This window comes from Mytilus californianus, unplaced genomic scaffold, assembly GCF_021869535.1.
Source record: "Mytilus californianus isolate M0D057914Y unplaced genomic scaffold, xbMytCali1.0.p SCAF_2, whole genome shotgun sequence".
Lineage (NCBI taxonomy): Eukaryota > Metazoa > Mollusca > Bivalvia > Mytilida > Mytilidae > Mytilus > Mytilus californianus.
This window is the reverse complement of record NW_026262668.1, coordinates 47738928-47811016: the sequence shown is the minus strand read 5'-3', so window position 1 is coordinate 47811016 and position 72089 is coordinate 47738928. Positions and strand designations below refer to the sequence as shown.

General features: G+C 32.3%; 1 protein-coding gene and 6 non-coding genes across 7 annotated transcripts; all 7 read right to left on the bottom strand.

Moving 5' to 3' along the window:
• Positions 1 to 44669: 44669 nt before the first annotated feature.
• On the bottom strand, positions 44670 to 61650 carry LOC127728978 (60S ribosomal protein L7a-like). The gene is made up of 7 exons (XM_052236556.1): positions 61642 to 61650; positions 60696 to 60816; positions 57627 to 57776; positions 56602 to 56822; positions 53419 to 53549; positions 51176 to 51245; positions 44670 to 44815 (listed from the first exon to the last, which is right to left on the bottom strand). The coding sequence occupies exons 1-7, from the start codon at positions 61648 to 61650 to the stop codon at positions 44711 to 44713; spliced, it is 807 nt and encodes a 268-aa protein (XP_052092516.1). The 3' UTR covers positions 44670 to 44710.
• Positions 51525 to 51600, bottom strand: LOC127731266 (small nucleolar RNA SNORD36). Its single transcript, XR_007995590.1, has one exon. It is a non-coding gene; the product is annotated as a small nucleolar RNA SNORD36 (small nucleolar RNA).
• Positions 51988 to 52062, bottom strand: LOC127731268 (small nucleolar RNA SNORD36). Its single transcript, XR_007995592.1, has one exon. It is a non-coding gene; the product is annotated as a small nucleolar RNA SNORD36 (small nucleolar RNA).
• Positions 52676 to 52750, bottom strand: LOC127731269 (small nucleolar RNA SNORD36). Its single transcript, XR_007995593.1, has one exon. It is a non-coding gene; the product is annotated as a small nucleolar RNA SNORD36 (small nucleolar RNA).
• LOC127731270 (small nucleolar RNA SNORD24) lies at positions 53671 to 53747 on the bottom strand. The gene has a single exon (XR_007995594.1). It is a non-coding gene; the product is annotated as a small nucleolar RNA SNORD24 (small nucleolar RNA).
• Positions 55810 to 55885, bottom strand: LOC127731267 (small nucleolar RNA SNORD36). The gene has a single exon (XR_007995591.1). It is a non-coding gene; the product is annotated as a small nucleolar RNA SNORD36 (small nucleolar RNA).
• Positions 57285 to 57362, bottom strand: LOC127731271 (small nucleolar RNA SNORD24). Its single transcript, XR_007995595.1, has one exon. It is a non-coding gene; the product is annotated as a small nucleolar RNA SNORD24 (small nucleolar RNA).
• Positions 61651 to 72089: the final 10439 nt, after the last annotated feature.

Here is a 72089-nt window from a genome sequence, read left to right as displayed (position 1 = left end):
CGTAAGTAAACATAAGACCATGATCTGTTCTCTGACATCAATGATGATATGAAATCAATTCACAGATTATTACAACATCTAATTCAATTTATCAAAGACATATTAAGATACTTCTAAATCGCTCAATTCAATGTATGATCCCCGTTTTTTCCCTGTTTTTATTTTTTGTGTAAGACATATTCAACTGTCTAACATTATCATCATTTTATGTGAGAATATTATTGTTTTTCTCAAATACATTTACAATTCCTCGTCTAGTATAAACTCAAAATAGTTTGAATTTTCTTTCTGAAAGTTTCATAGTACATACTTTACATTTTTGTGTTTGAGGAAATTATACGGATGACAATAATACTAAGATTGCGTTGTAATATGATCATGGTGTTAAGGACATTTTGCTCCTTTTGTTAAATCATAGTATTTTGTCTATGAATTTTTTTTTTAAGCAAGGATTTTTATAGTCGGATATATTGAAATTATTGTGAAAATTAATAACATACACTTGTTCAATTTGGAACACAAAATTTGCTTCCAAAATAGTCGGCATAACGTTTTTTTCTTATATCTTGAATACAATACTGTGAAATCCTTCCCTTGTGCTCATTAATGAATAGTTACACGTATTCAATTGTTGACGAGTTGGCAACTCCTTTGCTACATCATTTCCGAAGGTAAAGACAGATGGAAGTACAATAGACATTATAGTATAGCAAAACAACTTTCAGTAATGTTTTTCAGTTTTACAGCTGGTGATTAGTGTTTTACCTTGAAAAAAAGCAGTTGTATATACAAAACGTGTTACATACATGATAATCAATTTTATTATTGGGTATTCGTGTTCGTCTTTGACATTAATCCTGACATCCACCTTTTTAACTTTCCCATATTATAAACTCAGTAAGAAATACCTTTTGAAAGTTTATTAAACTAGACATATTAGCGCATGTGGTCCCAATTCGTTCCAAATCCAAGTCTCTTGTGGGCCTTTCTTTACAGAGAGGTGCTAATAACAGATGTTATTACTATATTATTTATAAAAATTTCTGGTGAGCCAAATGGGTCGCAAAATACCCCGACCTCTTCCAAGAATAGGGAGAGATGTTTAAAACATATTGATACACGGAACCCCTATCCATTCCATCTGTGGCTAAAATATTACATTTTTCGCTGTTTTTTGTTGCGAAAAGCGTTATTTATTTCCATTTAAGTACGCAGAGTTCCATCCATAAATAGACATTTATACAATTAAAAGCCTTGATGATTGGACATGCTTTTAACTGTTCAGAATGTATTGAATGCATATTAAAAATAACCTGGAGGTCATATCAGTAAGCTAGACAGAAATATAAAGGTCATTGCTTCACAAGTAATTCTAAACAACTCAAACACTAACGTTTTTGGTATGCATATTTTTCTCACAATTCTGAAGTGATATGCATACATATTTCAAGAAATAGACTGCAATGTTGGTTATCGACCGATTTGAGACCATAGAAATCTTATGTGTCGATAAATACCTCCATTGCAAGCATACGCTATTACGTAACAGTCGATCTATACGGCGTTATAACTGGATATTACAGGCTTCTTATTTTAGACAGGCACAATATAAGTCGTGTAACCTAACATCTGGTCATCAATAATTGTGTATTACCATTTCTTCTAAATTCGATTTACTGTACATGTCAAAAATGAAACATCTTTTGTGCTGTTAGCGCTGAACCCAATCAAGGATTAGTATATTAAGAACTATACTATACAATTGCAATTCCTTGACCCAATTAAGGGCACTTCATAGCAATTTTTTCTTTATTTTCTTGTTGAATTATGCATCTTCTGGTGGTCTTTTGTGAATATTTCTATTTATTTTACTTTAGTAATTGTCAGGGGATCATTCAGTGTAGACTGCGTGTAGTATATTAACGTTTGTATTTGTTTTTGTATTTGTTGTAGAACATGATTGTTGTTTTCTTCAAGGAAAATACTTTTTTGCATGATCCAATAGTTAACAAATAAAAAAAATGATTTAATCAAATATGTTATTGGAATTAAGGTATTTAAGACTGTTTCAGGAAAAAGCGTATGCCACTTGTTGCGCAGAGCCATTAATAAAATCATCATAGATACCAGGATTAAAAATGTATACGCCAGACACGCGTTTCGACTACAATAGACTCACCACTGACGCTCGAATAAAAAAAGTTAAAAAGGCAAAATAAAGTAAAAAGTAAAAAGAGCATTTGGGGACCCTAAAATCCGAAAGGTTTTGCTAAATACAGCTAAAGTAATCTATTCCTGGGGTAGAAAGTCCTAGGTATTTTGAAAAAGTCTAAGTTTTGTAAACAGTAAATTTAAAGTTATGACCATATCAATTATACTTCAACGCAGAACTGCTGACTAACGGGCTGCTGATACATGAATGTCAATTATAAAATATTACTAAAATATGATTGCATATCATTACGTCTATCTACAGCAAATCTATCTTCAAAGACCCTGATGTTGCTATACACCTGTCCTATCTCAATGACAAATATGTTGTTGTTCCTGCCGAGTTTTAATTGTTTAAAAACTTATTTTATGACGAAGAAGATGGATCACAATAGTTCCTCAGATATCCATTCTAAAACAAATTATTTTGATTTCTCTATTATAGATGAACTTGTAAATAATTTAAACACAAAACAAAATTACAATTTTACATTGAGAACGGGTTGTCCAAACTTAACTTCTAGTAATGTTGAATTTTAATCGTTAATCAAGTTTAAATGTTGGTCATTTCTTTTACCACTGCATAAAAAAGAATTGAATAAGCATATAAAGTTGATAGTATAGTGTGTTAACGCGCGTTTCGTGTTATTGATACTCATAATTGGCGATCGAATCAAAACAATTGAAACACAGAATCAACACAGATTTGAAAAGTGTTAAAACCAAACTTTCAAAATAAAACATTGGTGCAAAAAACAGATAAAAAAAGTATTCAAATTTCTCATAGAAAAAATAACATTTCTGTTTCTTTCTCTGTTCTCTGATTTTATTCTAAGGATGTCCTTTATACAAATTTAGAACAATTTATATATATTATAAGAATCACAAAATGTTTGGTTGGTCCTGTCCTCAAGTAGTTGAGCGCCATATTTAAGGTTGCGTTAAGTTAATATAGATCTCCTTAAAGGTGTTGCAATCAATACTTCTTTATAGAGATTGTTTTACGAAAAGGTTGAATAAATGTGTTGACACTTTTGTCCTAATTCAGGGTGTTACACATTGAATGTTTTATAACTCTAAAACTATTAACACATCAAATATATTGTTTCTTATTACTTTTATTTTGTAAAACAGAAAATTATAAAGCGACCAAACTTAGACATCTGTTTTAAATATATGATTAATTATTAACACGTGTTAATCAATAAAATAAGGTTGAGTGTCAAATCCAAAAAGGTTCAGGTAAAGGTGTCCCTATGTTGTTTGATATCAAGCATGCTCTTAGATCAACCGTTTAAGAAATGTTACATGACCCATACTTATAAATTTATATCAGATGCGACAATTGAAACGTTCCCTTCAACCGCAAAATAATGTACAACAAAATTCTACTTTCGGTTGATTTTTTATATATATATACACTAAGTCCACTTTTCTTCAAAAATGACTTTACAACTGTTGTCGTATAAACTGTACATCTCTGCTAAGTGTTAGTTGTTAACTGTCCTTGTTATTTCTGAAAGCAACGTTGTAAGACTCCTTTAGATTTAATCGACCGTTTTGTAATATCAGTGCAACAGTTGACTACCAGTATATACGTTAGATTTATTTTAAATATTGAAATGATTTAAAAGATATTGAGTTTCACCACTAAGCCATTTTCAAAACACTAGCGTCAGCAGTTGCCCTTGTTCAGTGAATCGGTGATGCATAAAAGGAAAACGAATTTCGGGGTGAGAAACCGCAAACAACAAACCAACAAACTTTTGAAATTATGATTTCGGCAGAAATAAAATGGTGTTTTGTCAATGATAAATAGAAACAAACGATTGCAAAAGAATAATTAACGGTGGTCAAGCGTTGCGATTGGATAGGGAAAAAAAATTAAACTTTATAAATTTTGTTTGTTCGAACCGACTGAAGCAATTAAACACAATTCGACTGCTAAATCTGTGCAAAATATGAGTTGTATGATCAAACGACGGAACAAATCAGAAAAAAATAATGTTTCTGTCAAAATGATCATTACTACTACTAACAATACACAAGAAGACAACGCAAAAATGCAGTATTTTTTTACGAAGACACAAAAGGCGATACAAAACTAGTGGGAATTCTTAAAAGAAAAACTACGTTTTAACAATTAGTTTGACAGCATGCAAATATATCTGTCATAATTGAACCTACAGTGAATTGTTATTTGTGTTTTCTTTGGAAGTGTTTTTAATGTTTATTGATTTTAAAATGGTTTTAGCGTATAACTATATAACTATATAATAAAAACCTAAATATTTTTTCGTTTGGGCTTGTATTATATTTGCCTTCGGGTTTGTATAATCCGTTCATCCTATTTCGACTCTTCAAAATTCAAGAGTCAATCCTAAATTGAGGTAAATTATATGGCCTTCCAAATACCGTTTCGATTCCTAACATCACTGAAGAGACATCAATTGTCGAAATCCTGATATGGTGTACAAATGTTTGCACCTCATGTTTGCGGTATACCTTCTTTTCCGCAAATTTATTGTTTTGTGTTTGGTATTAAATTAAAAATTAAGATCAATTTTGTTACATCTGGCGAACCGTTTATTTGGCAATCGCCATGGCAGTCAGCAGGTTTTAAGATCATCCGTTGTTCGACCTGCTAGTCAAATACGTTTTGTTAAAACATACCTTTTAACTTTTTTGGTCTTTTGGAAAATGTTGTGTGTGCTGTATTTAGACCCCTCTACCAGGAAATTTGTTTTGCATGCACACGTATAAAAATTGCGGTTTTTATCCAACGCAATCATAGGTTTGAACGTTGTTTTCAATTTAGACTTGTTTATAAAAACCTAAATATATTAGAATTTAATTAAATGAAAATTAAATTCGTTTATTGAATTAACATATAAGTGGAAGGTTTAGCTCGCTATAAAACCACGTATTAATCTCTATTTTTCACGGGAATTGCCTGCACCTTCACTGCAAAGTAAGGAATATGGCAGTTGTTTTTCACTTGTTCCGTTGATTGATAGCGTTTGATTTTGTCCATGTTAATGTACTTCCCCTTTTTGAATTTGCCTTGGAGTTCAGTATTTTTGTTTTACCTTTTTACATCTGCTAAAGGAGTAGGTCCGGTAAAGGCCGATTTTGGCCTCAAAATTCAGGTTCATTTGATGAAACATTTTGGACACTTTTTAAACACTTAATTGTCTACTTCAGTCGATTCAATTAGTTTAAGTGAAAGATTTGAACTGATTCTGTCATTAAAGACGCTCAAATTCAAGCTTAAATATGAAAAATCTATCAAATATGCCATAATATGTCACTTTTCAGATGGTTTTTGTCAAAAATGAAAGTGGCCGCATCCGTGTTCATTCTCAACCTTTATATATGTTATGTATTATCATCAAATACAACTTACATTTAAATATTAAGAATGAACACAAATGCGGCCACTTCCATTTCAGACGGAAACCGTGTAAAAATTAACCAAAATGCTGAAATTTCGAAGATTTCAGTAATTTAGCATGACTTAATGATGCTAGTACCCGATACATGTGCATTGTATTGTCAAAAACAGCCCATATTTATGTAACAGAAGTATTCTTCTTTCCAATAAATAGCTAAAAATTTACATTTTAAGAATTTTGTAAAACTGCTATATTTTGGGGCCAAAAGAGGGTCTTACTGGGCCTACTCCTTTTGAAATAATTGCTCAATGTTTCTGAACATTTGTACAAGAAAATGTAAGCAGGAATATTGCACAGATTGTTTTGAAATTAGTTAATGACACGTGAATCTAGTTTTTCTTCGACTTCAACACTCTCAATCAGCGGAATAAAATAAATGTTGACAAAATAAAACACTTAAATCATACGATTGACCTATCTGAAACTACCAAAACTTTGAGTTAATTTATGTGCTCTGAATGAGTAATAAAATCCTGCCCCGATAGTAACACTCGTTGTTCAACTCATGTGAACCACAGCAGTCTCTGACAAGTTGCACTCTGTTATTTAACAATCAAGAAAAAACTGGATGAAATTGAATGTGTCAGTTTCAAAGAAATTATATTATTTTATTACGTTTGGAATGAAAAGTACTTATGTTAAGGGCAGAAAAGTTCAATGAATTTATACTTTTGCAAGGTAACAGAACAAAGTATTATAAACTGTGACATTGGTTCTTTTTTAATATGACGTAACGAGTTTGTTGTTTAAATTGTAGTGTTTAGATTTTTTTCATAAGCAACATATTATATTTACTCGATTAAATGAATAACTGATAATTGTATCAAAATATGTTTGCGTATTTCGGCCCCGACATCATGGCTGCTATTAAATTATCTTTCACATCTTAACCATCTTTACTATTTTTACGACTCTCCTACAGCTTAAATTCAACATTACAACTTCATTCTCCTTTTTTTATATTAATATACAAAATACATTTTCAAAGGTGATCTTGCATACAGATTTAAAAAAACAACATATGTATCGTCTATCGTCCGTTCGACAGTCTTCTCTGCAATATTTTCCTCTAAAAAACTACTCATTCGCACTTTTTTGTTCAATTTTGTAAAAGGCGGCTTTATTAGATTTTCAGAAGTACCGGATACCATTAAATTTGAAGGCTTAAAACCTTCAGAATGGTTGTGTCTAAGCCTGTTTCAGCTAACGGTGTTGTGTAAGAGCAAAAGAGTTTGAAAAAGTCTAGTGACACCTGACCGAAGTAGACGTATGCTATGGGTTGGAAGCAAATGTGATTCTTTTGTAGCCGGCAAGCTCACAAGAAATGAAAAACGCAAGTACCAGGTAACAAGTAAAAACATTCCACTGCTTCTTTATGCGTTCGATATTCATTTAATGTAACCGTTGCACTTTCAAATATTATCTCAATCGATAAGATTCCATTATAATATTTTATCTTTATAGGGAATAATAGGTTACGTACCAGAGTAAGGTAATTCAGGTTGTAATGGCTTACATTTACAAATAAACAAAGCAATGATAACACGTACATATCATTAAAGTGTTTAGACTGTATGATCCAGACCATTTCACATACTCATACTGTTATTGACAGTGTATTGTCCGTATTATGGTATTATAACGAGAAAATATTTTAATCGTATATCTTAGAACCGTGCACTCTGCATTGCATAAATAATAAATGAATTTTATGAATCATTGTTGTGCATGTACAGACATCGTCAAAACAAATACATGAAATATAATCAAAATGTCCTTTATTACTGAAAATATATAATATTGCAACTATGGTTTTATATCTACTTTCATTTCTTAACAATTTTAACTTGAGCATAAATATACGAATACGATTAATTGATTAATTGATTGGTGTTTAATGCCACTTTTAGCACTGTTAGTTCGTGGCGATGTTATTATTGGTGGAGTTAGCCGGAGTGCCCGGAGAGAACCACCGACCTTCGGTGGGAAAACTAACACCCCTAGTCAATTATGATTGGAGTCGAACGCACCTACCACTTGCAGGATTCGAACTCACAACCTAAAAGATGACAGATAAGTGATACAGTATTTTGCTAATTAGACACTCGGCGACCGAGGCCCTATGTATGACTACGAAATAATATTAATTAACAATTTAAAAAAAAAAATGGTTTGCATTTCAAATATTAGTACTCTTGGTTCACTATTTTACAGTTTATGTATAATTAAAAATTGAAAAAACTTCTTGTCAATTAGATATCACATTTTGCTGAAATAAAAACGTATTAAATAATTACAGATTATTGATACAGATCATTCCATATATCAAAAATCTATCCGGACCATTTTAGTGTTTATACATGGTAAACTGAATCGCTAAATTCAATGTAGAATACTCGATTTTTTTCTTTCTTTTCTTAACTGTTTTTGTCAAATAATTAACCTGCTACAGATCTTTCATTAACACTATAAAACTAGTGTTAATGGACGCGTAAAGTAAATATCAGTTACGAACATTCAGGCTTGTAAATAAAGGTCATCCAAAGGTGCACAAAAAACTGAACTTTTAAGAGAGGTGACCTTTGAATTAAGGTTGCTAAATTCAATGTAGAATACTCGATTTTTTTCTTTCTTTTCTTAACTGTTTTTGTCAAATAATTAAACTGCTACAGATCTTTCATTAACACTATAAAACTATTGTTAATTGACGCGTAAAGTAAATATCAGTTAAGAACATTCAGGCTTGTAAATAAAGGTCATCCTAAGGTGCATAAAAACTGACCTCTTAAGAGAGGTAACCTTTGAATTAAGGTTGCTAAATTCAATGTAGAATACTCGATTTTTTTCTTTCTTTTCTTAACTGTTTTTGTCAAATAATTAACCTGCTACAGATCTTCCATTTACACTATAACACTATTGTTAATTGATTCGTCAAGTAAATATCAGTTAAGAACATTCAGGCTTGTAAATAAGATCATTCTAAGGCGCACAAAAAAACTGACCTTTTAAGAGAGGTGACCTTTGAATTAAGGTTGCTAAATTCAATGTAGAATACTCGATTTTTTTCTTTCTTTTCTTAACTGTTTTACTCAAATAATTAAACTGCTACAGATCGTTCATCAACACTATAACACTATTGTTAATTGACGCGTAAGTAAATATCAGTTAAGAACATTCCGGCTTGTAAATAAAGGTCATTCTAAGGTGCATAAAAACTGACCTCTTAAGAGAGGTAATCTTTGAATTAAGGTTGCTAAATTTAAAGTAGAATACTCGATTTTTTTCTTTCTTTTCTTAACTGTTTTTGTCAAATAATTGACCTGCTACAGATCTTTCATTAACACTATAACACTATTGTTAATTGACGCGTAATTAAATATCAGTTAAGAACATTCAAACTTGTAAATAAAGGTCATCTAAGGTGAACAAAAAAACTGATCTTTTAAGAGAGGTGACCTTTGAATTAAGGTTGCTAAATTCAATGTAGAATACTCGATTTTTTTCTTTCTTTTCTTAACTGTTTTTGTCAAATAATTAAACTGCTACAGATCTTTCATTTACACTATAAAACTATTGTTAATTGACGCGTAAAGTAAATATCAGTTAAGAACATTCAGGCTTGTAAATAAAGGTCATCCTAAGGTGCATAAAAACTGACCTCTTAAGAGAGGTGACCTTTGAATGAAGGTTGAAATGCAGAAGTTTTACCACAGCCGGCAAAAAAAAAGGTGACCCCTGTTATACAGATTTTCGATTAATAAAGGAATCGTATATAATAGTAGCAGGTTTGACTATTAAGCACAACACGTTTATCGAATCGAAAGACAACGATTATTTTATTAAATGATAAGGACAATCAACTGAGTCGTTCTTGTTATGTTTTTTTTTAAATAGTGTGTTCTTCTGTAGTATGTTTTTGATTTTGTTGTTGTAAATTTTAATAATAAATGGCTCCAAGTTTTGATGTTTTGTGATAAAATGTAAGAACGAAGAAATGTCAATGCCAATATGCAAGACAAAATTCAAAAATATAAATTCTGTTACCCAACAAGCTAATTCATGGGCCAAAATAGTGGCCTCATCATGCTTTTTACTTTGACAAGTAAAAATAATTTCCAGTTAACATAACATGTGATAATCATGAACTAATCAAAGGTATTAGGCTTATAAAATTATAAAAGAAATCACAAATTTTCGTTTACTAGGACCGTTGTGACCTTCAAAAAACATCACTGACCTAACGAATAATCGATGGAAATGTCGCAATTTCGTTACACAATGCAGGACAGACCAACCAATATAACGAATTTATCGTACCATTAATTCATATCGCACTCCGTTCAGTGTAAACACGCGAAATCCATGAATAGCAGGAAATAATTAATCAGTCATCAGTCGACACACTCGGGTTCATATGATTCTTTGATTGTTTGTTATTTTCCATGGTTTCTATTTTCTGCACATTTATAAGATTTGAACATTGTTGACCTTAATTGGTTTGTATGTTTTGAACATTAATGTGTTTTGAACATTGGTAAACTACTGGTGCCTTTAATCTCTTATTTTCTATTTTCAAGGACTATTTCAATTTAAGCATTGACATAAGAGAACAATTAATAGCAAATTGCATTTTCAAATCAAAAGTTTCGTAGTTTAAATATTCGATCAGATGGTTTACTATTTTATCATTTATACATGACTTGAAATGACAAAAAAAAAAACATTGTAAATCAGATAATAAATGTTCCCTTAATAAAAAAGTACTTTTTCAAGGATTGCATTCCAAATAAACTCATCATACCAGGATTAAAATTTGAAGTTTGAGAAACTTGAATATTTTACATAAACTTTAATCACAGAGATATGTCTCGCCTATTCGTTATTTTGATAATGCAAATGTTGAAATTAAAATAGCAATACTTTAACATGTAATTTATGCAAATATTGAAAGTCAATGAACCATGACTGAAGGTACAGGGCTAAACAATTTCCATGGAAATGAGATAAGATGTGCCAATGCTAATACAACTGCATACCAAATACCATTGACTTTTAATAAGCCTTTCCATTTAAACAAACCTAAACACAAACATTAACTTGTAAATTATGAAAAAGTTTCAAAGTCAATGAACCATAATGAGGGACTGGGGTTATATAATCTCCATGGAAATGAAACTTGCAAATGCCAATACATTTGCACACAAAATATCATTGACTTAACATTAATGGTTCATCTTAAACGGACCTAATCACAAACTAATACATATGTAAACTAAGCAAAAGTTTCAAAGTCAATAGACCATGACTGAGGGGGCGGGGCCAAATATTCTCAATGAAAATAAGATGTGCTAATGCTTATACAACTGCATACAAATTAACATTGGCCTACCACGAACGGTCCCCCTTAAACTGACCTAATCACAAACTAATACATGAAAACTAAGCAAAAGTTTCAAAGTCAATAAACCATGACTGAGAGCGCGGGGCCAAATAATCTCCATGGAAATGAGATATGCCAATGCTTATACAACTGCATATCAAATATCATTGACCTACCACTAGTGGTCCCAATAAACTGACCTTATCACAAACTAATACATGTAAACTAAGCAAAGTTTAGAAGGCAATAGACCATGACTGAGGGGGTAAGGCCAAATAATCTGCATGATAATGAGATGTGCCAATGCTAATACAACTGCATACAAAATATCATTGACCTACCAGTAGTGGTTCACTATAAACTAGACCTAATCACAAACCAATACATTGTTGACGCCGCCACCGCAGACGCCGGAAACAGCATACCTATGTCTCGCTTTTTGACTCCGTCAAGGCGAGACAAAAAATGTGAAAAAACTGACAACTGTGCATATGGTCTCAAAATTGTTACAGCAAGAGCAAAAAGCAAATTGATAATATTTTGTTTTTTTATTTTAATAATAATATTTAAAGTGATGTGCACCATGGGATGGGAAATATATTGCGTAGAAATTTACTTCTCACCATAAGCAGACATGACAAGTCAGATTGTTTTCGTTTAACGAATTGGTAAGGGCGTGGACAATCCTTGAAGAAACGTGACAACACACGGGTATAAATGTCAAATGAATTATGCCGAGGCGGTTAAAAAAATTTCAAAGAGGCAATCAAACATAAAAGTTCACTGAAGAGAAGATCAGACTAAGGCATTTTCTCGAACATCTATTATGAAATTAAATCAATTTACAGATTATTAATCAGGGTCTTTGACTTGGTCTTTGACTTGGTCTTTAACTTTTTTATATTTGAGCGTCACTGATGAGTCTATTTCAGGTATTTCAAATCGCTTAACTCAATGTAGGACCCCAGCTTCTTTTTTCTTTTCTTTTTCTTTAATGTTCATGTCGATTGATTCATCTGCTGAAGTCATAACACTTTCATTTATATCTACTTATCAAGTTAATGTTAGCATTTTTTGTCGTAAATTTCGATTGCTGTTTTCTCAAATGTTCGAAGGCATGTGCTATTTTTGCATATTCATATAAAATACAAATCAAAAAAAAATATTCATGTATGTAGGGGGAAATCGTATACTTTATATTGCGTATGGAGTTATGATCAGAGAATGATAAGGAGATATCAATTTATTTACTAGAATACGCTAGCAATTCATAACATATAATTTTGGAGTCAGATAAAACTTCATAGATATAGGAAGATGTGGTATGAGTGCCAATGAGACAACTCTCCATCCAAGTTACAATTTATAAAAGTAAACCATTATAGGTCAAGGTACGGCCTTCAACACGGAGCATTGACTCACACCGAACAGCAAGCTATAAAGGGCCCCAAAAAAATTACTAGTGTAAAACCATTCAAGTCTCTTTTTGATTTGTATTGCTCATGTATTATCATGTGTATTCCGATCTTTTTTGAAAATTTCCGTTTAGGTTTTTTCTCAATGTAATTTAAAAGTATAGCTTGTAATTTATTTTACGCAACTTTGGAGTTATTTTTGTCCATTAATTGATATATAAAAAAAGAACATGGCTTTATACCACTTTTTAACAGTTTAATAATGCAGCATAATTAATGTACGATCATGTTTTACCTCTTGTATGATTCTAAATAAATTGTAGTTCCTGTAAGATTTTGTAACATTGCACACACTGGTACCAAATTTAAAAGCAGTCTTATAAGCCATATATGTTTTGCATCTTTCATGCAGATTGTCCATAACGTGGAAAGTTTGTATAAATGAAAAATTTTCATAAAAGTGCTTAAAATTTTTCACACAAACCTGAGAAACAGTTTGATTATTCAAAGCCTATCGACCTTTTCCACTAATGTTGATATTTTGTGCCGGATATATAGAGTGTTATAGATATAAAATGTTATTTGTTTACCTTGCAAATTGAAAAGCTGACATTTGAATAATTTGAAATTTATCAACTCATTTAAAAATAACTTTTAGAACAGACAAATAACCGCATGTGGTCCAAATCATACCAAGGTTAACACTTTGCGACTTTTATTTAACGAAATTGTCAATTGTATAAGCTATATCAAGAGGAGAAAATTTAAAGAAATGTATTCAAAATGGTTGCATAGACATAAGTGACTAAATGTGATGATACCCTCTACGATGTAATAGAAAATACGGATAAGGGAACAAGGGTAATGAAGTTCTACAACTAAGACTTTAACGTCTTGGAGAGAGAGAGAGAGAGAGAGAGAGAGAGAGAGAGAGAGAGAGAGAGATTTAGCACATGAAAAAGGCAATCAGTAAACCTAATTCGAAGGACTTTTGCTATTGAGAATTCATTAATTTTTATTGAATACTAGTTTTACGTAAATTTCGAGGGTTGAGGTTGACTGCAAAGTCTAGTTGCTCATAAATAACATGTTTCCCATAAGTTTGTATGCATCATTTGTTAAAACGAAAATAAAATAACATGAATTTGTTTTTTTAAATATACATGTATTTATAGTATTACAAATACATTTGGGAAATACTTTTGTCACCATTTTCAAAGATTTCCAGAAAATAAATTGTTATCTATCAGCCCATATTCAGCTTCAGTATGACCTGTGGCATACTCTGATAGATGGTGGCCATAAAAACTTAATTGTCCAATAGTATTTGACCTGTAGCGTTTTTGACAATTGTGCATTTAGTTACAGTGATAATTACAAGAAAATAAATAAAACCAAAGAAATTAAATCAAATAATATTAAATAACATTAATATGTATACAAATAGTTGAAAATATAGCCTGGTAAGAAGTCAATTTTAGAAAAGTTAGTCTATTAACCTCAGATCATAGGATTCCTTATGTTTGGAACTGGTGTGGTTTTTTTTAAATTTCACATGAGATTTCCGCTGACAATTGAATGAATATGCAATTTAGGTTTAACAGTTATAGTGGTTCAATAACTGATCATAGTTATATACACTTCATTATGTTTGCATTTTTCATATCTATTAATTTTAATAACAAAATGTTATTCTAACTATTTGAACATCTATACTGTATTGATAAAAAAAAAATCATATCAGTCTGTATCTATGCTTTTAGTCATATAACAATAGCAAATACATTTATGAATAATAAATTTCTCTTAACATGCTAAAAATTCAATTTACTTTCAAAAGCATACATGTCAAACCTTCTGCCAATGTGAGGAGTTTTCAATATCACAGGTAAAATGCAGGTTTGTCCTAAGGTTTGGTAATAATAGCGCTAGTCAACTAGATTTCATCCATCCAGATGACTTTAGCAAAACTTGAAATCATAACTGTCTTCGATATATTTAATTTGAATGAGTTCTATATACCTTGGTTAATTCGTGAGGCAGTGATTAATTGATTTATATTTGTTTAACAGCACTTTCAGTACTGTTGTGCTATTTCTTTGCGGTCAGTTCATATTGGTGGATAGAGCAGGAGTGCCGTGAGAGAACAACCGACCTTCGGTAGGAAAATTGACAATCCTAGTCAATTAAGATTGGAGTCGAATGCACCTAACACGTGCGCGACTCTAACTCACAATTTCAGTGTTGACAGGCTAGTGATACAGTAGCTCGACTTCTTAGACCACTCGGTCACCGACGTCCCTAACACGACAGTGAAAAGACTTGTGTATGAGTAAACAAGATCAGCATTTTAATACTAAATGAGCATGAATAGAATGATATGTCGGATATGATTTAATCAGAATCCATATAATATATTTTTTTTTAAATTTTAAATGTTTGCGTTCGTTTACGTCTAGTTTTGTTTGTCCTTACATCTAACCCGGTTTGTTTTAATATTTTCATCTGTGTATTGTCCTCTAGATTTTGATGTATGTTTCTCTTTTCAACAGCATTTGTTAAGTATTTTACACCTGTTAGTTCATTTTATTTATATACGACAGGGGCGTAATATAAATGATCCCACCATCCTGTCAAAGAATCGTGCTTCAATTACACTTTTTTGAACGATTCAAAGGTTCGTTTCACACGAAATTATGCATTTTCCATCTTAAATTCGTACAAATATTTAAGAATTAGATAAGAAGAGGAAAATTATTAAAAGGCTTTATTTATATTTTTTCCTAAAGAGCTAAAATTGACATTAATGTTCATTGTTGACTCATATGACAAAAATTATATTTCACTGCTTTTTTCGCACTAAAGCGACACTTACCTGTTAGTATCGAGATATTTAAATATTTAAAAAAAAAATATGATATTCTTAGACATTCCTTATCTCGAACTACTTCTAATACGTTATTTCATGGCACACCGACCAGAGAAGTAAAATGAAGTATGGTAATTGTTTCATGATATATTTTGGCCATCATTTGTGACTTTCAGTAAGTGTGGCATTCCCTGTTGATCACTTAAAACACTGCACAATTTTCAATTAACAAATATATTTATACATGAGCTTTAGAATGATCTATAATGGAAGAAAACAAAAATTAATTGCAAAATGTTAACATTTTGTTTTTTATAAGGCTTAATTTTATTTAAGTCTGATTTATATTTAAAAGTTTGGATTTACCTAAGACTTAGAATAATTCTATTCAGAGTATAATTGAATGAATACTTGTCATCGAAAAGCAACGTAAATTTTCAATTTCAGAATGTCAAAAACTACAGAGTTTTCAAGAACCAAAACTGCATTTATAATTTTAGCTATTGACTTTAAGAGGCTCATCGTTTTGTGTATATATTGAAAAAAGTTGGAAATACATATTAAGCAGGCCTCAACGTGTGTCTTTCAGATGAAGAACAGCAATAAAAGCACTGTTTTTTTGGCATTTGGTATTGTCAATTGCATGTATCGATTTTGTGGTGTGGGTTAATTATTTATACACCATGTTCCTTCTTTTCCAGTCGATAATTATTCAGCCATTTTTTTTAAATTTTTTTTTTTAAGACTTGAAATACATTTATTGAAAAACACCTGTATATAATTTACCTTGTATAACCAAGGGAAGTATACACAAGGGGCCATGTGTTTACACTGTTCCATCGTCCAGGGATAAACGGTGGACTCTATTAAAAAAATCTATTTTCTATGAATTTAGCCAGTTAAACATTCATATTTTCTTTCGATTCCAAGAAAAATGGACATGGGGTCTGTATTTTGATTATGTTGTTTTACTGCTATATTAAGTAATTAGTTCCAATCGAAATTGTCTTCAGAAAGAAAAAAACTAAGGTTTCGCTTGCTCGTTCTTCTTTCTGTCGTCCATAGAACAAAATTTTTAAAATTAATAAAATTTCAAGATTTGAACAATTTCATAACTCCAGCCATAACATATTTTTTTAACTTTCAAGTCAAAAGAAAAAAGAAAATTAAAGATTTCCAAGAAACTGAAAAAAAACACTATGACTGTGTTTTTTTCCAGCGTAAGCCAGTTTGTAATGGCTGTCATTTTTTATTTTCAACAATAGAGAATTTAAGATCGAAACATTCATTTTTTTTTTACATTTATCATGATTTTTTAGGAAACTTTGATTATAATATCTTAAATAAAAATAGCGTAATTCATTAAATGGTCTTTTTTTTTTTAAATTTGTATTGATGGTCTACTGCTTCATTTACTTATGTCCTACATATCTTGATCATGTACAGAGACAGATTCGGAAGGAAGCTAAATTATGCAATTAAGTGGAATTGACCTTAATGTTTATGCAACATCAGATCGAATATAATTGCATCCTAGTTCGCATTATGTAATGGACTCATTTTATCATTTTTTACTGTCCCCCTTTTTTATCGATGGGCATTCAACTTTTTGATAATACTAAATCGAAAATAAAGTACATGCACGAAGAAGTTTGTGTCACGTGAAAATACGTTGCCCAATATCTCACGGCTTCATTTACACACACAGTGCACTGATTCTTTATAATATTTTTACGAAATCATTTCAAATTTTGTTTTTCGAAGAAAGACCTATATTACAACATATTCCAATCAGCATATTTAGAGTATGTCGACATACCGCTGCATTTTTATTCATTATTTTATAAAGGCATGTCAAACTATCACTAGAATGAAAAGTCCTAGTAATGGACTTCTGCTAGTATAACTGTTCTATCGCACATAGATTGACATACGGTGATGCTTGAAACAAAATGTAATTTATAAAATGACATTGTCATAGTTTTAGGACACTGTTGTTATCTGGATATGTATCTGTATCAACATCAAAGAATAATGTACCTTATTGTCGCAGTTGTGGACTATTGATTCAAATTAATGTTGATTTCGACAACGAGCTTTGTAACCGCTGAGAAAAAGTTGAGTGTAACCCCACATATAGTTGCTGTACAAATGTAACATATAACATATATGCATAAAACAATAATTCAAAATGTTACCATGTTTACCACCTGATAGTATCGAGATATTTAAATATTTAAAAAAAAAATGATATTCTTGGCGTCAACGTACACAATCGGGCATTGGTGTGTTAAACAATCTGAATTACGACACATTACAATAATAATGATAAAACTTAATAATTATAAAGTGAAAACCCAAAATAAAAGATATACACATGACCACAACTTCAATTAAGAAACAAATTTCTTTCTATATTATCTGTTTTTATTTTCATAATAACTATACATTGTATGTATTCATTCACAAGAATACAGTTGAAGACATGGAAAATTCAAGATTACAATACAATGAGTCATTATTATGTTGTGTTTTATAGTACTCGGCGTACACTATATGAGACAGGCATCCATCATTTCCTCTTAAAACTGTCTTGTAAATGCTTTTTACGCTGCTATTTTGTATCCACTGCTGTTTTTCTTTTCATCTCTTGCGTACATCAAATTACTTCAAATTTACCAGAGAATCTTTGATTTTCAGTGGAAGTTATCGGTCTTGTTTGGTTCTTTTCCAGTAGTGAAGCTCAATTTGTCATAGCCAATTAAACCGCTGTATTCTCCTCCTCGCATCGAATATTTTAGTTTTGATCCTGGACATCCGTCATATTCAATTTGTTGATCCAGTGGCCATCCCTTTGCTAAATCATTTCCGAAGGTAAAGACAGATGGAAGTACAATAGACATTATAGCCGAGCTTAAAAAATTTCTGTAATGTGCAGAAAGTCTAACGGATGATGATTATTGTTCTAACTTGAATTAAAAACATGTTTATTTACTAAATTTGTTAAATAAGTGATAATTTTTATCTATTTTTTTTGGTTATTAGTTTCCGTCTCTGACATCAGTACTGACATTTGAATAATTTGAAATTTATCACCTCATTTATAAATAACTTTTAGAATAGAAAAATAACCGCATGTGGTCCAATTTCATACCAAGGTTAAGACTTTCCGACTTTTATTTAACGAAATTGTCAAATGTATAAGCTATATCAAGAGGAGAAAGTTCAAAGAAATTTATTTAAAATGATTGCAAAGACATATGTGACAAAATGTAATGATACCCTCTACGATGTAATAGTAAATACGGATAAGGGAACAAGGGTCATGAATTTTTACAACTAAGACTTTAACGTCTTGGAGAGAGAGAGAGAGATAGAGAGAGAGAGAGAGAGAGAGAGAGAGAGAGAGAGAGAGAGAGAGATTCCACATGAAAGGGCAATCAGTAATTCTAATTTGAAGGACTAATACGACTGTGAATTTATTAATTTTCGTTGAATAGTAGTTTAACGTAAATTTTGCGGGTTGATGATGACTGCAAAGTCTAATTGATTACAAATTACACGTTTCCCATAAGTTTGTGTGCATTATTTGTTAAAACGAAGAAATCGATTTGCCTTGAAATTCATTCACGAAAAATAAAATGATATCAATTTGTTTTTTAAATATATTCATATTATTAACAAATACATTTGGGAAATGGATATTTTTATATTAAACTTTGCGTAAATGATTTGTCGCCATTTTCAAAGATCTCCAGAAAAGTAAATCTAATGAATAAAATGTTCATTATGTGTTAATTTACGTTTTTTGATTGAGTTAAGCCTTCCAATTGATATTTTATAGTGTGTTTTTCTATGTTGTGATGTTATACTATTGTTTCAGAAAAGGGAGAAGGTTTGGTACCATTAAAACGTTTAATCCCGCTGCAAATGTTTGCACCTGTCCTAAGTCAGGAATCTGATTACAGTAGTTGTCGTCTGTTTGTGTAGTTCATACGTGTTTCTCGTTTCTCGTTTTTATATAGATTAGACCGTTTGTTTTTCCGTTTGAATGGTTTTACACTAGTAATTTTTAGGGCCCTTTATAGCTTGCTGTTCGGTGTGAGCAAATGCTCCGTGTTGAAGGCCGTACCTTGACCTATAATGGTTTACTTTTATAAATTGTAACTTATATGGAGAGTTGTCTCATTGGCACTCATACCACATCTTCATATATTTATTATATGTCAGACAATATTCAGCTACAATATGACCCAAGGCATACTCTGATAGATGGTGGTCATAAAAACTAAATGTCCATTATTATATCACCTGTAGCTGTAAAAGTTATAGTGTCTCAGATACATAACAAGCTTTGACAATCGTGCATTTAATTACTGTGATAATTACAAGAAAATAAAAAAAAAGAAATTGAATAATATAAAATAAATCACATTAATATGTATACAACTATTTGAAAATATAGCTTGGAAATAAGTCAATCTTAGAAATTTTAGTCTATTAACCTCAGTTCCAAAGACTCCTTTAAGATGAAACTGTTGTGTTTTTTTAATTTGACATGAGTTCCGCTGACAATTGAACGAATATGCAATTTATGTTTTTACAGCTATATTGGTTCAATAACTGTTCATATGTATATACACTTTATTGTGATTGCATTTTTTATATCAATTTCAATAAAAAAAAATGTTATTCTAACTATTTGAACATCTATACCGTATTGATAAAAAAAAAAGTTCATATCAATCTGTATCTACGCTTTCAGTTATATGATAATAGAAAATACATTTATGAATAATAAATTTCTCTTAACATGCTATAAATTCAATTTACTTTCAAAAACATACATGTCAAAACTTCTGCCAAAGTAAATAGTTTTCAATATTACCGGTAAAATGCAGGTCTGGCCTAAGGTTTGGTAATGATAGCGCTAGTCAACTTGGCTTGATCCATCTAGATGACTTTAGCAAAACTTGAAATCCTATCTGTCTGGTTTGACTTCGATCGATTTAATTTTAATTACTTCTATATATCTCTTGTTAATTCATGAGGCAGTGATTGATTGATTGATTGATTGATTTTTGTTTTACGGCACTTTCAGCACTGTTGTGCTATTTCTTGGCGGTCTGTTATTATTGGTGGAGGGAGCCGAAGTGCCCTGAGAGAACCACCGAACTTCGGTAGGAAAATTGACAATCCTAGTCAAAATAAGATTAGAGTCGAATGCACCTACCAACTGCGTAAAAATTATTAAAAGGCTTTGTTTATATTATTATCTAAAGAGCTTAAATAGACATCAATTTTCATCTGATGACTTATATGATAAAAATTATATTTCATTGCTTTTTTCACACTAAAGTGACATTTACCATGATAAGGGAAAATCTAATCTACTAAATTACAAGGATTATTATAAAAAATGAATTTTGTTTATACAAGTAACTGCTTTGGCGGAAATTTAGTGAAAAGATCTCATAAAAAGAGTTCGCATTTGTAATCCATCGTCTTATGCACACATATGGTTGTTCAACAGGTTTTACAACGCGCTAAACCTTCAATTTGTATTATATTCTTGGCGTCAACCTACTGAATCGGGCATTGGTGTGTTAAACAATCTGAATTACGACACATTACAATAATAATGATAAAACTTAATAATTATAAAGTGAAAACCCAAAATAAAAGTAATACACATGACCACAACCTCAATTAAGAAACAAATTTCTTTCTATACTATCTGTTTTTATTTTCATAATAACTATAAATTGTATGTATTCATTCACAAGAATACAGTTGAAGACATGGAAAATTCAAGAATACAATACAACGAGTCATTATTGTTTTGTGCTTTATAGTACTCGGCGTACACTATATGAGACAGGCATCCATGATTTCCTCTTACAACTGTCTTGTAAATGCTTTTTACGCCGTTATTTTGTATCCACTGCTCCTTTTCTTTTCATCCCTTGCGCACATCAAATTACTTCAAATTTACCAGAGAATCTTTGATTATCTTAGTGGAAGTTATCGGTCCTGTTTGGTTCTTTTCCAGTGGAGAAGCTCAATTTGTCATAACCAATTAAACCGCTGTATTCTCCTCCTCGCATCAAATATTTTAGTTTTGATCCTGGACATCCGTCATATACAATTTGTTGACCCAGTGGCCATTCCTTTGCTAAATCATTTCCGAAGGTAAAGACAGATGGAAGTACAATCGACATTATAGCTGAGCTTAACAACTTTCAGTAATGTGCAGACAGTCTAACGGATGATGATTATTGTTCTAACTTGAATTAATAACATGTTTATATACTAAATGTGATAAATTATTGATGATTTTTATTTTATTTTTTTTGGTTATCAGTTTTCGTCTCTGACATCAGTACTGACATTTGAATAATTTGAAATTTATCAACTCATTTAAAAATAACCTTTAGAATAGAAAAATAACCGCATGTGGTCCAAATCATCCCAAAGTAAAAGCTTTGCGACTTTTATTCAACGAAATTGTGAAATGTTCTGGTAATAATATTAACGGTACCAGTTTTCTGCATCGGATGCGCATTTTTAAAGTAAATGTTATTTGTGCGAGGCAAAAATAGTTGATTGAAACTCCAAAACGTATTACAAACTTTGTAGAGCCGAACAAATCAAAAGGGCCTTAAGCATAGACAAATCCTGAGAAGGAATCCGAGCTTTGCATGAGGGAGAGATGTATTTCTTAATTTGAAATGATTTCCAGTACACTAGTGCATGATATCAAGCTGAACATTTGTTAACATAAACATAAAACAAAAGATGCGGAAGACTGCCTACGAGAAAAGTATATGCCAGAGTCTAAAGGCGGTGGATGTTAGCAATTCTGTAAAGTTGCCAATACTAGCAGTTCTTTCATCGGCTCCTATACAAAACAACGTTTATAATAATCAAACGTAAATAACAACTGTGAAACGCAGAAAGCATACAAGGCTTATAATTCAGGACGTCAGACGCACATTTCGTTTACTTGACACCCACAAGTTGCGCTCGAATCAAAATAGTTGGAACACCAAATCAATTACGAAGTTGAAAACCATTAAATCATTATTTCTATAAGAGAAATTAATATTTCAATTTCTTTTTCGTTTCCCTGATGATATTCTAAGAGGTTTTTTTATATACTAATTCGACAAAGTCTTTTATATTAAAAGAAGCTTAAACTATTTAATTTTTCCTCTCTTCCAGTGGTTGAGCGCCATCTTTATGGCACTTTTCATATATATTTCATTAAAGATTTTTTCAGTTATTTTTTCTATCATAAGACTGTTTTTAGCGAAATGGTATAATATGTGTTGTTTTTGCCATTTATTTTGGGTAATAACAGGTTTCATTGAACATTTAACAACTCCAAAACTATTAACACATCGAATATATCGTTTTTAATTAGTTTTATATTGGGAAAAAAGTGATAGCTCTTTTGCGAACAAGTTTAAATATCTATTTCAAATATATGATTTATTTTTAACATCTGTTAATCAATCAAATAAGGTTAAGAGTAAACTCGTAGAAGTTTAAGGTAGAGGTGTCCAACATTTTTTCCTATTTTAGCATGTTGAAAGATCAACTATGCCAAAATATCAAATAAGTCATAAATAAGTGCCTTTTTGTACTGACCTAGATTCGCATTTCGACAATTTATGTCTTTTCAGTGATGCTCGATGCCAAAATATTTGAAAATCCATAATAAAACAAACGTTGAAGAGGACCAAAAGTATGACAAAACCCGGACAAGCAATCAGAGCTTTGTATAAAGGAGATACATTTCTTATTTTAGAATAATTTCTCAAATTTCATAGCAGAATATTTCAATAAAATTATATCCATATTTTTATGCCAGTACCACAGTGCTGGCAACTTGGTTGGTGATACCCTCGGCTACAAACAGTCCACAGGCAGAGATGTTGGCCAGGGATTGAAATATTATTTATATTGATAATACAAAAAACGTGTCCTATTCGCAAATTGAAAAGTATGTAAAATTAAATTCAACTATTGGAAGTCTCAGATTTTTGATAAATACACGAGCCCCTTTTTTCTAAATTTGAACATTAGTAAAATTCTGTTACCGCATATACTTGCATCGCTGTTTAAGTCTTACTGGTTAATGTTCTAATGCCATTATTATTCGTGGAAACTTTTTAGAATCAATATTTTTTTTACCGGTAATGTGTTGGAAAAAAAATAAACAAATTTTTCAAAATTGCAGATTATGAGAAATATATGCTAAATGACCTAATACTTGAATAAGTATAAACTAAAGAATTGCTGTCTCATAATATAAACTATATCCGCTGATACTTTTATTGATATAATAGTTATTAATATATTAAGACAATTATCATACTTTTTGATACCTTCAATTACACAATGTTTTTAATGTGATTAGTTGATCAAAGTAGTAATAGCAGTTACTAAGTATTTGTAAGACTGGTTTTGTTGGTGAGGACACTTGAAAACAGACTTAAATAATAAAACGAAACTTGCAACAAACACTCCTAATTATAATGTTGTTCGCAGAACGCTCGTTTCGGCTTCAAAAAACTCATTAGTGATGCTCGAATAAAAGGTTAAAAAGCCAGTAAAGTAGCAAGTTGAAGAGCATTGAGGACCCAAAAAATCCGAAATGTTTTGCAAAATACAGCTGTGGTAATATATCCTTTGAGTACAAGTTTAAATTAACATGATTTTTAAATTTAAAGTTTAAATTAACTTGGATGGAGAGTTGTCTCATTGGCACTCATACCACATCTTCTTATATCAACATCAAAAGGTAAACTCCTGTATTTGTAGTATTAATCTGTAAATTGATGTGATATTTCAAAGCAGACATATCCTTGATGGAATTAATTGATAAAAGGAGATTATAAGTAACTCTTAGACCATCCTTTCGTCATTTTCAAGGAAAGGAAACCTTCATGTTGGCTTAAGTTATGTCTATACACGGAAATACCCAAGTTTCATTGGGTTCGTTTTGCTAAATATTTGAATTCTTTGTAATGCTGTTTTATTTTTGTTCGTCTTTTAGTATTTTTTTTAATTTTTGTCCGTGTTTTTGGATTTTTTTTATTGACAATGATTTTCGATTGGCCCTTTGTTAACTTCTCCGTCTCTTTTCAGTCATTATGGAATTCTTTTTTAAATGACTATGGATATGATCCATATGTCAACGTAGCCAAATTTCGCAATTTCATTTTTCTAAGTATTGGTTTTGATATTGGACAACAGTTATGAAAGACCCACTCATATATAACCAGAGCGCAAATTTACATACTTTTTTTACAAGTATTTTCTGGTATTATTTATGAAGAATCTTTAAAGCATCATCTAGACGTTTTTAATTTAGTCTGTTAAACAGGTTGCAAGAAGAACACCATTGTCAAATTCCAAAACGGCTGTCATTTAATCGTCAGTGCATAATATATAGTCTACACCCAATCTGTGATACAGTTTCAAAAAATTGCCTTACATACATTGATTCATTTGATTAATTTTACATACAGAGCAGTGACAGCCATGCATAATTTGATATCTGTTCCGTTTTTGTGTTTTTATTCTTTAGTTTTCTATGCAGTGTTTTGTGATCTGTTTTTTTCTTTTCGTTTTTTTCCACGGCATTGTCTGTTTTTTTATTCGTCTTATGTTTTGTATTGCCCCTTTGCTGTCTCCTATCTCTCTTTTCCTCCAAAGTTTCCTATCTCTCTTTTCCTCCAAAGTCTCCTGTCTCTCTTGTCCTCCAAAATCAACAATTTATGAAACGACCGCACTATTCTGTAAGAGAATTAAATAAAGTTGACTGACAGACGGATCGTGACAGAAGTCAGCTGTTGTAATACAATCAATCACATGTGCAATACTGGCAGTTGATCTATGAAATGCGTTCCACGATACTGCATCGTATGACTATCTGTTCTACGTCAAATTTACTGAAACATCAAAGGTTTGACTTTGATGAGAAAAATGCAAGTAAGACATTATGGACGTATTGTTTCCCTAACACTTTCAAATTTATACTACAAAAAGGGTGGGAAGGTACCAAGGGAGCAATAAAAAACCATGAGTCGAAGAAAAACTGACACACAGACCAAAAGAACAAAATTATGAACTGACAAAAACAGTCTACTAAACACTACACAAAAAACCTGATTAATAACTCGGACCACACAATTAACCTGTTTGAACTTGGGTTTTGTTGAATTGTAAACACTGGTAGCACTCGTTATTTAGCTCAAGTAAATATCTGGTGAGAAGTCTATTTGGTGATGTCACAAATAAGGAAGAGAACGGGATTGTTACTACAAGTGAATCATCTTCATGGTCATCAGTGCCTAAGATGTTCCATAACGGTCAACCAAATCATGCGGGCGTGCATTACACTAAGATAATCACACGTTAACAATAAATAATGTTTGGTTCAATAGCATCATTGCTAGCAGCAAACCTCAATCCAGTAAACAAAGATAGGAAATGCAAGAATGGAATATAGTATAAAAATTCCATGTGTATGCACCTCTGGAATGTTGCTAAATAGAAATGGACATTTCACAATGGGGAAAATTAAAATCATCTCATTTGTTGAAAAGTTTAGTTCTAAACCAACCCTCAGTGTCAGTTTTTAGTAGTGTTTCCTACAGGAGGTTTTGGGAGAGCGTGGTGCCTTGTCGCGTTTTCTTGACACATTGCCCTTTTTGTAAATATTTTTGACCCAATGTCCCTTTTTGTCGTACAATGTCTTAATTTATGATCGGTCCTGCGATTCATCTTTTAAATTTATTTTCCTTTATCAAAATTTTGACGGCCGACAGTTTTATATTGAAAGCGACCGCGTAAAAATACTCGATGATTGAATCGATTTTTATTTTAAGGTTCATCATTGCATAATTATATACACATCGAAAATAACTGAGTAGAGACAAACATGCAGTAGTTGGAAAAGTTTAAAGGTTTAGCATCCACTAGATACATGAAAGTACGTAAAATGAATTTTGTGTTTCTAAAAGATAATTAAAATCTTTTTGGGGGGATTTTGATGGGCATTTGTTTCATCACTGCATATGATGGTAAAAAAAAAGAAAAACAACCTGAAATGCATTTGATTCTCTCTCCTCAGTTACACCCTTTAATCAAATCATCTATTGTTGTAAAGATATATATTGTCCTTCTTTTTTCCATGTCAATCAATACAATACAATACAATAATATGTCAAAATATGAAGCCGACATTAAACTGTAGCTGTCGTATCTTCGTGTGTGTGCTCAATGGGATGCATGAATATGCAATCAACATAGTCTAGCTGTGAATTACTTAGTGAAAGGTCATTATCTATAAAGTTGATCATGAAGTTTACGGATAATGCTAGCTTCTTTTTCTTTCTTCTGTAAAAGCCCTTGTACAAATAAGGGAAAAATCTGCGCGGGGAGAATCACAGTTTGTTTCCATAACAATCCCCACTGTGTGTTGAAAAACACGTTTACCAAAGTTAACAAATTTGTTGTCAATCTCTAAGATCTAGTCTCTTTTGATTAGAATCACAGTTTTTTTCAATAACAATGCGCACGATCTGTCATAAAACACGTTCAACAAACACAAACAAGAAGTTGTCAATATAAAAAATCTAATCTCTTTTGATGATGTCTGTTTCAGGGATAATTTTGACTCGGTGTTTTTTTACTCACAAAGTATGATTTTCCCCTTCCTCAAAACAATATATTTGTATGTGCTTTGTTCAACACTTTTTTATGAAACAAAGTAATAAAATTCTTTTAATCTGTCGTTTGAGTTTAGAAAATGAAAAACTTGTGTAAAGAATAAATGTTGAGACTGGTTATGATTAATCGCATCGCTTTTGAAACTACAAAACTGCAAAGTATTTAAAGGGGTATGTCATTTGTTTGCAGAATATGTCATTCCAGTAATCTAGGAAGTAACAACAAACTAGAGACATTACGAGCAAAGCTCACCAAATGATACAACTGCCGCTTAAAGAATCGACCTTGCAGACAGACAATCCAACCTCATTCCAACACATCCTCTAGTGGTGGGCAACATAATTTCAAAAGCACCATTAATATCATTCAAGGCATTCAAACGTACAGAGTTGGACATGATGGGCGTGATCTTGCAGACGGACATTCCAACCTTATATGCTTTACACCCTCTGATGGTAGACAACACTAATACCAAGTATCATTTATATCCTTCAAGGCATCATAACTTCTTTACCGGACACGATTGCAAAGACAGACAGGTGATTCCTATACACCCCTCGACTTCTATAATGTAGATACATTGGATAAGCGTTGGTTCGTTAAAAAGATACCACGAACTCGGAGGGTTTTCCATTATTTAAACTAGTGTTGAGACGTCTTTTCAAAATTACAGTTCATTTAATTAGACCCTATTTTTGGTGAGTTCAAATAACCACCTAGTTATCTTGAATGATTGACAAGAAACAATCAATAATTAGAAGTATACACTCAGGTAGTAGATCAAAATCATGAAATAATATTTAAAAACAAAATCGTATGCACTTTCAGTATTCCGTACAGAAATTCACATTGAATTATTATGAATTCGAATACTTTCTGTAATTTACAAAATAAGGCATATTCGAACTAATTTCTAAGTATATTTGAATACCGAATTTCTAGCAAGAAATCAAGTTCTAGACACATCACAATTTATTCTCATAGTGATTAGCCAATATGAAAATATAAAGATATGTATTAAAACAGATGAAATCACCCTATATTAATAAAAATAAAATGGACGAATTGAATTTGATCATTTTCTTTAGAAATACGTGAAAAAAGCCAATAGTGAACCAAAAATAATGGGAAAATCCGTTCTTATTGCAAAAATACTAACAATAACACGCCAAATGAGAAAAACGGAAAGACTAAAAAAAAAGGACAAGAAATAGAAAACAGGTTTTCGACCCTAAACCGGAAAATTTATACTTCTTACTTTGAATCATTCATCTAAACCTCGCGACTACCAACTTATCCTATAGATTGTGTATTTTATACATATGCTCCTACTTTATTTGGCTTTTTTTTAAAACTTTTTGGACTCAAGCGTCTCTAAAGAGTCTTTTTATAGACGAAACGCGCACTTGGCGTACCAAATTTTAATCCTGTTATCTATGATGAGTTTATTGACAACAATTCGGTCGATGCTATTAATGGTGGAGGTTTCTTCCCCGGTGGTATCACCAGCCCAGTAGTTGGCACTTCTTTGTTGACATGAGCTGTCATTGATATGGTCATAAATCAACTGTTAACAAAACTTAGAATTTTTAGAAATACTGAGGATTTTCTATCCCAAGTAGGATTATCTTAGCTGTATTTGGCAAAACCTTTTGAAATTTTGTGTCCTAAATGCTCTTTAACTTCCTACTTTATTTTGCCTTTTTAACTTTTTTAGTTCCAGTGTCAGTGATGAGTCTTTTATTGCCGAAACGCGCATCTATTGTACCAAATTCTAATCCTTGTATCTATGATGAGTTTATTTACAACCACTCGGTCGATGCCCCTGTTGCTGAAGGTTTCCTCCCGGGGGGAATCACCAGCCCAGTAGTCAGCACTTCTATGTTCACATGAATTGTCATTAATATGGTCATACTTATAAATGCCATCTAAGGATCGTAATGATGCTGTGTGGATACATTTATCGTTTTCCAGAGTAAATTTGACAGCGCGTTATCCCAACAATGGCTTTGAAAAAATAGGTTGCGTTATGAGGAGAAAATTTTCAAGAAGTCGAATTCTGTCTGTTCTAGCACGAAATATTGTTAATTACTGCTATAATGTTACAATGATTGTAATGGTGGTAAAAATTGTCACCTTATCATAAAGGCAAACAATTCTTTAAACAGGTGCCATTCTTTGTTATAATGGACAGAGCTAAATGAGTATTCGGGTAAAACAACGTGGGTATACGGAGTTTTATAAGTACACCTTTACAAGGAAAAGATGTTTTATTTTAAAAAAAAATGTAAAAATAAATCAATTATACTATCATCCGTTATAAATGCTTAATCAAAATCAGAATTTACAAAATGTTGATCCTTTTATCTGCTAAAGATGTAATTAGTAAACGCCATGAAGAAAAATGTTCAATAGGTTAGAAGCATTACATTGATATTATTCAAATCATACCTTCAGTTATTGTAAAAGGTGTTGACACGAATTTGTAAAACGTGATCACGCTTAGATCATGCAAGGTTTTGTTGATTTACACCCCAGTTGTATTGTTGTACTCCACAGTTTCTATTTCTGAAACAAGTGTAAATTGAATAGATCTATTGTTACGAATAACAATGGATTTTGAACACAGGGTGTGACGAGCGTCGCTTCTACATCCCGAAAACACAGTCCATTGTTATTCATAACAATATGAATTGTTATTTTTTAATAGCATGAACATAAGAGATTCCGAATAGTGTTCACTACAAATTGTTTCAAGACATAAAAAAAAATATATTTCAGGAAATTCCAATACAAAAAGAATCTTTAGCATCTATTTTGAATAAAAAAAATCATTTAAATACTCCTTAGCTTGAAGCAATTTTAATCACATATGGCAATGTCCTAAAAAAATATACATAAAAAGAACTTTTATGTAAATTATACATTAAAACATATAGTTTATATTTGGACTAAGTCTTAATCATAAAAAAATATTTATTACTGTTTGGATTGTTGAAGATAATGATGGCACCCAGGGGCAGATCCAGCCATTTTTAAAAGGGAGTGCCAACCCAGGATAAAAGGGAGGGATATAGCCATATGTCCTCATTCAAAAGAATTGATCATAAAAAATGGGGATTCCAACTCTCGGAATAAAACCGTAAGTTACATGTAGAATACATTTATGATTACCTTTATGGGTTATAAATATTGCATTATCTTTAGACTCTTCTGCCAAATCCAACGCCTGACTCAAAATGTCGTCCATCTCATACCCGTCCATATTGACTACTGCATACAAGGAGCATGATGTATTTGTTTTGTATTAAGAATGCACGATATGGCCAACCTTGACCTGCTGATCCATATTAGCATGTAACGGGAATATGCAAAACGGCAACTTTGACAATTGTAAAACCTACTCACTTGTCAAAGTTCGAATGAAGATCGTCAAAGTAAGGTTACTAGTGGGGTTTCATTTTAAAAAAAAATCTTATAAATCATGATTTGAAATTGTCAAAAAAATGCTATCCTTTCTTTTTCATTTGATATTCAATGTAAACAAATATAGGGTTTAGCATCGGGTGTAAGTTAGTTATACACTTCGGGATACGGCATGTCTGGATAAGAAAACCCTCCGGCCTCCGGCCGTCGGGTTTCTTATCCAGACACACCTATCCCTCAGTGTATAACTATTACTTATAATCCACGATGGGTACGATTATCCTGCGAGAGAATGTTCTGTACTGGTGATCATTGAAAATATGTAAACAAAGACCAAAATGATGATTGTTTACGTTTTCTCGATTAAAAAAAGGAACGAAATAGTTGAGATGTTTTAATTTTATTTCTTAACGGTTCATAGGCAAGCATTTAAAAAATGGCCCTCTAAACTGTTTCAGTAAGCGTTACACAAAAGTCCGCTTTCTAAACATAAATACGCACGAAAAAAATATTTTGAAAAGAAAGTTGCAATTTATCAAAATGTTGCATTTTCTCGGTTAAGACATGTCCTGATTCTGTTCTTGTGGGTCCTGATACGGGGCTGGTGATTTTGGTAAGACGTTGGTCCCATTTGAAACAAACGTTACAGAATCAATCAAATTGGGCAAATGATTATATTCAATCGGATTTGTGATTCCTATTTAGACTTTTTGGTATCAATTTGTCTGTTTGATAAGCATTTTCAAATAATCTAAACTTATTACATTAATAAAAGGGGGACATGTTCACTTCAATATCAGGTTAAAATAGATTGAATGCGAATAGTTTTATTTAAAATATTAACTGCCCATAAAATAATGATTTTCAATATAATATGCTAACGAAAGCAGTTTTTATAAGTGCATAAGTTTAAACGACATTTTAACAACTATAACGCTCAACTGGTCTATTTCAGTTAAATGTACGAGGCTGGATAATCTAACTATTGTTGCCTCTTATTTCCTCCTTTATATATACATTCCCTCCAATACATTTCGACTGGATACAAAAACACGAACTAGATTTGCTTTCATTCATGACTAGAATGAAACAAGATGTGAACATTTACAAGACATCGTATGACATTCAACAACGAGTAAAAGCCATAACGTACACTAGCTATAAAAATGAAACCGATTTAAATAAAATGCTCCGCAGGGCGCAGCTTGATACGACCGCAGAGGTCAAACCCTGAACAGTTGGGGCAAGTATGGACACAACATTCAAGCTTGATACAGCTTTGCATTTGGATTGTGATTAAATATTTGACACAGCATAGGTTTCTGACACAGAATGAATGTTGCCTAAGAACTTAAAATTTTTAAATTGGACATTCACCTATTATGGTCCAATATCCAAAATCTAAATACATGGTTAGATTCAGCATATCAAAGAACCCCAAGAATTCAATTTTTGATGAAATCAAACAAAGTTTAATTTTGGACCCTTTTGACCTCAATGTGGACAAAGTTGATAATGGGGCCCAAAAATCAAAAATCTAAATATATGGTTAGATTCACCATATCAAAGAACCCCATATATTCAATTTTTGTTGAAATCAAACAAAGTTTAATTTTGGACCCCGATTTGGACCAACTTGAAAACTGGGCCCATAATCAAAAATCTAAATACATGTTTAGATTCAGCATATCAAAGAACCCTAAGAATTCAATTTTTGTTAAAATCAAACTAAGTTTAATTTTGGACCCTTTGGACCTTAATGTAGACCAATTTGAAAACGGAACCAAAAATTAAGAATCTAAATACATGGTTAGATTCGGCATATCAAAGAACCCCAATAATTCAATTTTTGATGAAATCAAACAAAGTTTAATTTTGGACCCTTTGGACCTCAATGTGGACCAATTTCAAAACGGGGCCCAAAATCCAAAAACTAAATACACGGTTAGATTCAGCATATTAAAGAAACCCAAGAAATCAAGAATAAAACCCCATTGAAATTGGTCAAGAAATAAGCAATTTATACGAAGTACATGTATCTTCTTTTGCACAATACTGTGCAATTAAATATTTCTTGCTATTGCGCAATACTGTACAATTGACAATTTCTTGCTATTGCGCAATATTGTGCTATTGGATATTTCTTGCTATTGCGTAATAGAAGATTTCTTGCTATTGCGCAATACTGTGCAATTGAAGATTTCTTGCTATTGTGCAATACTGCGCAATTGAAAATTTCTTGCTATTGCACAATACTTATTATATAATAATTTACACATCCTGTTTGGTGTGTATCTCCTACCATATCATTATTATTTGCTTTTAAATATAAATCAGAAATAACCAACTTAAAATGGAAAATTTTAAAAGAAAAAAAAAAATCAACCTCCCCCCCCCCAAATTTTTTGAACCCCCTTATGATTCATCACCCCCAAACTCAATCCCAGCCTTCCCTTTGTGGAATGGTACCTTGCAGTACAATTTCAGAGAGATCCATACACTTGAACACAAGTTATTGTCTGAAAACTAGAAAAATGTGTTTTTTTGGCCCCTTTATGGCCCCAAATTCCTTAACATTTAGGGCAATTACCCCCAAATTCAAACCCAGCTTTCCCTTTGTGATATGGAACCTTGTAGTACAATTTCAGAAAGATCCATACACTTACACACAAGTTATTGTCCTGAAACTAGAAAAATGCTTGTTTTTTGCCCCTTTTTGGCCCCTAATTCCTAAAATATTGAGGTAATTACCCCCATCATCAATCCCAGCCTTCCCTTTGTGGTATGGTACCTTGCAGTACAATTTCAGAGAGATCCATACACTTGAACACAAGTTATTGTCTGAAAACTAGAAAAATGTGTTTTTTTGGCCCCTTTATGGCCCCAAATTCCTTAACATTTAGGGCAATTACCCCCAAATTCAAACCCAGCTTTCCCTTTGTGATATGGAACCTTGTAGTACAATTTCAGAAAGATCCATACACTTACACACAAGTTATTGTCCTGAAACTAGAAAAATGCTTGTTTTTTGCCCCTTTTTGGCCCCTAATTCCTAAAATATTGAGGCAATTACCCCCATCATCAATCCCAGCCTTCCCTTTGTGGTATGGTACCTTGCAGTACAATTTCAGAGAGATCCATACACTTGAACACAAGTTATTGTCTGGAAACTAGAAAAATGCTTATTTTTGGCCCCTTTTTGGCCACCAATTCCTAAACGTTTCGGCAATTACCCCCAAACTCAATTCCAGCTTTCCCTTTGTGATATGGAACCTTATAGTACAATTTCAGAAAGATCCATACACTTACACACAAGTTATTGTCATGAAACTAGAAAAATGCTTGTTTTTTGCCCCTTTTTTGGCCCCTAATTCCTAAAATTTTGAGCCAATTACCCCCAAAATCAATCCCAGCATTCCTTTTGTGATATGGAACCTTGTGGTACAATGTCAGAGAGATCCATACACTAACACACAAGTTATGTCTGGAAGTTACAAAAATGCTTATTTTTTGCCCCTTTTTGGCCCCTAATTCCTTTACTGTTGGTACCATAACCCCCAAAATCAATCCCAACCTTCCTTTTGTGGTATTGAACCTTGTGGTAAAATTTCATAGAGATCCATTCACTTAAACTAAAGTTAAAGTGCGAAAACCAATGTGTCTTCGGACGACGCCGGACGACGACGACGACGACGACGACGCCGGACGACGACGACGACGACGACGACGACGACGCCAACGTCATACCAATATACGACCACAAAAAATTTTTTGCGGTCGTATAAAAATGTGAACACCTTCGGCCCAAAGTTTTAAATACAAAATGAACGAAAAACAAATATCACAAAAGACAACCATCGACAACCACTGGTTTTAGAGTTCTTGTGTCAGGGCTTAACTTGTTTGTTTGCGCTCATCACCTCCACCACTTAACTGTAAAAACTGTAAAAATCATGCAGTTGGAAAGGGCCTTCCCAACATATCGGTACTTAGCACACAAAAACATCACAAAAAGACATCGATTATTGAACTATGTGTACTCGGAGCTACTGAAAGGTAGTTCAAAGTCGCATTTTCACCTGATAGATAAACCATGTTATCTAAGATTAAAATGCCAATCGGTACACATCCAACAAATTTTGCACAACTTTGAAACTTTAGTTCAAATTGTTTTTAGCAGAACTTTTTAAAATGTGCAGTGAATCTTGTGCTCACAACATTCGTTGTCGTACGTATGTATACATAAGACATTATAAAGTTATGTGGAAGATACTAAGTAGTATTTTACAGTTCAATCTATTTATCATAAAGGGATGGAGATTGCATGGAGGTATACATAAGTTAAGAAGAAATTTATCATTTTTTTATCAGACTTTAAACCTTTTTTGCACTCAAATGTCTAAAACTTTTCCTGTGTGGTAAGCGGTAAGTTTCTCAACAAAATCTCATTGGAATAAAAATGAAGGTTTAAATTCAATTTTTCATGGACTTTGATTTATGTGAGCTGTTGGTATCCTTCTGCACCTTACGTCCGTGATCTTTTGCATTTCCATCTTCTTCTCTTAACCCATTTGCCTAATTCATGCTTGACAGAATTATTGTCAAAGTAAAGGTTGTTACCAATGCGTCGAACATTTTAAGTTACAAAATTGCATAATGAAAGATATATTCCTTTTTGTGTCAATTTGTTTATACAGAACAAAACTGCAAAAACTTAGAATACAAGAAAGTATATTTTTTCTTAATATATCATCTTGATGCTCCAATTATCTGTTTATTTCTGGTAAGTGTTTATTTGAGATGTTATGGAATTCACACCCTGCTGCCCTTCATATATTCATATACATATATAAATAAACAAACTAAAGGTTGCAACTGGCATTTTGGCATTTAAAATGATTCGTTGAAACAAGAATATTCGTGTTGCATGGAAACTGTGTGGGTCAAAATCTTGTATTGCTGATAAATGTTGCTGGGCCAATTTTCGGTATATCCATTATATTTTGAAAGGAAAAAAGCCAACAAATGAGTTAACATTATGAATTAGGGGCAAATAAACAATTTCATTCAGATTAACTTATTTTATAAATACATATATTATCGCTACGAATATTTATGGAATATCTGTTTCACAGATGACAACAGATATGTTCAAATTGTCGTAACGACAATTCCGTCGTCTTTTCCTCGAATGAGACCTACAGAATTAAGACTTAATAATCACCGGATTTGTATACTTACAAGAGCAGCACGACGGAACCACGTGTGGATCAGGATCTACTTATCTTTCCAAATCACCTTAGATTACCCCCAGTTCTTTGGTGGGGCTTGTGTTGCTCAGTGTTTAACTGTCTATGTTGTGATTTGTATACTGGTGTTTGTCTTTTGGTCGGTTTTCGTTTTTTGTCATGGCATTGTCAATACAAAAATAGAGAGATGTGGTATGATTGCCAATAAGACAACTATCCACCAAAGTTCAAATGAAGTGGATGTAAGCAATTATAGGCAACCGTACGGCATTCAACAATAAGAAAAAACTAATTTATTTGTTTGTTTTCGACTTGTGAATTTGAATATTCCTTTGGTATATTTCGCCTCTCTTTTATAAATCTTGTGTTGGTAAATCAGTTTTGCAATTCAATTTTTAGTCTATATCATTCTATTGATAACAGCTTTTAATATAAAAAGTAAAAACGCCAAAATTGGTCAAAATTGTCATTTAAGGATAATGGCGTTATAATGAGTTGACTGAAGATTGCAGTCACTTTCACTTATTTGAAGATCAAACTTAGTTGACCATTTTGTTATTTACGACTCTGGCCTTACTATCTACTATAGTTTCTGTTTAAAAATCAAGAACAGTGACCCCTCTGAATAGTAGACTGATAATTTTGGCAATTTTGACTTATTTGTGTATCTTGTCTTGCAGACAATTTTTGCTGCAAGCTCAACGTATCTCTCTATCTATCATATTTGATTGAGATTATAGTCAAAACACCAAAAAAGTAAAATTAGTTGTTTGATAGTTGTCTCACTGGCAATCATACCTCATATCCTTTTTTCCCTTTTTTTTTTAAAGGGCAATAACTCCTATAAGGAGTCAACTGACGATTCTGCCAATTACTTGTGGATCATAATTTGCTGACCATTCTGCTTTTTACAATTTCTCTCTTTCTGCCACTGTAGTAAAAAAAAGGGTAAACAAATTGGCATCCAAAGGTAGCTACTCCAATGTGGAGTCTATTGTCAATTTCGGTCATGTTAATTTATTGGTAGAGCTTATTTTGCTGGTTAGTTTTCATTTTTAAAGTTTCTCTCTATCTATAAAAGTTTTCCAAATTATAACTCAGTAAGTGTTGATTTAACTGCTTGAACTTTTGCGAAATAAACCAAAAAATGCATTTCTTCAATGCAAATCTATTTCAACAAACAGTGGTCATGGTTGTTGATGGATCAAGTCCTCGAATATTGATTTCCTAGATTCCCGAAGGAAAGAAAAATTCATTTGGTAACATTGGTTCCATTAGTTTCAGAGAAGATTTTTATTTTGAAGTACGGACGCAATGCTAATGGCTTGCATAGCCTTTGACCCAGTTGAGATTTGAGCGATACAGGCTTATATCTAGTTTAAATTCAACAAATGTAATGGAACTCTTTATTCGAGAAGGCAAACATAACCATGTTTATATAATTGGATTGTTCACATCAGTTTCTATGGCCTTAAAAAGTTGAATGTAGGTGCATACTTTAAGATTTTTTGCATGTTAAATTCTTGTTCACGCTCAAATTATAGTATGAAGCTACAAGATATTTGTAAACTTTTAAATTAAAGAAAATTTTCACAAAACAGTTGATTTGATTTCGGTAGGTGCAAATACTTCTGGATCTTTAAGATGCATACACAAATTCTACTGAAAAAATCCATGAAAATAAAAATATTGATTCCGGTAACAGTATTTATGACAAACATTCAAAAATGGGCAATTGTCTTATCGCAGAAGAAAGTCGAGTACATCTTTTAACGCTCAGGCGGGTTGGAGTATATATTTGATGTATCTCGCTTAAGATTCGATTAATGTTTTATATATTAAGGCGTCATGTTGATATGATAACATTGAGATTTCATAGTAGCAAAAAAATGAAATATATGGGTAAAGTGAAATAAATACCTTAACTACAGAAAAGGTTTGTTTGAATCACATAAAAAAATAATAACTGTACCAAGCTTAGCAACTTTCACTGCAACCATATTTTTATATTTTGAATTTTCGAGTTATTGTTGAAGGCCGTATGGTGACCCTTAGTGTTTTCACCTACGGCATTTGGTTTCTGGTGGATAGTTGTCCCATTGGCAATCATACCACCTTTTCTTTTTTATATAGGTATTTGATATTTTGCACTGTATTTTGATGGTCATGGAAAAGGGTTATAATCCCTCAAATTATATCATGTGTATGTTTTTATCTAAAAAAAATAAACTGAACAACATAGGCTTTATTTTGCTTATCTAAAATAATTCATCCACCAAATATGTGCTAGGTATATTTTATATAAATAACACACATTTTGTGCATCAATGATTTCGAATATGTGCCACTTTTTACTTAAAAAAATATAAAGACACAGACCCAGGACATAGGTGCACAGAACCATGACATTTAAGTGCACAGAACCAGAACCGTTTTTCTAATTACCAGCACATCATCAGGACAATTGCGTTTGGCGAATTTGCAAGACTTTTGCAATAAAAAAAATCGTTGTAATATACCTCACAAGGTACGTATGATGTATTAGTGAAAATATGAGCAACAAAACGGTTGTTTTATTGCTGGTCTGATACAATGTAAACAAACCCACCAGCACAGGATCGGGACCAACCAGCACCGGTCAGTACAAAATCACCAGCACAGAACGTTCTCTCACCGGACAACTTTCCCCACCGTGAATTCAATAGCCCAAGCGTCAAAATATAACATCGAACTTATAAGAAATGAATCCAATGGAAAATGAATATTTACAAAATATATGAAAATTCTCCCTATCTGTGGTTTTCCAGGGCTTACTATTTATTCTTGTTTTCATATTTAAACAAGGGTATCGCGAAGTGCAGTGCATACCACACACTCACATATACAACAGCCTGTGTTCTAAAACACTTGAAGGTGACCTTGATCGCGTTGTAATAATTAATAATTTAGGTTCAACTTCTAAAACTCATCAAAGATTATAATTTGGTATGCAAAACAAATTACACCAGACGCACGAGAAAACAAGACTCATCAGTAGCGCTCGAATCAAGACGGTTGGGAGGCCAAATTAAATATGAAGTATAGCATTTATAGAGCTAATAGTCTTAGTAGCAAGTTTTAAGTAAGTATGCGAGAGTAATATGCTCTATAATGATAATACGATGGGTATGAGGAGAGAGAAACCCAACAACAGAAAATCTAAATGGCACATAAATTACTGTGTATCATCGCCACCGGAAATTAAGGACCAACAAAGCGGAGAGAAAAAATAAACAAGGTAAAAATCCTTTAATTTAAACCATTTCTACCGTTTTGATGAGATTCCCGACTGTGAAACTTGTTTATTTTTTAGCTTCTTTCTCTCCGCTTCGTTGGTACTCAATTTCCGGTGGCTATGATACAGTGTAAATGGCATCTAGTCATCAAAGTCTTCGACAAGATAATTGTCCTTAACATAATGTTTCAGGTTGTGAATAAATCTAACAGAGACACTTAAACTCGTATTATTTTTGCATTTTTTTTACCTGTATAAATGTATACAATTCATAGTGGGATACTTTACCGAAACCAACTTAGATAAAAAAAGAGATAATTTGACTTTGACCTTTGACCCGAAAATCAATAGGTGTTCCCTTCCATATATTTTCTATCTGTATAAGTTTCATTCCAATGAAGCAAGGGAAACCCAAGCTACCACCCGAAACTATTTTCCATTTTTTTTAAATTCTAATATCAGGTTGCTTGACCCCAAAATCAAGAAACTTTATTCCCTTCCCTATATCATCCATCTGTACAAGTTTCATTCAATTAAACAAGAGAAACTTAAGTAATCATCCAAATACCCTAACAATCATACCATACACCAAGTATAGTTAACCTATTGCTTATGGTATCCTCTTGCCGACTTGTTCCTTTATTCACACGAGGCTGACTTCATACAGGAGCTTCTTGGGAAGAATGAAAAGAAACGTAGTATTATCTCATAACTTCACTTTCGGCTATATAGATGATGTCCTCTCACTAAATAATTCAAAGTCTGGCGACTTTGTTGAACGCATCTATCACATCAAAATTGAAATTAAGGATACAACAGATACAGCAAAGTCGGCATCATATCTTGACAATGAGGGTCGATAGAGAACAAAACTTACGACAAAAGAGATGATTTTGGCTTCCCAATTACTAGTATGAACTTTCCGTTTCTATGTAGCAACATTTCCAGGGCTTGCATTTCCTACCTTGACAGAGAGCTGCTATTCACAATGAAGCTATTAAATCAGGAGTTCCAAGTGGTGAAGTTAAATTGTTTCTTTGAAAATTTTACGGACGCCACCATGAGATGGTTGACCGTTATAGCAATCAATATCCGTTTCACAGATGACGAAGGGCATGTTCCAATTGTCGGAAACACTATCCCGTCCTCTTTTCCCCGAATGTGACCTTCCGACCTTCCGAATTAAAGACTTATGACTGGGCTTGTACTTATATGCGCAACATGTGGAAAACACGAGATCACTCTTAGGTCTTGTTTCAAAAGGTTTCTTGTTGCTTTTGCTTTAGTTTTTTGTATTGTTCTTTGTGCTGATGTTTATACCTGGGAACAGTATATCTAACATATATATATGTTCCTGTTTATACCGACAACAGTTTTATCTATCCTTTGTCATGAAATTTATAAGTTTCACATTTGGTCGTTTCAGGGGGAGAAAATTTACATGACTGATGGTTTATGGTATTCGAAAAACGAACTTAATACGAAAATCTAATAATGAACCATGGAAATGAGGTCAGTCAGATGTATCATTCAAACATTCCATACTATACGCGATAGGTCAACTATATTTGGTATATAAAACCAAATATAGTTGACCTATTGCTTATAGTATCTGATAAACAAACCTAGCCATGAAAACTAAACATTGACATGAAAAGAAAGTCAGGGTCAGACAGAATGTACACCTTACAATCATTCCATACACAAACAAGAGGCTTTCACAGTGACAGCAAACCGAATTTTCCTGCAGAGGTCGAACCCAGTTGAGCAAGTATGGACACAACATATAAGCTTAAAACAGCTCTGAATTTGGATTGGGATTGAATATTTGACACAGCATAGGTTTGTGACACAAAATGAATGTAGTTAAAGAACTGAAAATTTGAAATTGGACATTTACCTATTATGGTCCGATATCCAAAATCTAAGTACATTGTTAGAATCGGCATATCAAAGAACCCCAAGAATTCAATTTTTGATGAAATACTTATTCATTAAATAATTTCTGTTCAAAGGACAATAACTCAAACTCAGCAAAAGACCAAATGACATAACGCTAAAATTGTGAAAATTAAACTTGACCTTCATTTAGTCACAAGAAACAACATATCTAAATTTGAAAAGATTTCGTCAATGCTTTTTCATGTAAATGAATAGACACTGTTTGGCAGCCGCCCGCCGTTCATCCCCAAATCAATAACCAATTTTTCTTTCAAATATCCGGTTAAAAATATGACCTATTGCTAATAGTATTTGAAAAACAGATGACAATGAAAACTTAATCTAATCCAATGAATCATGAAAATGAGATCAAGGACAATGCACATATGACAGTCGGAAACTTTTAAACTTAAGGCATCTGCATACAAAGTATGATGCATCCAAGTCTTCTACTGTATGATATATATAGCTTTCATAAAATTATTTAGGCCATGGCCAAAATTTAATTACCTATGTCTCGCATTCTCCAACAAAAATTAGATTCCAGACACCCTAAGACTATTCACACAAACATTGGTTGAAATAGGTTCAGTAGTTTCAGAGATGTTTGAAAAATTAATAGGACGGAGGAAGTCAAATATCATTTAAGGTCAATAACTTTATCCATGGTTTCAGTCATATTGGCCTTTTAGTAGAAACTGTATTGCTGAAATTTTTGCTGTTTACAATTTCTCCCTACAAATATATCTATAATACATATTTCCAAATAAAAGGCAAATAGCACTTAAAATTTCTTGAAGTGAAAAAATGTCATTCAAGCCAAATAACTCTCCATATATTTATTTAGTTTTTATATTTAGACGTATGTTGACTTACCAGAAGGAAAACTATATACTAGATATTATTTCCCCCAAATTGGTTTAGTGCATGTGTCACACATTAGAAAATTTAACAAGTAGATTCAATTCAAATAAATGTGGATAGTGCATGTGTCACACATTAGAAAATTTAACAAGTAGATTCAATTCAAATAAATGTGGATAGTGTCCACATGTGGACACAGATGATGCCCCAGCTTGCATATCATATAGTTATAAAGGGACATCACTGAAGAACGATAAAAGTGACGCTAGCCAAATTTGAACTTGATCTCGAGTTTTGTGGTAATAAGCATTGTGTGTAAGTCTCATAACATTTGGTTGAGGCTAACTTAAGTAGAGAACAGAAACTAAAAATTCAGCAATTTTTCTATTTGAAAACACGCATAACTTGTAGAACGGTTGTGTACAAGTTTTATAACATTTGGTTGAGACAAACTAAAGTTAGAGAACGGAAACGATAAATTCTGCAATTTTTGTTTATAAAGGGACATAACTCAAGAATGGTAAAAGTGTCGCCACCAAATTTCGTACTTAATCTGTATTATGTAGTAATAAGCAGTGTACAAGTTTCATAAAATTTGGTTGAGGCAAACAAATGTTAGAAAACTTTGTACTTGATCTTAAGTTTCGAGGTAATGAATATTGTGTATAGGTTTCATGATGTTTGGTTGGGGCAAACTTAAGTTACAGAATGGAAACTAAAAATTTTGCAATCTTTCGATTTATAGAGGGGCATAACTCTTGTTGTACTGTTAAACCACTGTCACAGGTTAGAGGGAGGGTTGGGATCCCTCTAACATGTTTAACTCTGCCACATATGTATGTGCCTGTCCCAAGTCAGCAGCCTGTAATTCAGTGGTTGTCGTTTGTTTATGTGTTACATATTTGTTTTTCGTTCATTTTTTGTACATAAATTAGGCCGTTAGTTTTCTCGTTTGAATTGTTTTACATTGTCATTTTGGGGCTTTGCTCATTGTTGAAGGCCATACTGTAACCTATAGTTGTTAATTTCTGTGTCATTTTGTCTCTTGTGGAGAGTTATCTCATTGGCAATCATACCACATCTTCTTTTTTATAATAACTCAATAATGGTTAAAGTGACACTATCCAAATTCAACTTGATCTGTGTTTTATCAGTGGAAGTCAAAATTAAACATTGCATTGTTTAAAGCATTGATTGTAGTTGATTCAACTATAATCATGGACAAAGGAAGATAACTCCAATTTAAAAAAAATCTTGATACTGTAAATTCTGAAATTATTGCGATGTTTTTATTATTGCGAAAAATGTGACAGGGTTATAATCGCAATAATTTAAACTCGCATTTTGAAATTTTTTATATGAATTAAACAGGATTTTTCTCAATATCGCAAAAATTTAAATCGCATTTTAGTCTAAAATGACAAAATCGCAATAATAAATGCACGCAATAATTTCTGAATTTACAGTATTCAAAAGAAAATAAAAATTTTGTAATTTTTCCATTTAACAGGGGATAACTCTAGAACGGTTAAAGTGACACCACCAAAATTCAAACTTCATCTGTTTTGTGGTAATAAGCATTGTGTATAAGTGTCATAACATTTAGTTGAGGGAAACTTGTTAGAGAACGGAAACTAAAAATTTTGCAATTTTTCCATTTATAAAGGGGCATAACTCTAGAACAGTTATAGTGATGCCACCAAAATTCAAACCTGATCTGTGTTTTGTGGTAATAAGCATTGTGTATAAACATTTGGTTGAGGCAAACTTAAGTTAGAGAACAGAAACCAATTTTGGGATGTACATACGTACAGACGGACAAGGGTAAAACTTAATGCCCCCACCGCTACGTCGGGGCAAAAAATGAATTCTTAGAAGGGATCTATTCCACAAGGATAAGGGCAACCTTCCCACATCTCCACTTCGCTCTTTGGTTAAATTGACATGGAATCTCTTAAGATAGGGGTGAACCTCTGCCCTATTTAGTTTTTCAGGTACATGGTCTAATCTGCATTGCCAGAGGACTATAGTTTTGCATTCAGTATTTCAATCTATCCATCAGTCCTTTCTGGTTTATTTTTTAATTTTGATCAAGTGTTCAGAGGTTTGGGGAAATAGCGTAAGATACATAGAACCCCGTCAATTTTTTTCAAAAGGTTCATGATTTTTGCCCTAACCTGAAAACACAAGAGTTTATCATCCCATCAGTCATTCCTACTTCTCTTTGTTTTCTTTTTTAATTCAGACTGGAGATCAGAGGTGAAAAAGGGGTTGGAATTTTTTGGGGGAACCACTGCGCTTTTGTTTTAAGTTAGATGGATTTGCTTCTTAAGTTCCCCAACCTGCAATGCCAATGGAGACTTTAGGTTGCACTGTCAGTTCATCACACTTTAGTTTCACTAATCAAACTAATTTCAACCAGATCTCTACTAGCATTTTGAGCTAAACCTAATGCTGGAGGAGATGAAGACACCTGGAAAACTTAAGAATTTGCGTTACCTTTATTATCAAAAGGGAATACAATAGCACATGTTATGCCAATGAGACAACATTCCACCAGAAACCAAATTGCATAGATGTCAGGATGCCTGTGGTAAGCTTATTAACATGTTGCAAGAAATATTCTAAAATCATAAGATGCCAAAATATATCTTTTCTTTGAAGATGTAACAGAGAGTCAGGTCATTTTTACTGACCTTTCCCCAAAGCCAATGATCATGCAATTTGGCAAGTAATGGTATAAAACACCTATAATTTATAATACTTTCACTGGTGCAAGGCCTTAAACTATCAAACATATATATATATATATATATATATATATTAAGCAAAGGACAACATTCTCTTCAGCCATAATTTATTAATAATGTCTATGGATCTCTCAACCCATTTTCTGTGCCAGTTCTTTAGCTCTAATCTTCTCCTGCTTGGTGATACGAGCCTGTGACTTGTTACCCATGACACCACCACCCCAGTGTTTTCGTATCTGAAAATACAAAATATACATATTTCATATTTACCCACATATAAAGGCTAAAAATTCAAATATTTGTAATCCTTAATATTTTTCTGCTTCACATGAGTGATGACAAGTTTATGAAAAAAGTGTCAATTACATCCCACGTAATGAATTTTTCATCTTGAAAGTAGGTTGTTTTTTTAAAGGTTTTATTGTACTTTCTTTTCCCAATCCAAGATGGAGGTAAAAACAGACTTCTATTCAGTATCAATATGACATGTACAGATAGAAAGGAAATTAATTACATGTATAAAATTCATTGATTACACAGATACTTCATATATTTTCAATATGGACTACTACTCAGACACATCCAAGGAATAGTAAAATCATGGTTACATCATTTCCTGTTAAAAGTATCCATCATTGTAGTCTGTCATGAAGTCCAGGCTTTTTTGAGGTTTTTTTTTTTTTAAAGAAAACACCTTCAAAATCAAAATCAAAATTAAGAAAAATCTTTTGATATTATTCAGAGCCCTTCAACTAGACCAGACGTATCTGATAAACAGATTGAAGACGAATCAAGCTAATTTTTTGGATACAAATAGCATAATTGGCACTTCCAAATTCTCAAAAAAGTGGCAGCAAAATGATTGATTTTTGGTTGCTTAACGTCCAGTGGCAAATATTTCATGCATGCCCAGGACGATGGGGCAGCAAGAATCTGTAAATGTAAATAAAAATAATAATTCCAATTTAGAGTTCATTTATCAAAACGTTGATTATGAAATATAGTTAAGGACTTAATATTACATGTTATATTAGACCCTAAATGTACATGAGACTATGACATTGCAAAATAAAATTAAATGTTTCTGTAAAAAGAAAAATAAGTTGGCGAAAAAAAAAACCCATTATTTTGGCAAATAAAGAAAATTGACCCAGCAGAAACTCTGTGGCTGATAAATATCTTACAAAATTAATTACATGTAGTTCAAATCATTGATTAGACAGATTTCAAGAAACTATATTATTATAGACATCTACTCAGACACATCCAAGGAATAGTAAAATCATGGTTACATCATTCCTGTTATAAGTATCCATCATTGTAGTCGAGTCACTCTTCCTGAAGTTTCAAGTCTTCGATTCTTAATTCAAATAATTTTACAGTTATTACTTTATGAAAGATTGATTATAAAAAGGGGTCAAAGCCTCAAATGTCTGTGTTGCAATATTTGTGACTAAACTTAGCTGAAAAATTACCAAGGTCCAAAGACTGGCAAATGAAAAAAGTTTCAGGGATTTGGGTTGAAAACTGTAGGAGTTAATTACACAAATTAGATACCTACTTTTCCCCAAGCACCCACCCATCGGCTGTCTCTAATTGTTTATTTGACTGTTTGCATACAAATTTTGATCAGTAATCACATTTGATTTAAGTTTGAAATCTCAACCATCACAAGTGGATGCATACCGTATTGAACGGGGTGTTGTGCTATATTTCAATCATTGATGTTGCATTTTATACAAAAATAAAATACGCTTTTTGGAAGGCTTATCCAATCAAAATTACAGAAACGCATGACACTTTTGAATTTTTTTATCTATCATCAATTTACACTTTTCAGACACAGCCAAGGAAGTATGAATCATGATTTATCATATTCCATTAAAACTTTATACATCACAAAAGTGTAAACATCGTTCAATTATATCTATCCAAACTGAATTTCTTTTACAGGAACTTGGAATGGTTATAACAAATTCTTTAGACAATATACGATAAAGTCTAACAACCATAATAACTGTTCAGGCCATAGATTAACGTCCTATATATGATATGCTATAATTTTCAGGTAAAATTTAACTGCAATCTATCAAACTATCACAAATATTTACACATTGTCACTAAAAAAGGGCAAAGCTAAAACCTGACCAATCTATCAAACTATCACAAATATTTACACATTGTCACTAAAAAAGCGCAAAGCTAAAACCTGACAGACAACTTTCCATGACATGTTCTAATGGTTTACCATCTGATAGGAAGATGATAATGTCTCATGTGGATGCCAAACCTAGGTTAAAATAAAGAGTTCTGACCATTCTGGACCTAGACATTTTTTTCTGGTAAATCCCTAAAGAAATTTACTTCTTTGATTTTGTTCCTATGCACTCGTTTGTTAAAGACTGAATATACCATTCTTGTAGAAAACCTCCTTTTCTTCATTCAAGAATTCAAAAATATCCCTTTTATATGGTCACCTTTTTTTGGTTTAGGGTACAGTATCCTATCACATTAACCCTATATTATCATGTTAACACTAATCAGACACAGCCAAGGAAGTATGAATCATGTTTGATCATTTTCCATTTATCATTATGCATCATATAAGTGTAAACAATCAATAAAATCTATACATATGTAAACTTGACATTTAATAAACATTTATGATCAGAAATTAGGTAGTTTTTTTAACCATGGACTTAATTGGTATATACTATACTACCTTTGAAAAAGTGAGAAGATATCAAAGGGCAATCAAATATCATCAGTCAAATAAGTCAACAAAGCACTACACAGAAAAGTAAAGATTGATAAAAACAAGTCAATAAAATTAATCAACAAATGACATGTTATCAAGGCTTTCCATTTTGGTTTAGAATTTTCATTGTTTCATTATTTCTCTGGATTGGTCAAAGTAAAAAATCAAAGTTGACATGAGTCTGCAATCAATTTCACATAAAATCTAAAGAGAAAAAAATACTCATTAGTCAATTTAAATTACATTTCAGTATAACTTCAGATCAATTTTTGTTGGAATATTTTTTGTGAATGGCGTCCCATGCCTGTAATCCATAATAAATAAAATGCTCCGCAGGGCGCAGCTTGATACGACCGCAGAGGTCGAACCCTGAACAGTTGGGGGAAGTATGGACACAACATTCAAGCTTGATACAGCTTTGGATTTGGATTGTGATTAAATATTTGACACAGCATAGGTTTCTAACACAGATTGAATGTGGTCTAAGAACTTAAAAATTTTAAATTGGACATTCACCTATTATGGTCCAATATCCAAAATCTAAATACATGGTTAGATTCAGCATATCAAAGAACCCCAAGAATTCAATTTTTGATGAAATCAAACAAAGTTTAATTTTGGACCCTTTTGACCTCAATGTGGACAAAGTTGATAACGGGGCCCAAAAATCAAAAATCTAAATACATGGTTAGACTCAGCATATCAAAGAACCCCATATATTCAATTTTTGTTGAAATCAAACAAAGTTTAATTTTGGACCCCGATTTGGACCAACTTGAAAACTGGGCCCATAATCAAAAATCTAAATACATGTTTGGATTCAGCATATCAAAGAACCCTAAGAATTCAATTTTTGTTAAAATCAAACTAAGTTTAATTTTGGACCCTTTGGACCTTAATGTAGACCAATTTGAAAACGGAACCAAAATTTAAGAATCTAAATACACGGTTAGATTCGGCATATCAAAGAACCCCAATAATTCAATTTTTGATGAAATCAAACAAAGTTTAATTTTGGACCCTTTTGACCTCAATGTGGACAAAGTTGATAACGGGGCCCAAAAATCAAAAATCTAAATACATGGTTAGATTCAGCATATCAAAGAACCCCATATATTCAATTTTTGTTGAAATCAAACAAAGTTTAATTTTGGATCCCGATTTGGACCAACTTGAAAACTGGGCCCATAATCAAAAATCTAAATACATGTTTAGATTCAGCATATCAAAGAACCCTAAGAATTCAATTTTTGTTAAAATCAAACTAAGTTTAATTTTGGACCCTTTGGACCTTAATGTAGACCAATTTGAAAACGGAACCAAAAATTAAGAATCTAAATACACGGTTAGATTCGGCATATCAAAGAACCCCAATAATTCAATTTTTGATGAAATCAAACAAAGTTTAATTTTGGACCCTTTTGACCTCAATGTGGACAAAGTTGATAACGGGGCCCAAAAATCAAAAATCTAAATACATGGTTAGATTCAGCATATCAAAGAACCCCATATATTCAATTTTTGTTGAAATCAAACAAAGTTTAATTTTGGACCCCGATTTGGACCAACTTGAAAACTGGGCCCATAATCAAAAATCTAAATACATGTTTAGATTCAGCATATCAAAGAACCCTAAGAATTCAATTTTTGTTAAAATCAAACTAAGTTTAATTTTGGACCCTTTGGACCTTAATGTAGACCAATTTGAAAACGGAACCAAAATTTAAGAATCTAAATACACAGTTAGATTCGGCATATCAAAGAACCCCAATAATTAAATTTTTGATGAAATCAAACAAAGTTTAATTTTGGACCCTTTGGACCTCAATGTGGACCAATTTAAAAACGGGGCCCAAAATCCAAAAACTAAATACACGGTTAGATTCAGCATATTAAAGAACCCCATGAAATCAAGAATAAAACCCCATTGAAATTGGTCAAGAAATAAGCAATTTATAGGAAGTATCTTCTTTTGCACAATCCTGTGCTATTAAATATTTCTTGCTATTGCGCAATACTGTACAATTGACAATTTCTTGCTATTGCGCAATATTGTGCTATTGGATATTTCTTGCTATTGCGCAATACTGTGCAATTGAAGATTTCTTGCTATTGCGCAATACTGTGCAATTGAAGATTTCTTGCTATTGTGCAATACTGTGCAATTGAAAATTTCTTGCTATTGCACAATACTTATTATATAATAATTTACACATCCTGTTTGGTGTGTATCTCCTACCATATCATTATTATTTGATTTTAAATATAAATCAGAAATAACCAACTTAAAATGGAAAATTTTAAAAGAAACAAAAAAGGAAAAAAAGAAAAAAAGGAAAAAAAAAATAAATCCCCCCCCAAAATTTTTTGAACCCCCATTATGATTCATCACCCCCAAACTCAATACCAGCCTTCCCTTTGTGGTATGGTACCTTGCAGTACAATTTCAGAGAGATCCATACACTTGAACACAAGTAATTGTCTGGAAACTAGAAAAAAATGTGTTTTTTGGCCCCTTTTTGGCCCCAAATTCCTAAACGTTTAGGGCAATTACCCCCAATCTCAAACCCAGCTTTCCCTTTGTGATATGGAACCTTGTAGTACAATTTCAGAAAGATCCATACACTTACACACAAGTTATTGTCATGAAACTAGAAAAATGCTTGTTTTTTGCCCCTTTTTTGGCCCCTAATTCCTAAAATTTGGAGGCAATTACCCCCAAAATCAATCCCAGCATTCCTTTAGTGATATGGAACCTTGTGGTACAATGTCAGAGAGATCCATACACTAACACACAAGTTATGTCTGGAAGTTACAAAAATGCTTATTTTTGGCTCCTAATTCCTTTACTGTTATTACCATAACCCCCAAAATCAATCCCAACCTTCCTTTTGTGGTATTGAACCTTGTGGTAAAATTTCATAAAGATCCATTCACTTAAACTAAAGTTAGAGTGCGAAAACCAAGTGTCTTCGGACGACGACGACGACGACGACGCCAACATCATACCAATATACGACCACAAAAATTTTTTTGCGGTCGTATAAAAATGAGAGTTAAAATCAGGGTTTACAAAAGCCTGGGTTTTAAGAGTATGGCCCATCCTGGTTATATTTTTAAAACCCTGATTGAAATAAGTCTTGTCCATCATCAGTTTACACTTCTCAGACACAGCCAAGGAAGTATGAATCATATTTTATCATATTCCATTAAAACTTTATACATCACAAAAGTGTAAACATCGTTCAAATCAATTACATCTATCCAAACTTATTTTTTATAAGACCTTAGAATGGTTATAACAAACTCTTTAGACAATATATGATAAAAGTCCAACAAAAAATTATTTTTTTCAAATACCTAAAACCCTTTTTTTATTCAATATTTTATGTTGCTCTGAAGCATATGTAGCTTATGTAAAGACTAAACACATCTGTTGTTTACGTTTGACACCAGGAGTTCATGTATGGCGTCCGGATCTTCAGATCCCAGAAGACTTTTTTAAATTTCTAACAATTTTTAGCCAAAATAATAATAAAAGTGGAACATATTGTTTAAGTTGCATTAGAAGGGAGATAACTTTAATGCATTTAAAGATTGACCTACTGCCGCAAATAATCATTCACCCTAGCTCCACACACCGTCACTAGGTTACCTCAATTGTGACAGGAAAATCCAAGTTTTATGTAGGCCAAGCTTAAAATACATAAGTCTTGATCAAAATAATGTCCAAGGTCTTCTAGGCTATACACAACTAATGGTTTATCAAAATGAATATGCATATTTCAGGAAAAATCAAAATCAAGACGTTTGACCATTCAAAAAACTTTTTTCTTACCTCTTCAGCTCTGTCATTGAAATTTGTCTTTACAGCTTCTACACACTTATTCAATTGTGATTTGTCCTCTCTGTAAAACATTTTACAATTGTTTTGAAAATAATTATAGAATCTCTCATATTGTTCAATAGTTAAATGCATTTTTAAAGTCATCAGTGGCGGATCCAGAATTTTTCATAAGTGGGGCCCACTGACTGCCTAAGAGGGAGGCCACTCCAGTCATGCTTCAGTGATTCCCTATATAATGAACCAATTTTTTCCCCAAAAAAGGGGGGGCCCAGGCCCCCTGAAAAACCCTCTAAATCCGCCTCTGGTCATCAATCTTTTAACAAATAATATGTAATTAATGCTAGCTCAGTTTTAAAAAGCTCGGATTTTAATCTTCATGACTTCTGTCAGGTGAAGAAATTCTTACATCATTGCTAACAGTAAAAATTCACAATTTATTCAGCATGTTAAAAACAGACCTATATTTTTCAGAAAGGTAAAGATAGAGCAAAACAGAACATCAACAAAAACAATCAACAATTGGTGGGTTAGACTTTTTAATTTTGGTTTTAAAGAGTCTCTGTTTTCTTACTACTCTGATTAAGTCAATTAAAGTAAAACTCTGAAGGTTGGTCAGTCTGGCCCTTATTCCAAAATCATATGGAAACATTCCCCAGACTTTTAAAAAGTCTTTCATTTAAATAATGTCAAAACATGAAAAACATTTTTACAATTGTTTTGAAAATAAATTTAAGAATCTTATGTTGGAAAATTATAATTGTAACTGCAATTATGAAATGGTCAGTTTTTTAATGTTATTATTGCTAGCTCAGTTTTAAAAAGCTCGGATTTAATCTTCATGACTTCTATCAGGTGAAGAAATTCTTACATCATTGCTAACAATAAAATAAATCATTTATGCAGCAGGATAAAGACAGATCAAATTATAAGGTTTTTTTTTCCATTCTCTCTGACCAACTATTTCAAAACCATACCATTAGAGGAAAGGTCATGGAACTGCAAAGAATTCTTAAATCCTTGCAAGTTTCCTTGGAATAAAATGTGGCATAATTCAAAGATTAACAATTATTGTACATCAATTGATACATGCGAAAACTTGGGGAAAATTTGATTTGTTTTTTGGTTTTTAACATCACTGTCAGGGACCGTGACTACCCAGAGAGAAAAACCAACCTTTGGCAGGAAATTGGACATGCCAGCTGCAGAGCTATATATCCGTTTAAGGCACCATCAGAAGTCGGCATCCTTTCTGTTAGTATTTTGGGGTAATTGTCAGTAGTGTCACTGGTGGGGGAATTGGGCATGTCCTCACCACCCCCCGGAAAAAATTTTGAAGACGATAAACAGTAAATGCACAATGTATATGATTCCTTGTACTTCTGCATGTTTAGGTCTTTCTTTATAGCTTGTGTATCATCTTTTCCGACGTGTTTCAAGGCAATAAATTCATTTCTATAGTCCTTATCTGCTTATCTGAGAAGATATATGATGCTGGCTCAGTTTTAAAAAGCTCGGTTTTGTTTCTTCATGAAAGTGTCAGGTGAAGAAATTCTCACATCATTGCCAGCAAGTGTTTTCCTAATTATTTCTGTTATCAAAACCTTAAAACTCATTACAATTTATTTGCAAATAAAAACACGGGTAAAGAAGAAAATATTGGCTGCCGTGTCAAGAGTTCTTGGAAAGTGGTGATCCAAAGGTTTTGTTTGACCACCAAATTTTTGCAAAGGGCTGATCCAATTTTGGTATTTTGCAATAGAAATAAAAGTGAAGATTTTTCTTCAAGGACCACAAGAGAAAAAAAGATTTTGAGAACTTGAATATAGAAGTACAGAGCTTGCTAGTTGCTAATAGATGCTTCAAAGACTTTCAAGCCATATTTTAATTTAGTAGGTATATGGTACATAGGCACTGAATTTAAGATTATACTTTTTAGTTTTTATGATGTAAAAGTTCAGATTATTTAACAGTATGCTACACATTGAATGTCACAACTGACAACCATAAAAATCTTGTTGTTTTGTGTTTGACATACTTGTTGAAGGTATCTTTCATATGAAATGCAAATAAAGGTTGTTAATTTTAACACACAAGCCACCTCTGTGATATATACTAATAGGTGAGGTTGTAACTGCTAACACAGATCTATGTTATACTTACAGGTTAACACTTGTAATAGCTACTAAATAATACTTACGGATTAACACTTGTAATAGCTACTATATAATACTTACGGGTTAACACTTGTAATAGCTAAAGATGTGCATGTTTTTCTGTGTACAACACGTCCAAGTCTTTGTTTGCCTTTAACAATACAGTATGGAACACCCATCTTTCTGCAGAGAGCTGGTAAAAAGATCACAATCTGAAAAGAGGAAAAACTGAACATGTCAACCTTCCAATGCAAGGAAATGTTTCTAAAATAATTATATTAATGAATATTGGATTCTTCAAAATTTGAGTGTCATTATCATTACAAAAATTCTGAATTCAGAGATCTAGGTGGTAGAATTTTTATCCATCAATTTACATCAGATAGCAAATATTTTTCTCATCATTATTCAGAATCATTAATGAAAATTTCTTAAGTTTTTTTCTTGAGCATAATTTCTTTTTCTTTATTCTACTACTGGTGAAAAGTTAGTTGCTTCCAAATGCCACATTTCTGATGTTCAAACTTTTCATTAATTATGGTTATTAGTTTTCAGATCCGTGTATGATTGGCAAGGGAGCCTAGTTGACTTGCAATATTTGTTGTGAAAATTACCAATTATAATTATGATTGACAGTACCAATTAATATGAATATTTCCTCAATTATCTTGTCAAGACCACAAAACTTGTGTATTAGATATTAACAGACTTAACTAGAGGCTCTAAAGAGCCTGTATCGCTCACCTTGGTCTATGTGCATATTCAACAAAGGACACTCTCCTACAGTGTTAATGAGAAAAGAATTCATGACAAAAATCTGTTTTGTTGATCTTATAATGCTGATCAATAATTCTGTCAAGTTTCTCTCTATCTTTTTTAATTTTTGTTCAAAACACAAAAGAGGATAAAAAAAATCTGCATTGAAGGGCAATCACTCTTATAAAGAGTGACAGTCTACTAACTATATCGGCAAAATTTGACTTGTTAGACCTTGCCTTGCTGATCATTTTTGTGATTAAGAGTTGTCTATTTATCAATTATAATTTTAATCATATAAGGCAAAACGAATGGTAAAAATGGTCAATAAAGGGCAATAAGGCGATAAGGAGTTGTCAGACGATTTCTTCCAGATACCTTAATAGTAGATCTTGTCTTGCTGATCATTTTTGCTTATTGAAGTTTCTATCTATCTATTATAATTTTTAAGATACAAGGCAAAAACACAAAAAATTGATAAAAATTGTCATCAAAGTACAACAACTCTAATAAGGAGTCGACTGATAATTTCGACAAGTAGACTTATTTGTAGAACTTGTCTTGCTGATCATTTTAGCAATTTAAAGTTTCTCTCTATCTATTATAGTTTTCAAGATAATAGGCAAAAATGAAAAAAAAGGTAAAATTTGTCATTTAATTATAAGGGCAACAACTCCTATAAGAAGTCATCTGACAGTTTTGACATATATGGACAATTGCTAGAGCTCAACATTCTGAACATTTCTGCTCCATCAGATTTTCTCTATTTATAACTGTTTTCAAAATAATAGACAAAACTTGCTTTTTACTCCCTATGTTCTATTTTTAGCCATGTCGGCCATCTTGGTTGGCAGTCAGTCATCGGACACATTTTTTAACTAGATACCCCAATGATGATTGTAGCCAAGTTTGGTTAAATTTGGCCCCGTAGTTTTAGAGGAGAAGATTTTTGTACAAGTTAACAGATGACAATGACTTGCGCCAAGTGATGAGAAAAGCTCACTTGGTCCGAAGAGCCAGGTGAGCTAAAAATATAAGGTTTTTTTTTATTAACAAACCCAGCTTTTAATCAAAATTCTGAATTCAGAGATCTAGGTGGTAGATTTGTTATGCATCAATTTGCATCAGATAGCAAATATGGTCCTCATCATTATCACAAAATTTTGATTGAAAATCTCCAAGCTAAGGCAGATGGAGAGATCTACCAACTATTTTAGTTGCAAATAATTGGTATAGATTTTTACTGAAATTTAATGCAGAAATTTATTTGTGAGATTTTTCATTTGAATGATTTTTTTATTTTACCTTCTGTTATTCAAATGAGGGTTTGCAAGACGAGAATTATATTAAATTGAACTCTAACTGACATCATGCCCCAAAATTTTTTAAGTGCGAGAGGATTCTACCGATATTAAAATCTTATTCCCCAATTTCACAAAAACATGTAGCACTGCATCAGTTATTTTAACACAATTGCAATTACTTTTCACATGTGGCAGGAATTGCATTTCAATTATTCATTATTTAATATCCACCACAAAAACAACAGTTCTGCATAAAACTAAAAATGTATGACAATGGAAATATGCTTTGAAATCACTATGGATTCTTCCTTTGTTAAGAAGTAAATATTTTATTTTCATAACAAATTTGTATAGCAAGGGGTTAACAAATTGTGCTTTTTTAAATAAGTTTTATATTTTAATCATCTGTTAGATAGCTCAGATTTAAAAAGCTCGATATGTTGATCCACATAGTGTATTCAGGTGAAGAAATTCAAACATCACTGCTATCGAACAGACTTTAATATTTCTAGTTGGTTTCTTTATTATTAATTTTTCTGCACAGTATCTCAAGATTCTGATTTAAGGCATACAAACCTCATGATGTTGCATTTGTGAATACAGTCATTCTAGCCACAAGGTAGAAAGATATCATATACCTTTGATTACACTTTCATATTTCAATTAGAGATGTTTTCTAAGTCATCTCAAAAGATTGGCCAGCAGTACATTTTTTTCTCTCTCTCCCTTATATTCAATGTTACCAATTGACTGATTTTTATAGTTTGTTCTTATGTTGCTATTACACCACTGTCCCAGGTTAGGGGAGGGTTGAACACTCACAAACATGTTTAACCCCGCCACATTCTTTATGTGCCTGTCCCAAGTCAGGAGTCTGTAGTTCAGTAGTTGTCGTTGGTTCATGTCTGTCATATCTGTTTTTCGTACACTGTTTTGTTATAAATTAGGCCTTAGTTTTCTCAATTGAATTGTTTCATATTTTTATGTCGGGCCTTTTATAGCCGACCATACGGTATGGGTTTTTCTCATTGTTGAAGGCCGTACGATTGCCTATAACTGCTAACATCCACTTCATTTGAACTTTGATGGATAGTTGTCTCATTGGCAATCATACCACATCTCCTTATTTTTATCTTATTAAACTTAATTTTTACATGTTTCTTGAATTTTTAACCAAGAAAAATATTTTTGTTTATCTATTTACTTCAAGTGGTTCAACATCATGAGCGATGATAACAAGCTGTGCTTTCTTCTGTTCTACCAGATTGGTCACGGTGTTGATACCAGATCTTACAACTGGTGGTCTTTTTGTTGGTTTGTCGTCTTTCCCATCAGCACGTTCTTCAGCACGAGCTTTCAGACGCTGTCTTTTCTGCTGTTTTGTTTCAGGCTTGTATTTTTCTAACAGCCTGAATACTTGGGTGGCTAAAATATTATAAACATGCATATATACATATACTCCATATATCCTTTTATTCTTGTTTGATTTTTGTTCAAATTTCACTGTGTTGTATTCAGTTAAAGCAACATACATGATATTTCAGTTTTCAAGTAAAGCACATAAAAATAAATGGGGAATGTGTCCATGGGACACAGATGATGCCCCTGCTTGTATATAACTTTATAAAGGGACATAACTCAATAACAGTAAAAGTGACACTTCCCAAATTTGTACTTGATCTTAGTTTTGTGGTAATAAGCATTGTGTATAAGTTTCATAACATTTGGATGAGGTGAACTAAAGTTGGAGAACGGAAACCAATTTCGGGATGTTCTGCTGTACAGGGGTAAAACTTAATGCCCCCGCCGTAAATGCCCCCTCTGCTCAACGGGGGCATAAATATTAATATATATTCATAATTCAAAATGGTAGTGAAGACATTTCCAGAACTCAGAGATCTAGGTGGTAGATTTTTTTGTATCATTTTGCTCTCAAATAGCAAATATTGTTTATCATCATGGTTCAAATGCTTCTTGTAAATGCCATTCTAACTTGTACATACGCTCAAACAACTTTTTTATGCTTTTATGACCGTTTGTAATTTCCAGTGCAATTTTGAGCAAAGTTACCATGAAAAATGATTCATGTGCAAACACACACCGACGGAAAACATAATGCCACATTCGCAAGGTGGGCACAAAAATTTAGTTATGTTTGATTTGGACAGGTCGAAAAAAACAAGTTACTGCCTATTTTATATTCAGACAATTTCTAATATAATGAGTTACCTGTCTGTCTATCAAGTGCTTGTCTAAACTGGTTGATTGGTGGTGGAACCTTCAATCTCCTCAGTAACACAGCCTTCTGTCGCTGGAGTCGTATATACTTAGGCCATCTGACAAAACGGCTGAGATCCCTCTTAGGCTGAATATCTTGGCCTGTAATTAAAATAGACATCCCCTTAGAAAATCAGAAGTTTTCAGTCCTTGCATCTTTATAGAGCATAGAAACAGCAAGTCAAAGTTATTTGAAGTATTTTAACACAAAAGTGTGCATACAACACTCACTTGTTCTTCTCATATATGTTATGATGGTATGATACTAAACCCCTAACGGGAAGGATTGTGCCTGATATTCATATGATGAAGACATAATCTTTCAATCAGTTTAATTGAAGTCTGGAGCTGGCATGACAGTTAACTGCTAGTAGTCTGTTATTATTTATGTATTATTGTCATTTTGTTAATTTTCTTTGGTTACATCTTCTGACATCAGACTCGGACTTCTCTTGAACTGAATTTTAATGTGCGTATTGTTATGCGTTTACTTTTCTACATTGGCTAGAGGTATAGGGGGAGGGTTGAGATCTCATAAACATGTTTAACCCAGCCGCATTTTTGCGCCTGTCCCAAGTCAGGAGCCTCTAGCCTTTGTTAGTCTTGTATTATTTTTAATTTTAGTTTCTTGTGTACAATTTTGAGTTTAGTATGGCGTTCATTATCACTGAACTAGTATATATATTTGTTTAGGGGCCAGCTGAAGGACGCCTCCGGGTGCAGGAATTTCTCACTGCATTGAAGACTTGTTGGTGACCTTCTGCTGTTGTCTGTTCTATGGTCGGGTTGTTGTCTCTTTGACACATTCCCCATTTCCATTCTCAATTTTATACAACACTACAGCAAATTAATGCCCTACAAATAGTTTTATGTTGAGAAATGTAATTCAGAATAAATTGGGAGTGTGTCCAGGAGACACAGATGATGCCCCTGCTTGCATACAACTTTATAAAGAGACTTAACTCAAGAACAGTAAAAGTGAGCAACCAAAATTCGTATTTGATCTGACCTTTGTGGTAATAAGCATTGTGAATAAGTTTCATTACATTTGGTTGAGGAGAACTAGTTAGAGAATGGAAGTGACAAAATTCAGCAATGTCACCATTTGTAAAGGGGCATAACTCTAGAAAGGTAAAAGTGACGTCACCCAAATTCAAACTTGATCAAACTTTTGTGGTAATAAGCATTGTGTTTAAGTTTCATAACATTTGGTTGAGGCAAACTAAAGTTGCAGAATGGAAACCAATTTTAGGACGTACAACAGAGTAAAACTTAATGCCACCTCCGCTACGACAGGGGCATAAAAATACTAATAATGTGACAATAAAAACTTCCATACTTTTGCCATTACTTTTTTTAGATAGCTTGTAGCTAGTACTGTGGTTCATTAAAATCAATTTGGTTTCAGTTTTGTTAATAGAAAATTAAATTTAATTCAATTTTTTTAGTACTAATACATGTATAGATATTCTTAAGCAACACATGAAATGCACCAGCTGTTTGCAGACATAATCTTTCTTCATTTTCAGGTTTTTACTGATATTTATATAAAAGTTAAAGAAGAAAAAATCAGTTTCTACATGAAATTAATTTAAAGCTCATCTTCCTCTTAAGCACCACTACCACCATTTTTCTGCTAAAATGATGAAAATTCTGTCATAGATTTTTAAAATTTTCAGAATATCTTGGGTAAAAATGTAAGTAAATAAATTGCTTCCCCGAGAGCAGCAGGATACGACCGCAGAGGTCCAACCCTGAACAGTTGGGGCAAAAATGAACACAATATTCACACTTGATACAGGTGTGAATTTGGATTGTAATTAAATATTTGACACATAATAGGTTTCTGACACAGAATAACTGTAGTCAAAGAACTTAGAATTGGTTATATGATTTGAATTTATATTCAATTTTTTACTTTTGTGCAATACACTATGCTGTGGCGAATTAACCCCCCCCCCCCCCAAAATTTTTTTTTTACAAAAAAAAAAAATTGAATTAATTCTTTTTAATTTCTGAAATCTGAAATGAGAAAAAATTGCCCCCCCCCCCCCCTCTCCCCCATTTTTTTTTCACCTCTCCCCTCCCCCTCTTTTTCCAAAAAAAATAATCCTTTCCCTATAAGATATGGTCATAATCTCAATTCAAATTTCCAATGGAGTTTGCAACCATAATTACCCATTTAAATACATCATAAAAGTCTTTAAATAGAAAATGACATACATAATCATGGCTTAAATTAATATTCCTTAATAGTAACTTCTAAAAATAAATTGACAGCTAATCATCTCAAGGCAACACAACATTTCTTTATACATATTTTAAAAGCTTGTAAGGGAGCTAATCAAAACGTTGTGTTTGGATTACCTCCCTTACACTGCTTTTAAATTGTCTTAAGTAATTGTCCATTAACCAGGAAACCCTGGTTTTCCCCCCTTTTTTGCCCCTTATTCCTAAACGGTTTGAGCCATAACCCCCCAAAGCAAATCTTAACCATCCCTTTGTGGTATGGAAACTTGTGGTATAATTTCAGAGAGATCCATACACCGTTCCACAAGTAATTGTCTGGAAACTAGAAAAATGCTTATTTGGGCCCCTTATTGGCCCCTAATTCCTAAACTGTTAGGACTATAACCCCCAAAAATCAATCCCAACCTTCCTTTTGTGGTTATAAACCTTGTGTTTTAATTTCATTAATTTACATTTACTAAAGTTATTGTCCGGAAACCAAATGTCTTCAGATGACGCTGACGATGTGATACCAATATACGACCACAAAATTTTTTGCGGTCGTATAAAAACAGAACACACAACTATCCTTTTATTATTTTTAATTTAAATATTCTCAAATTTTCTCACAACTTAAAAACATTTTCTATTGTTTTTAAAGGATTTTTTTTTTTTTCAAATAATGAGAATTCTTACCAATCCCATAATAAGTTTAAATAGGCAGTCAATTTTTTAACAAATAAATTTACATGGAGGTTTGTAACTTTTGTTGTTCAGTATATGTAAACTTACCAATGCCAAAGTTTCTTGGTCTTTTTTCTATCAGGGGGTTGACAGTCTTTTTGGTTTCTATGGCCTTCTTGATTACAGAAGGGGCAGATGCCACCTTCTTCTTTTTCCCCTTTTTTATGGGCTACAAAAGAAATTATGGTAAATTTGACATCTTCTTTTGTAAAGTATCCCATGTCCAGATATATATAAAGGGTAAACTTGAGAACTAAATAACTCTGTTTACAACAATGAAATATCTATCTTTAAAACTGAATTTGAATCTGGTGTCCTTCAACTACTGTCAGTCAGGGGTACTACTTGTACAAGTAATTTTTATTTACTTAAAGAAGTAAATATTAATATACTTATATAAGTAAATTTGTAGGATACTCAAACAAGTGTATTTTATTTACTTGTATAGGTAAAAAAAAAATGGGCTTAGTTATGTCCCTAAACATTCAGATTTTTTTACTTATACAAGTAAAAAAGTCATCCTATCTTCTTTTCTTGAATTCTTAGGACTTCTTTGCTCTAATAGAATTTTTGATTCTGTCCTGTGCAGATGTCTTTACTAATCATTTAAGTGTAATTTCATGGACAATGAAAATCTCATTTGTCTGTTATCTTCAGAACACTGCTCATTTACAAGCCCCCAAGGGATAATTTTTGAAGGCCTTGCGCAAATACATCTTTGCGCAATCAGTTTCTTTGTTGAATAAATGAGATGAAACATTGAACTCTAATAAAAAATTATGAGCTAACCTGAGAAAAATTGTTAAAGGCATGTTTTTACATCTCAAAACTTGAGAATTTTTGTGGGATTGTAAAAAAAAATTACTTATACAAGTAATTTCTGAGAAAATTAAGGGGAGATTATTCAAACATTATAATTAACTTATATAAGTATATTTTATTTACTTCTTCAAGTAAATAAAGATTACTTGTACAAGTAGTACCCCTGACCGACTGAATTCATTATTTTTCGTTGGATTACTTTTCATGGATTTCCTTGGTAGAGGTTAATTTTCGTGGATTTCTTTGGTAGAGGTTTATTTTCGTGGATTTCCTTAGTAGATTACTTTTCGTGGATTTCCTTGGTAGAGGTTAATTTTCGTGGATTTCTTTGGGCGAGGTTAATTTTTGTGGATTTCCTTGGTATAGGTTAATTTCGTGGATTTCCTTGGTAGAGGTTAACCACAAATTTAAATGTTTAACAAAATACAAATTATCTATAGGCTTGCTTACAGATCAAACCATGAATAAAGTATCATGAAAATAGAATTATTCCTTGATCCAAGATAATTTGGTATTTATAAATGAATCAAGGGTAATTTCCTTGCAAGACTGTTCAATTTTATCAAAAAGTAATTTTACAAATAAAACCAGTTGTTGATATTAAACGTGTTCTCCTGTGGATGTACGTCAATTTTTATTTGAGATGTTGACTATAATTGTCACCTCTGAAAATAAGGACGATAACTTTTATGAATGTTTTTTGAAAGTGCGAAGCTATAATCAGAGCCAAACTATCTTCAACAACACAATCCATAACCAGATGATAAAGTTCAAGGTCACCCTTCATACAAGAAAACCTTGCATTTAGGACTCACCATCACCTTATTACACAGAGCTGGTGTTGTCATTGTTACTTCATATGTTGTCAGAGAATGGATTAATGGAAAATTTCATCATGTTAAAAGCTTGACACTTTAACTGTAAATTCTTTTTGGAATAAAATAGTAAATGCATTTATAGGAAGAGCATAGTACATGTACAGGCCAGTCTGTCATTTTAGATCCTACAAAAATTCATGAACACCTGTCTGCATCATGCATGTACACTGTATCATGTGGACCTTTTAGTCAGTCAAGATGGTCACAGTGACTTTTGAAGTATTAATGCAAGTTAACTTCTAAACTCCTTAGAAATAAATAGAATTTCAAGCATGATCATTAAATTGTTAAGATACTTAAGATGCACAAGACTTTTTTTTTAAACTGGGAGACACTGCCTACATGCTTAGCTAGACAGTAAGCAAACATCAATCATGTTATTACATATTTCATTGTGACATATATGTATTAATGAATGGCTATAATCAGAGCCAAGCTCTCTTCATCAACACAATCCATAACTAGACGATAAAGTTCAAGGTCACCCTTCACACAAGAAAACCTTGCATTTAGGACTCACCATCACCTTATTACACAGAGCTGGTGTTGTCATTGTTACTTCATATGTTGTAAGAGAATGGATTAATGGAAAATTTCATCATCTTATAGCACAACATTGAACTTGAATATACTAGTAAAACCAATTTTCAGGTTATTTGATTCTCGCGTTCAAAACTTATTGAAAAGGAACCTCAGCTATTTGTTTTTGCTTGAGGTTATTTGTTAACCAACTTCGGTTGGTTTCCTAGTGCAGTGTTCTCCCCAGGGCCTTAAAGGACCGCGGGCCTGTGATGTATTATATTTCTCCATGGTGCTAAAATTTTTAGTTAAAAAAATCGAAAATCGGTAAAGTTTTAATCGACTTGTTAAATCTTTTCCGTGCGGTATAAAATTCCAGGTGAAATTTGACCAGTTCAATCCAGTTCAGATTGTTTACACCACGTGATCGATTTACCTTTATTAGGTTAACCTTTGTTGATTGGATTTAATCGATGTAATTAACACTTGTAAAATGATTCTTTGGTGTTTTAATTAAGAGATCATAACTTTATGATCGTAGATAACTATTTTATGGCTTGACTTCGGCAAATACTTTGTACACAAACCGTGTTGACCCGATAGTTGTACACACGATGGTACACATTTTGTACTTTATAAAGTTGGCTCATTACGTATAATTGACCATTATACACTTCTCAATACTTATGTAATAGTATTATATGTCTCTGATTAAACCATGGCCAAATTATCTATAATTTTGACATAGTTTATATTGCATGATATTCCGGTTTCAAACTTTCATAGTATCTGTCAACAAGTAATTCAAAGGCCTGAAAGGGGACGGATCACATGACCCAGTTAGTTCACATAGAATACCCAAGATTATTTACAATTAACTGCAAATCTATTCTATTTTATAAATAAAATGCATGACTGTACCTTCAAACTGGATATCTATATCCATATGATAATTAATGAATAACAGAAGTGATTTGCAAATTTTATCCATAAGCACATGTTAAATCTATTTATATCTACTTCCTGTCGTTTAGGCGGGAAAATAGGGAGACTTAGTTGTTGACATTGAATAGGGTTACTTATAGATCTATAGAACTAGGATAAATTTATAGATTTAGGAATTCTTTTTAAATGGATCATGACAAAAAAAGATTTAGATTTCAGTGCAGTATTAAGTCTGTATCTATGTTTGATTATCACTAAAAAAAGTTAATATTTACATGATTAAATCTAAGGCAAAATGTTTTGAAATTTATGAAAAATTTCTTTTTATTAAAATTTAAGATAGAAACTGGTTCAAATAATAATACAATATTTATTCTTGTCAATTTTATATCTCCTTATGACAGGAATCCTTTCACAATACAACATCTTTCATTCTAGAAATAAGAAAGTTTTTAAATTGAACATTTTTGTTCTCTTTTGAATGATATTTTATTCTTATTGATCATTGATTTTATAAAAGATTTGATAACTTTAAAATTTAGATGAATATTTTGTAATGTATCATTTTTTATTTATTTTAAAAAAATATTAAAGTATACATGTCAAACTGTTTATTGATTTACTTCTTTTTTACCAATAATTTTCAATGTCTACATAACACAGTACCACAGCATTAAAACAAAACAGGAGACATAAAAACTACAGTTACTAAAAATATAGCTAAGCGATGCGACACAACTAATAGTATGAATCATTTCACCAAGCAGTCCACACGCGTTACCCTGGTGCTATCCAAAAATCCTGGGGGAGAACACTGCGTGTATATGAAAGTCACATCTAAGTGTACGAAATTAAATGCATTTAATTTCAATTGTTTTTAGACTGTCCTTGTTCAGAGCAAGTGTATAAAAAATTATTAGCTGTTGTTGAACATACAATGACAGTTCATTCCACTTAAGTTTCATCCAAATGAGTCATTCAAGATAATGGAGAAGACTTTCGAAATGACGGTAACATGGACAATAAAAGTTGAATTCAAATGGTTTCTCGTACATACATGTGTATTTTTTTTTCCAACACTAGACGGTGAGACAAAAAAAATTGAGTTAGAGAATGGAAACTAAAAATTTAGCAATTTTTCCATTGATAAAGGGGCATAACTCTAGATTTAGAGTGACGCTACCAAAATTCAAACTTGATCTGTATTTTGTGGTAATAAGCATTGTGTAAAAGTTTCATAATATTTGGTTGAGACAAACTTAAGTTTAAGAACGGAAACTAAAAATTTTGCAATTTTTCCATTGATAAAGGGGCATAACTCTAGATTTAGATTGACGCTACCAAAATTCAAGCTTCGCCCAAAAACATTGGAACAACTGTTCAAATAATTTCATCACGAAATTGCTAAAAAAAATAAAATATTAAAAAAATAAATCCTAAACTCAAACCCCATTTTATAGGGGCATGCAACAGGAAACACATAATTTTGTTGTTGACCTTAGCAAACATCAATCTATTATGCACTTACATCTTTCATTGTGTGTTACATGTATAATGGATGGCTATAATCAGAGCCAAGCTCTCTTCATCAACACATTCAATAACTAGACGATAAAAGTTCAAGGTCACCCTTCACACAAGAAAACCTTGCATTTAGGACTCACCATCACCTTATTACACAGAGCTGGTGTTGTCATGGTTATTTCACATGTTGTAAGAGAATGGATTAATGGAAAATTTCATCATCTTATAGCACAACATTGAACTTTAAAAAACTAGTCTGAATAAACAGTTTTCAGGTTTATTGAATTCTCATGTTTAGAAGTTACTGAAAATGAACCTCAGCTTTTTTTTTAAAGTTTTGCTTGAGGTTATTTGTTAACCAACTTCAGATATTAAAATTAAGACAGTTTAGAAGCTGGCCTAAGATAATTTCATTGAATTGGGTTTATTCACTTCAAGTCTTGAGAGCACCTGGCTGTTTTCCATAAATGTGTTATCCATACAGAAGTTGGTTTCATAGTTTATATGAAAGGCAACACGTACATATACACAATTAAAAGGATGCATTAAACATTTAAACATTTTCCTTGTTAACAGTAAGTGTAATTTTTTATTTTACCTCTTATTATTGAACATACGACACTTCTAATACAAAGTAAATTTCATCTATATGAGTCGTTCAAGATGACAGAGGATGACTCTCGAAATGAAGGTAACATGCAAACATGGTCAATAAAGTTTACTTCTTAAATTCCAAAAGATTTCTGGTACATAGATGTATTTTTTGGTATTAAGATCACAACTTTGTGCAAATTAATATTGAACATCTATTCTTTTTCCGATGTAAAATTACACATGCTAAAACAAGACAGTAAGGTAAAAAAAATACTGACATACCAACGCTATTTTTCAGGGGAATGCAACAGGACACATATTTTTTTGTTGGCCTTGGCAAACATCTATCATTCAATTATGCACTTACAGCATTCATTGTGACATATGTTTGTTAATGAATGGCTATAATCAGAGCCAAGCTCTCTTCATCAACACAATCCATAATTAGACGATAAAGTTCAAGGTCACCCTTCATACAAGAAAACCTTGCATTTAGGACTCACCATCACGTTATTACACAGAGCTGGTGTTGTCATGGTTATTTTATATGTTGTAAGAGAATGGATTAATGGAAAATTTCATCATCTTATAGCAGAATTTAAGTTAAAATCTACATTGTAGACTACAAGGGTCACATTAAATTAAAATCTTATTAATCTAAATCAGATCCCTTATTCTTTCAATTTTTTTTTATTTTTTGTAAAATAAAAATTGTAAGGGAGCTTCCTTTCATCAATCCCTACAATTACTTAAAAGTTTGGAGTAAATCAATCAAAGTAATACTGGAGTTAGTGTATGATTTGTGAAAAATTGCAATAAATCTAAGGGTCAAAGTTCCACAACTCTGGAAGACAAATCAGGATATAAAATCATTAGGGAGCTTCCTTTCATCAAATCCCACAATTATAATTTTAAAGGAATCTGTTGAGGAATACTGGTCATTTGTTTAAATTGAATTTGAGTTATTGTACCAAGTGTGGATGAATGGACAGACATTTGTTTACCACAAAAAGGCCAGTCTTTGACGGGCGTATAAAAAGTTAGCAGATACAAATATTAAAGGTTTAATTCAAATTATGGTGGCAAGATGAATTATACTTAAATACTTTATCATTTATAGATTTTAATTGCTATACATGGAATCACATATATTTTTGTTTACTCAAAAAAAATAGGGTAGGTAGGTAAGGATTTTTTTTCCTATCCATCTCAAACAATTATATTGTATTTGAATTATTGTTGGAGTGTTACGAGTGTGAACGTGTCATTATCGTTTGTACATTAGGTTTATGGTTGCATTTCTCCAACCGAACTGCGAAAACACTAGTTATATACCCAGCCACTTGCTTATTATTCAGCCATAAAAAACACTTTTATAAATAGGGCTAATTAGACCCAGACAAAATTTTTGGGACATGCTAAAGGAAGTTTTTTTTCCAATCACACTGAAAAGAAGATGGGGTAGGTCGGGCAACACTTTTTTTTTGTCTTACTGGTGTTACCGTTATTTGCTCACCACACACTTTTTCCAGAATAGAGTTGAGGACCGTCAAAAGGAATTAACAATTACAATTGTACACTGAGTGGCTACCAGTATTCGTCACTTGCAATTTTTCACTATATATTTCATATAAATCCTCACGTTTTTTTTCAAACAAATATTGTGGGTTTCTTTATGGTACATTAAGGTATTAATAGTAATAAAACATCTATGTACTGATAAAAGCAGAATTGACAGAGTTATTTGATTACAGTGTAATTGGGAGAGGAATTTGTAAAAGTGAAAATTCACTTGTTTTCCAATCCCAATATAAAATTGTCATTTTGTAATGTTTACGTTATTATTTTTCTAAAATAAAATATTGTTTACACTAAGACAAAACTATGACCAAATACACAATATAATTGCGACATTCGGAGGCTATCAAAACCTGGTTTGTTAAAATCCAACCATTTATATACCTTCGAATCATTTTTAAGAAAAATGTGTTTTGTATGAAATACAACGTATATATTGGGGAAAATGTAGGTGACGAATACTTCTGGCCATGAACTGTATCAGAAAAACAATCTTGCTAAATACTCACGAAACACTTGTCAGTTATAAAATTAGAATATCAAAATGGTCAGGTCAAATGAGCTTGATATACCATATAATACTAGCATGTATAATCGTGTTTCAAATCAAGTTATGCTGCAGTCGTTTGCAAGCTGACAAATATGCACTGGCATCCAGTGATAACAAGAGGTAAATCATATATGCACAGTACAACTTACTTAATTGATATACAGTGAACTTATAATCAAGTATTTAGTTGGATATAATAAAGGATTACAATGATAAGCGCAGATTGAAAATTTAATATTTTGTAATAGTGCACCCACCATGTTGACTTAACCGGAAGAGACATCGCATCAAAATTCACTTCCGATTGTGAAACTTCGTTATTTCGCCCCAAAATTTATCATCGTCCTAGATTGTAAAAATCAACTGACAAATAAGAATCATTGGTGAATTGTATGTTTAAATATTGATCAGTTACTAGTATTTAGAATATAGCAAAGTAAATTTGTGATTAAAACTGACTAAAAGTTGAATTTTGAAACAAACAAAAAACAAAATAAGATGAAGTTTACTGGTGCAGTAACATTGGTACCTTTACGTGACGTTATTATGAGAATATTAATAACTTCAAATTACTAAAAAAAAAATAAACAATATCAAAGCAATGCAATGCAATGCAAAAAAAAAAAGAAGTTTAAAATTAAATAAAACCTAAATCTTTAGCGTCTACTCTTTCACAAGCTCAGATTACTGGATCCGCAGTTGGTGAGAATAGTATTTTCCAATATTCTGATAAAATTCTAAAAAAAGGAATTTAGTTTAACTTTTGAATATATTTTTAACTATTTTAAAGGCATTGTATTTGAACATTTCCCTGACATAATGAAGTAGTATTTGATGTAAAGGACTGGACTAAAATATTGGCTGTAAAATAAAATTTATTTGTAACTCAAATTTTGAATTTATTGATTTGAACTGGAAATAAACAAAAAGATAGTCCCTCGCTAAAATATTACATGATTTACATTCATACTCACAATCAGGAAACATTTCCTACCATTTCATTGTACTGTTGTGTCATCTAATGTCTAAAATACAATCTATTATATTTTCCAAAATTATAAGAAAGTCCTTAGATCACTAAAACTAATCCATAAATGAAATCATGCCTAAAAAGGAAGTCTTGCATTAATTACAAACATTGCACTGACAATGAAACTAATTCTTAAATACAACCAATCAAGAGATCATTTAAGCCTTTGAGCACTTTGCAATATTCTAAGTTTGTAAGAGAATGATAATCCCTTTCTTCATGATAAGTACTCGCTAACGCTCGTACTTCATCATGACTTTGAAGAAAGGGATTATCATTCTCTTACATATACATATAACAACATCTACAAACAGAGTTACGCAATAGATAAATACTTTATTAGTTTACTGTTTTAATATTCATTCAATATTTAATGGTCTGAGGGTATATAGTAAACAAAAATGACAGATTTTGCCTAGATAAAGTTTATATTATGTTATCTTACAAAAAAAAAATGATAATAATTATATGTCACCGAGCTTGTATTCAAGCAAGCTGCTACCCGTTGTGAAAAATTGCCACAGATTTTGTATGGATTAAACAGGAAAGAGGCATAATAATGTGAATAGATATCAAATAAATGACAGAATTTCAAAATAAAATATGGTAAGATAGCTCTTACTGCACTTACAAAAGATAAAACTCTGAACAGTATATTTAGGTCGGATTTATGTTCCTTTGAAATTTCAACCAAAGATGACAAAAACTAACATTCTTTCATTATACTGCCGGGATACCAAAATCCCACAAGATTCCTTACAAACAACGTTAATATATTGCTGTTTCTGTCAAATGCTCCACAACACATCTTTCCAAAGTATTAACACCTATTTTATCAGCAATGAAAACCGGACTTCAAATTTTCCTTAAAACTATCTATACTCTACGTACCATGTCTACGGTTGGTGTCGTTCTGATAGTCTTAGATACACAATTTTTATATAAGTTGTTATTGGCTTTGAACTAGCTGTCAGTATCTGCGAGTACTCTCAGATCTGTACTTTGTGTCTTTTTTGTTGTTTAGGGATGTATAAATACCATGCCACGTCCGATCTGTGTTTTTTTATAGATGTTTTTCTGCTGTGTATCGATCTGATGAGTTAAGCCCTTTTCATCTGATTCTTGTTGTTTGTTCTTATGTTGTACTGTTACACCACTGTCCCAGGTTAGAGGGAGAGTTGACGTTTTCAAACATGTTTTGTCACGAAATAGAAGTTCCTTCATAATATAAGTTCCAAATGGAAAAAGTATTCTGGAATATTATTTCCACTGGAATAAATATTACAGTATATTTTCCTAACGGAATAAATGGTATATAATATTTGTTCCAACAGGAACAGATATTATGACATTGTTTATAACAAAGTTTCTAGTGGAACATCTGTTAGGCGGAACAAATATACGTTACCAGTCTAACCCCGCCACATTCTATATGTGCCTGTGGTAAGAAATGACCATTTGACATATAGTCACAGGGGTTCGTATCAATTGAATTGTTTCATATTTTTCATGTCAGGGCCTTTCACGGCCGACTATACGGTATGGTTTTTTCTCATTGTTGACTGAGGTCGTACGGTTGCCTATAATTGCCTACGACCACTTCATTTGAACTGTGGTGGGTAGTTGTCTAATTGTCAATCATACCACATCTCCTTATTTTTCACTGAATACTTAAATTACATAAGTATCCCTACAAACAACGTCCAAGTGCTCCACATGAAACCTCTTTCTAAATTACTAACATCAATTTTAGTTTTCAGCAATCAAAGCCGGGCTTCAAAGTTATTGCGAAACTACCTACTCTAAGGGCGGTATGAATTAGATGTGGATCCTAAAAACAATCCAAATATCTGCTATAGTACATACAATCTAAGTCTCTTTCCTCTTGCGATAGTATTAAAACATTCGACTCGTGACGTCTACCCTTTACACAAGTATTCCACATTCCAAACTAAAAGACAAATTGAAAGAATAGGTACTGCTTTGTTACTTAAAGACAAATTGAAAGAATTGGTCCTACTTTGTTACTAAAAGACAAATTGAAAGAATTGGTCGTGCTTTGTTTCATAAAAAAAGAATGGCCAACGAAGATACATGCATCTTGTCTTAGGGGGTATAAATCGTACTTTGTAAAAAGACACTCAAGATTATTCAAACAAAAAGTTATCTGAAACTCTGGCCTTTGTTAGTCTAGTATCAATTTTAATTTCAGTATCCTGTGTTTAATTTGGAGTTTAGTATGACGTCCATTATCACTGAACAAGTATACATATTTGTTTAGGGGCCAGCTGAAGGACGCCTCCTGGTGCGGGAGTTTCTCGCTGCATTGAAGACCCATTGGTGGCCTTCGGCTGTTGTCTGCTCTATGGTCGGGTTGTTGTCTCTTTGACACATTCCCCATTTCCATTCTCAATTTTAACATTACCAGATGCTTGATTTCTTGATTGACAACAGATTTGTTACGTTTGGAGGACGTGTTTTTCCAACAAAAAATCCGGTGGCACTCCCTTGGGAACCAACTGTGCTCCTCTGTTTGCCGACTTGTTCCCTTATTCATATGAGGCATACTTGATACATGAGCTTCTTATGAAGAATGAAAAGAAGCTAACAGTATCCTTTAACTTTACTGACGTCCCGCACTATACATAAAACTATTTCGGAAATAAAGGATACATTTTGATAGTTAAGTTTGCTTCATATCTTGATTTACATCTTGAAATTGACTATTAGGGTCGGCCGAGAACAAAACTTTACATCAAAAGAGATGATTCCAGCTTTCCTATTGTGAACTTTCCAGGTCTATGTATAGCAACATTCCAACAGCGCCTGAACATGGTGTATATATCTTCCAGTTGATACGATATTCCAGAGCTTGCATTTCCTGTCATGATTTCTTTGATAGAGGGTTGCTAGAAGATTTCAAACCAAGAGTTCCAAGTGGTGAAGTTGAAATCATCCCTTCAAACATTTTACGGACGTCACCACAAGTTGGTTGACCGCTA

Coding starts and splice junctions, on each gene's coding strand:
- LOC127728978 (XM_052236556.1), bottom strand. Junction 56,823..57,626: donor AGCACTTGATAGACAGACAG/GTAACTCATTAT, acceptor ATAATATTTTAG/CCACCCAAGTATTCAGGCTG. Junction 51,246..53,418: donor GCTATTACAAGTGTTAACCC/GTAAGTATTATA, acceptor AATGTTTTACAG/AGAGGACAAATCACAATTGA.